Here is a 71399-nt window from a genome sequence, read left to right as displayed (position 1 = left end):
GTTTTACCTTCATGCTGAAAGTCCTGCTCCTTTCAAATCTGGAACCTCTTCTTGGCCGCTCAGGCCAATGCTCTGCCTTCAGCTAGAGCCCCGGGAAGGAGTTGGGGGTTGGATGTCACAAAGGCTGGGGCATGAGCCCCAGGTGCTTCCAGTCTAGCCTTTGCTATTCCTGAATTCCCAAAGGAAATGGACGGCTGCCCGGGCTAGCGTGTGGAGCAGTTTCCTCTGTCCCTGTGCTTGAGGGGGGTTGCTACATAGCGCCTTGGGAGCCTGGATGTTTCTCTGCTTCTCACCAGCTGGAGAAAAGCCTCTTGGGATAACATCTCCTGCCCCACTGCAAAAGTGAGCATGGAGTATGGGAACGGTAAGAGGCCCCACCAGGGGGGCTGGCCCTGCTTTCCTACCGTCTACTGATGTTGGACACAGAGCATCAGCAGCCGCCCCGCATGGTGGTCTGCGGGTGGCCTTCAGTGGGGGTTTGGCATGGCAGGGAGCAGGCTGGCCGGGAGTCTTGTTGCCTGTCTGCTGGCCACACATAGGCATGGTCCTGCCCTCGTCTAGCCCCGCCCTCAGTCACTCTGTGGCTTATAAGCCTTCCCTCGGAGCTGTCAGCACCAGCCGCCTCTGCTCCAGGTGCCCAGAGGAGGAGAGGTGTGCTGGGCTCCAGCCTGGGACTCTGCCTCCCTCCTGCCTATCAAGCCTGGCCCTGGCACTGCTTTCTTCAAGTGCCATGTGAGCAAGAGGAAAAGTGTGGCTACAAGCACCAGACTTGTGGGCATCAGGTGAAGCAGTGAGAATCCCAACCACTAGAGCCACTTCTAAACCCCCACCAAAGACCTGGCTCTGGTGGGGAAAAGGAGTTAACCAGCAGGAGGGAAATGACCCACTTTTGTATAGCTGGAGACAGGAAAGCACTTTGAGCACCAGATCTTTACCACCAGCTAACACAAGGTCCCACTGAGATTTGAACTCAGATTGCAGGATTCAGAGTCCTGAGTGCTGCCCTTTACACCATGGGACCAGCTTGTATTGGTCTCTTGGGACATTGGAGACTCTCACAGGGCTGGCTTGTGTAAGGGACTGTTGGCCCTTTACTAAAACTTAGTGGGGTTTGGTTGGCTAGTTCCCAGTCCCAATAGAAGGGGGAAGGGCCAATGGGAAATCAGGACCCTGAGACTGACAGGCCCCTGGGGCAATGGTCACCAACGGGTAGGGAACAAGTGAGAATTTGTTAATGGAGAAAAATTCCTGGTGAAAATTGGCAAAGCTGTGCAGATTTTGAAAAGTTCCAGTGAATTTACACATGAAGATACAAACAGAGAGACAAACACGCACACAGAGAATGAGAAAATCACACACTGCACAGGCCCACACAGACATAACAAAAACCAAACCCACACAGCACACAGAGCCATATACACAAAAAGGAAAACCTCACAAAATATAGAAAGAACAAATCCACACCAAAAATACAGCAAAAGCCCACAACAGGAAACACAAAACCCACATATCAAAAGAATACAAAGCAAAAAACAATATTAATGCAAAAATCATACACACATCCATGCACACAGAACTATGCAAGACATCCACCAAAATCACACAGGACCCACATGCACATCAACGTGACAGATGAAAACCACACCAGCATACAGCAAGCCAGGCAGGGTTTGAGTCTCACAGTGAAGTGGGTGAGCACACAGGTGGTTTGGGGAGCAAAGACTGAGAGGGAGTCAGGGGCAGTGCTCTGGGCTCTGCCTGACCCCTCCTGACACAGGCAGCTGGTGGAGGGCAGAGCCTGGTAGATCTGTGGAATCTGCCCTGCTCTCTGTAAAGCAAGGGGACCTCAGTGTCTTCTGAGCAGGAATTGTATTTTCTGCAGGGCAAACTGATTGGCAGAAGCCATTTGCTTAAAGGAAACTAGGGCTGCAGGTGAGGTTTGAACTCACAACCTCAGCATCACTCCACTCAGCACTGCTCTGTAAGTCCTGGGCACTAACCCATTGCACCACTGGGCCCTGCTTTCAGGAGCGTGTCTCATGTTTCATGGCTGGATTAGAGGAGTGGGGGGGTTGCATTAGCTAATACAAATCCATATGAAAGGCTGCAGAATGGCAGCAGCAGAGGTGGGGAGCCTCCTTCCATGTGAAAGAGCTGGTTCCCCCTTCCGTTGCTCAGGGGAAGGTTGGTGCTTTGAGCCCACCTGGTGCTGGAGCATCTGATGGGTGAGATTAACGGGACTCAGGGAGGGGAAGGAAAGGGACGGGAAGTCTTTCCTATCCCTGCCTAGCTCCACTGGTCTCCTGTGGCCCTTTCGGCTCCCTGCTCCCCTGTTGGGGAGATGCAGAGACAAGCCCCCATCGGGGTGAGTCACCGAGAGGCTGTGTCCCGTGGCGTGTGTGGGGGAGGGTTGGATGGGGCTCAAGGGGAGAAGGTTGTGTGTGACAGTGCGTGGGGGAGGGGGAGGGTGTGTTCCTTAGGATAGAAACAGAGGTGAAAGTAAGCTGGTACAAGCTGGTACGGCATAGCGGCAAGAGCCAATACGCTGTGCCGGACTGCACCGGCTTTTGCTGTGGGGATTGAAAGGGCTCTAGGTTCCCCCCACAGCTGGCAGCCCAGAGCCCTTTAAACCCCCCACCCGCGGCTCCGGCGGCCAGGCTGGGGCCGGATTTAAAGGGCTCTGGGCTGCTGCGGCTGCGGTCAGCCCAGAGCCCTTTGAATCCCGGCCGCGGCTCTGGTGGCTGGGCTGGGGCCAGAATTTAAAGGGCTACCTCTGCAGCTGGGAGGCCCTGGTTCATTTAAAGGCCCTTGGTCTCCCAGCCACAGCTGGTACTCCAGGGCCTTTAAATCTTGAGAGGCCACGCCCCCCCGATGAGGCCACGCCCCTTCTGGATGAGGCCACGCCCCCTCGGGACTCCGGCAGTACCGGTAAGTCCTGTAAGTTACTTTCACCCCTGGATATAAATGATGGAAAACACAGGGGTAGTGACAGTGAAGCCCCGTGTCTGAGTGTTATGACTATGTGTGGTGTTGCCATTCACCTTCTCCTCCTATGGTCTCAGCTTTCATTGAATCCAGCATTTTTTCTCCTGTCATCATCCCAGAGGTGTCCCACATGCCTCAGCTACCGAGTGTCCCTCTTAGAGACGCTGAGGACTGGAACTGAATTCAGCTGCTGGGCAGCTCTGCTAGGTCTTTATTCATTTGCATAGGAAAATAGTGTTTAAATTCATTTCAAGCCCCCCTCAACTTCAGCGAACTCCTGAACATACTGGAGATGGGTGTGGAAATCGATTTTCATTTGAAAAAGTTTCTTTAAGGGACTCATTTGGAGTGGAACTAGGAACCCATTACCCTACAGGAAACATTCACCCACTGAGCTATACTCTCAACAGAGAACATCCTGTATAGCCCAGAGCAGGAACAGTTTTTAACCTGGGGGTTAGTAAACTTTATCTCTATACAAACACCACAGCTTACAAACTCCCCACCCCCGCTCTGTGTCACCAGAGCACAACAACTCTCCTTGGAGCACACACAGCTCCCCAGCTCCCTGCCCGTCAGTCTCTCCAGCATTGCTCCAATCCCTTAAAGCAGGGTCTCAACCTCAATTTACCTTAGGGCCAGGGCCAGTCCTCCAATCCTCCCAGTGGGCCAATAATGTCACTCATACCGCCCAGAACCAGCCCCCCAAAACTCCACCCCCCACTTGCCTAAGGCTCTGGGAGGGAGTTTGGGTGAGGGGAGGAGGTCTAGGGTGCAGGCCCTGGGCTGGGGCTGGGGATTGGGGTGCAGGAGGGTGCAGCCTCTGGGGGAGTTTGGGTGCAGAAGGGTGAGAGGCTGGTCTCTGGAAGGGAGTTTGGGTGGGGTGGGGTTCTGGGGTGCAGGCTCTGGGATGGAGTTTGCAGCACCGTAACATGGGCGAGGCGAGTGAGGCACTTGCCTCGGATGCAGAAAGTGGAGGCGCAGCTCTACCACGATCAGAGGCGCTTCGCTGCCACTTCTTCGGCGGCAGTTCGTCAGTGGGTCCTTCTCTCCGAGAGGACTCAGGGACCCACTGCTGAATTGCCACCGAAGGATGAATGAAGCGGCGGTGGCAATTCAGTGGCAGGTCCTTCCCTCCGACAGGGATCAAGGACCCGCAGCCAAAGAGCCTGGAGCTGGCCCTTGCCTCGGGCACAAAAATTCCTTGTACGGCTCTGGGAGTTTGGGTGTTGGGTGCAGGCTCTGGGCTGGGGCAGGGAGTAGGGGGAACAGGAGGAGGGGTGGGGTGCAGGCTCTGGGAGGGAGATTAGGGTGGGCAGGAGGGTGTGTGTGGAGGGAGAGGGTGCAGGCTGTGGGAGGGAGTTGGGGGCAGGTGTGTGTGGACCGGGCTGCAGGCTCTGGGAGGGAGTTTGCAGGGAGGAGGGGGTATGTGGGGAGGGGGTGGCGGTGCAGGCTCTGGGAGGGAGTCAGGCGCTTACCTGGGTCTCCAAGGTGGGGTGGGCTGGGGGGCCTCAACGTTCTGCTGCCCCCGGGCATCACCCCCGCAGTGTCCCATTGGCTGCAGGGGCTCGGGGTGGGGGCAGCGCATGGAGGCCCAGCCCCACCCTGCCCTGCCATGGGGAGGGGCCGACAGCCACTGGAGCGAGCAGGCAGATGCTGCTCAGCTCCGCTGCACTGCTGGGGCCCCTGGGGAGGAGCGCCTGGAGGCAGCAGGTGGGGCCAAGGGAGATCCGGTCCCCAAACTGCTGGAGCCCCACGGGCGAGATCTGGGGATCAGGACTGCCAGCCAGCCAAACACCTTGAAGAGGAGGCGTCCCTCTCCCTGTCAAAAACTGATCTTCCTCCTTCAGTTCAGTGACAGCCTGAATTGTTCCTTATCCCGGCAGAGCCAGAGGATTGAAAGCAGCAACATCAAACCCCGGTGTAGCTCGCAGGAATGGACATAAACACTCCCTGGTGTCTGAGGAGATGTTCAGCTTTGCCCTTGGTCAACTACAAGGCCAAAGGGAAAGGAGGTGGCACCAAACACAGGTACAAGTACTAACAACAGTGGCTGCCTTTTAGCCATAGATTTTAATCGGGGCAATAAGTTGAAACAAACCCCTGTTAAATCGAGGGCCGCCCAGAGGATTCCGGGGGTCCAGGGTCTTCGGTGGCGGGGGGCCCCCGCTTTGGCAGTAAGTTAGCGGCGGAGAGTCCTTCCGTTCCGGGACCCGCTGCCAAAGTGCCCCAAAGACCCACAGCGGGGGCCCCCCACCGCCGAATTAGCGCCGAAGCGGGACCCGCCCCCGAAGTGCAGCCCCCACCACGGGCCTTTGGGGCACTTCAGTGGCGGGTCCCGGAACGGAAGGACCCCCCCCGCCGAAGACCCGGCTGCACTCCGGCGGCAGGTTCCGCTTCGGCGGTAATTCGGTGGCGGGGGGGGGGTGTCCTTCTGTCCCAGAGAGGAAGGACCCCTGGCAGGCAAAGACCGGGAGCGAAGAAGCTCTGGGGGCCCGGGTCCCATGAGAGTTTTCCAGGGCCCCCGGAGCGAGTGAAGGACCCTGCTCCAGGGGCCCCGAAAAACTCTCGTGGGGGCCCCTGCTGGGCCTGGGGCAAATTGCCCCATTTGCCCCCCCCTCTGGGCGGGCCTGCATACAGGAGGCCTGTGATATGCAGGGGGTCAGATTAGATGCTCTAATGGTCTCTTCTGGCCATAAAGTCGACTAATTTCTGAAAAACTGAGTGTAGCATTGGGAGCAGCAGCGTCTGATGTTTTCCTGTCTAGCCGGCTTGCTTCCTAGAACGAACGCTCCTTGAGTGGGGTGATCCACAGGGAGTAGCTCAAACCTCCAAAGTGCCTGGCCAGGGGCAGGACATTAGCCCAGCAAGGGAGGGGTGTGGCAGTGGGGCCAGGATTTCATCCCATGATATCAAAATTCATCTTAGTAAAAGTATCAATGAATCAGTTTGCAGGATTTATATCAAGCATCCTAAAGTAGTTTACATATTGCTCTAATTATGAGATCATCTCTCTGCTGGAGAATGTTATCTTAGGATAATGGTCTCCGCTGCCGAAGCATTTATGGAAAAAATGTTGACGTGTGATATTTATTTTCAAAACCTAAGGCTTTGATCCTCTCTCAATGTTCTGTTACGATGACTTTGTTTCTGTTCAAATTATCAGAATATATATCTAATAATTTTCTCAGCTGAATGTTGAAGCAGTAACGTAACAGATGTTTCCCAAACAGTTATTGACCTGAAGCATCGTGATTCGTTTAGAACAACTTATTGTTTGATTCAGCCAGTCAGATCAGTTCAGTTTATCCATAAAAACACATCCAGAGAAAGTTGACAATGGTGATGGAGAGAGGGTGGGTGAGAGGGGCTGAGCTGTTGTCTTAAATACTCTTTATGCATCTGATTAATTAGCACAGATTTAATTTAATATACATCTAGTTTAAAATTGGAAGAACTTTACTACTTACTCTCTACTTTCTCTTCATGTAAATTCAAGCATTGCACTATGCAAACTTGGGACAGCTATAATGTTAAAGAACCTGAATCTCTAAACAGGACTCAGGGAGGGCATTTGGATAAAAATCCCAGCACCTTCCCTCTTCTGACAATTGGGGAAGAGGAGTTCTCTGGAGCTTCTCCCCAGGGCATCGCCCTGATCCCACCCCCCTATATTTCATATTTACTGCTGATTGATAGATTTAACCCTCCAGTTGGTTTGGTGGCTTTAGCTGGTTTTGTCAAGCTCTGTTATTGTCTCTAATTCCTTCATCAGCACAGGAAAATACAATGAATCAGCCTGGCTGATTCTCCTCTGTGTGTCTTTAAAAATACAGTGAATTTAAAAGACACTATTATTGTTTATTTTTTGTTTGCACAGGTTCCATTCTGGGAGCTATGTATACAAGTCATTGTTAAACCTCAGGAACATCTGAGTTCAACTCCTTTAAAATAATGTTTGAACTATAAAGAAAATTAAACAGTGATTTCTTTTGAAATGTCAAGCTATTTTGCCCTTTTTCTAAAAAAATTCTCCGTGTCAACTAAGTCCTTGGATTGTTTGAAAACAAAATGTATTTTTGCATGGGGAAAATTTTATGTTCAATACCCACATGAGTAACACGTGGGTGCTGGGAATCCTGCAAGGGGGGACACAAGGAAGCACTGTCCCTCCTCAGTATGCAAAATGGGAAAAGATCAATGGCTGGAGTAGCTTCCACTGCTCTAATACCCTATTAAAGTCAATGATTTAGGTACATAACTATAGGCACTCAAGTATGGAAATTTTGGCCTATGTGATTTGACCAGGGCCACAGTGGGAGCCAGTGTCAACGCTAGGATTAGTCCTTTGTTCTCATCCCTGAGCCCACTACATACTATATTGCCTCTTCTATTTGTCTGCCCCTTTTTGTGGTCAAACGTCATGCTGGATGCTCAGCAGAAGAACTTGTGATAGTCCTAGTGTATCAACGGTAGCCTGAGTGGTGCTGCCCACTCCAGCTGCAAAATGATCTGGGGCCTTCCCAAAAATCAAAGAGCTTCTGGCTGTGATTTGTCAGTCCTCAAAGGCCAGCCAGGTGACTGTAAATAACTTACAATCACTAGGAAAAATTAGTATCAAGATTCCAACTCTAGCAGTCAGACAACATTGGTTCAATTTACAAGAGATTACTTTTTATATTCCTTGGTTCCCCAAATCAGGAAGGGCCTGTGACCACAGGTCCTGCAGGGTACAAAGGGCAGGTCTACATCCCTTTCTCTTTGTGCATAGTCCTGCCTGCTACCTTTTCAGTTTCAGTTCTGCTACCACAGCACTGATCAGCACATAAGAATAGGAAAGGGCACACACACACTCCCTCCTGGTGTTGGGAGGGGAACACAGGAATGTTATGTGCTCTTATTCAGCACATAAGAATGTTATGGCACATAGGAATGTTATGGAATAACATAGGAATGACTTAGGGCACATAGGAAAGGGCACGCTGGTAGCACACGGCCAGGCGGGCCAGTGTGCCTCTGCCTCCCAACGGGCTGCGCACCTGTGTCTGTCTGTCTCCCCACCTCCACCAACGTGGCCTGATAGTTCACGCGATGATCTCGTCACCCTCCCTCCGTCCATCCTTTCACTCCCTTCCTGCGTCTCTCCATCCTTGTCCTCTGTCCCGTCCCCTGTCTCCATCCGTCCCTGCCCCTTCGTCCCCTCGGTCCCGTCCCTGCATCCCCCCAGCCCTGTCCTCTGTCCCGTCTCCATCCGTCCCTGCCCCCTTCGTCCCCTCCGTCCCGTCCCTGCATCCCCCCAGCCCTGTCCTCCGTCCCGTCCTGTCTCCATCCGTCCCTGCCCCCTTCGTCCCCTCCGTCCCGTCCCTGCATCCCCCCAGCCCTGTCCTCCGTCCCGTCCTGTCTCCATCCGTCCCTGCCCCCTCCGTCCCGTCCCCCCAGCCCTGTCCTCCGTCCCGTCCTGTCTCCATCCGTCCCTGCCCCCTTCGTCCCCTCCGTCCTGTCTCTGCATCCCCCCAGCCCTGTCCTCTGTCCCGTCCCGTCTCCATCCGTCCCTGCCCCCGTCGTCCCCTCCGTCCCGTCCCTGCACCCCCCAGCCCTGTCCTCTGTCCCGTCCCGTCTCCATCCGTCCCTGCCCCCTTCGTCCCCTCCGTCCCGTCCCTGCATCCGCCGCCGCCTCCCCTCCAGCACAGGTGCGCGAGGCGCTGGGTCGCTGCCCGCGAGCGGGGGGAGGAGCCGCCCCTGCGTCGCGGACTCCTCCTCGGTGACGTCATTGCCGCGCGCTGCCAGCCAGCTGCTTTGTTTGCGTCACGGCCCAGCCTTACCCCCCTCCCTGCCCCACGTGTTCCGAGAACGTTTGTTTTGGTGGTTGCCGCGGCGACAGAGGGCGGTGACGTCACAAGTGGGGCGGCCCGGTCGCGCGGCGTGACAGTTCCCAACGGACAGTGTCAGCGCTCTGGGCGCGAGCCCCGCCCGCGAGGACACCCCCCCCTCCACCCCCCGCGCACCAGCTCGCAGCAGCAGCGGCTCCCCCCGGCAGCGGCGCGAGCAGGGAATCCCCGGGAGCCGTCTCGCGCCGCCCCCTCCTGCTGCTGCTGCTGCTGCCCGGCGGCGGGACCGCGGCTGGCCCCGCCCCCCTGCTCCGGAGGGGCCCGTCCGAGCTGTAATTAAAGGGTTTTTGTCTGGCAACTTTTTCATATTTTTGGTGCAACGTTTTTACCCCCCCCCCCCGTTGAGCCTCTCCCCAGCTGGACTCTCCGCCGGGCTCCCAGCCCGAGCAGCCCCAGACACATCCATGGGGTGGGGGGGGTGTCCCCCGCTCCCGTGGCACTTGATGGGTCTCGGTGGCACAGCAGCGTGGATCCGGGTCCCGAGCAGCGGCGGCGTTACAGGGCTGTCTGGTTCTCTCCCCCGTGCTGTCTGCAGGCAGCCACCCGGCCAATTGGACACGGCTCTCAGCGGCACGCTGCTGCCCTCCCTCGCGATCCTCGCGGCGGGCAGGGAGAAAGCCCTGAGGCAGGCAGGTGTCAGCAATGCGAGTATCCCTCCCCACCCTGCACAGCCTGCCCGGTGCTCCGCGGTGCCCGGTGCTGGATCGCAGCGCAGGGGAGCTGCCTGGCGAGAGTGACCGGGGCTGAGCTGGGCTGCAAATGAACGGGAGGGGACGGATGGAGACAGGGGACGGGACGGAGGACAGGGCTGGGGGGATGCAGGGACGGGACGGAGGGGGCAGGGACGGATGCAGACGGGACAGAGGACAGGGCTGGGGGGATGCAGGGACGGAGGGGACGGAGGGGGAAGGGACGGACGGAGAAAGGGGACGGGACAGAGGACAGGGCTGGGGGGTGCAGGGAGGGGACGGAGGGGACGGAGGGGGCAGGGACGGATGCAGACAGGGGACGGGACAGAGGACAGGGCTGGGGGGATGCAGGGACGGGACGGAGGGGACGAAGGGGGCAGGGACGGATGCAGACAGGGGACGGGACAGAGGACAGGGCTGGGGGGATGCAGGGATGGGACAGAGGGGACGAAGGGGGCAGGGACGGATGGAGACAGGGGACGGGACAGAGGACAGGGCTGGGGGGACGCAGGGAAGGGAGTGAAGGATGGAGGGAGCAGGAGGGTGACCAGATCGCAAGCGTGAACTATCAGGCCACGTTGGTGGAGCTGGGGGGGAGACAGACAGACACAGGTGCGCAGCCCCGTTGGGAGCCAGAGGCACACTGGTCCGCCTGGCCGTGTGCTACCAGCGAGCCCTTTCCTATTGGGGTGCGCCCATGCTGTGCCACAGAGCTCCCCTGCCCAGCACCCCCCTACAACTCTTCCACCACAAATGCACAGTGCTGTGCACACACACCTCGCCCAGCACACCCCTGCCCACAGCCCCACCACAGCTGCCCAGCACCCCACACAGAAACCCCCACTCTCTAGTTTCCCAATACACACAGATTTCCCCTCCCTTCCTTCCTCCCTCCCAGTGCCCTTCCCCACAGCCCCACACCATAACTGCACAATGCCCCACACAGACCCGCAGTGCCCTGACACACACAGATCTCCCCATAGCCCAGCACCCTGTTTTTCACTCTTGTTTTTCAAGACCCAAAGGGAGAAATCCTCCTCCTCCTACTCCATGGGAGGAGGGAAGCGGGGATTGAGCTTCTCTATGAATAGCTCCAGTGCCTGATTCTGCTTGAACTTACTTTTCCTGAAAGAGGCACCATTTTTCTCAGTTTTACCGTCACCCCTGGGGTTCTGAATAACAGCAGTGAAACTGACCAAAGCTGCTAGTGCTTGGCAGCATTGTGAGGCGGAATAGAAGCTCTGGAACTGCCAGTTTGCAGACTCAGGAAGACAGGTCTGCACTGGTTTACATTTGGAAGGTTATCTTCAGATAATGAAAGCTGGGCATGTGCTTTCTTCAGTCCCTGACAATGCATGGCAGAGAATACAATTATTAAAGAAAATCAGTTTTAGCCCCTTTTGCACAGTTACCTGCACTTATACAGGTTGCAACCTGATATTCCTTGCACAATCTACAAGTTTGGGTGCATCGGTAATGCCCTAATTGTATTACCGTTGCACCTTGATTTTGCTTGGTTCTTTTTAACCAAGGTGAAGTATTCCTAGAAAATAGGTGAAACATTTGGATTTGTAACAGTAATGTAAATACTGTGATAAATTCAGTGCCCCTGGCTTCCCATGGTTCCACAATCATAGAAATGGCACTGGAATTGACTTTTATCTTCAGAATTCTTCCCCCCTCCCTCCGCAGATCACCATAAGAACTTCAGGAAGGGCATTTGAAATAACACATAAAAGTGATTCCATGCACAAGTCTAGAGTGTTTTCTGTTTCTCTGGAATTTGGCAGTCTATGGTGCTTAATATGGGCATATATGTTTGATTACTATAGAAATTTTTCAGATCCTGTAAAAAAAAGTCTGTCTTCGCAGAATCCTCTCATCATTGGTACAGAAAGTGAAACAGAAGTGCTGCAGTATTTTAGGGTTTCTGGATTTGTTTTTCTCCAGGAAACAATTTTGGTGCTTTTATTATGCCAGATAATTACAAAAAATGTACTATCTTAAAAATACTGGTGATTGGCAGCAGTAGCCCTGGAAACGGAAATGGGTGAGATTTTCAAAAGAGAGTAAGTGATTTAGGAACATAAGTCTCATTAACTTTTAATGGGACTGGCATTTCTAAGTCATGCAGTTTTCAATGTCTCACCCATCATGTAAAATAGGGCTTGAATTTTCTATGATTTAGTTGACCACTGGCATGTACTTTCAGTATTTTCAAAAGCATATAACAAATGGTAAATTAGAACATGCTGTAGCATGGCTAGTGCTGAATTATCAGATAAGTAGTTTCAAAAATTCCAATTTTTTATGCAGTATGTAGCTATTTATTTGTTCTAAAATCCATACTCTTACTGGCAGACTATTCTCAGACCTTGTAACCTTGTATGGCTCTTACATAAACAAAGTTGTAGCTTCTAGTAGAGACTTAACTGATTTGCTCCGCTCTTTGTGTTATAGAGGAAAATCTTGTTCTCAGATGCCGATTCTTGAAATGATGAGGGTTTGTCGATCCCATAAATCACCTTCTTTCAAGGCCGGATCAGATATTCAAACAAGGTTATGAACCTCCTTACTTGTACAGTCATAATTCCAAAACAGGTCGATCAAGAGGAGTTAAGTCCCTGCCCTGTATAATTTATAAACATGAAGCTGAGTAACCTTGGATGACTAAATTAAACTCTAAAATAATAATGAAAAGCTTAGCTTTATTTTAGCAAACTGGTATTACAAGTTTCATGACATAAATGTTAATTATCAATATCTTTGGCACTAGAAAATGGATTTTTCTCTGCACAAAGTCCATTTCTTGGCAGAGGATACATTGGGAACTATCAATATAAAAAGGATTAATGTGGAGACATGAAGAATAATAAAACATTAAGGATGTTATCTAACTATTTCAAATAGAGAGAAAGAGGTACATGTCTACCTATAATATGAGTTTTAGGATCAGCGGGCTCAGTTGTTTACAGATTCTGAATGATGCTTTGTTTTGATTCTTGTGAAAGCTTCCTTATTTATTTTCGTGGCCCAGGTTGTCTCCTGGTTTCCCTGTTTATATATTATATAATAAGCATGTTAATCAAGGGTGATCATGTTAGGTTCTTTTCATCCGTGGTTTAAAACAATTAGAGAAACTCTTTCTTTTCCCCCCCTTAGCTTAGTCTGCAGAAAAATTCACAAGATGAAATAAGCTCTGTGTGGGTTTTTCCCATGTAGAGCAGTGAAATTGTCCTATTTGTTTTTCTATTTCATATTTCTGTACATGTTAATTTATTTTTATTCCTAAACCATTCCATAAGTTCCTATGTTTAAATATAATTTGAAAGTCAGAGTCACTCTAGGCAAAAAATAGAATTAAATTCTTTATTAGAAGTACATCATTAAGCATAAAGAATGAGGAGTACTTGTGGCACCTTAGAGACTAACAAATTTAATAGCTCTGTAAAGGCAAAAAGGGAAAGGGCATGGGTGGAAATGAAAAGTGCAGGCATTTGAAGAGGGATTTCACTGGAGAGAGGATGAGGCTTGGAGATGGTAGCACACATTTAAAAAAAATTTCATATTGCTTGTGTTTCAGGCAAAGATTAGGCATTTATTTACCTTTAAAATACATTTTAACTGGATTTTCAAAACAGTTGCTCTCAGAAACCACTGTGTAACTTAACCCCCTTAATTTAATTGTCTAGTAATTGATAGAATTAGAAACCACAGATATTAAGAAAGATTACACCAGAGGTTATCAAGGTAATTCACTGGACTGCATTTCTGGCATCTTTTGCATGATGCTGCAGAATATTTGGGGCACGGGACCATTGTTTTGTTAGACAGTGCCTAGAACAATGAGGCCCCGAACCCTGAATGGTACAAATCATAATAGAAAGAACTGGGTGGAAATTGCTGAAGGGCCCGATCTTGCTCTAATTGAAGTCAATGGAAAAAATTCCATTGATTTCAATGGTGTAGAACTGAACCACAAAGGAGGCAGTTGGGGGAGGGATACCGCTGGGATAGGTTTACAGAAGGACAAGTGGCATTTGGGACTTCAGACACCTTTCAGAGCCACAATGAAGTGACATACACAGAAGCAAAGACAGAGGGGTGGTTGGTGAAGCTGTTAACAGCTGGGAGGTCCAGATATGTGAGCCACACTCAACAAAGTGAACATGTACAAGCACCGGGGCCAGAGTTTATTGTTTCCTGGATACTTTAAACAGGATCATTACATGCTGAAATAGATGAGTATTGCTAGAGTTATGAAGGCAAAATTGTCCTGTTACATTGCACCTGGGGAAATCTGGGTTTTGTTTTATCTGTTGGTTTTATGGTTACTGTATATTTTGTTCCTGTCCTCTTTATAAAGGGCTGCTGATTTTTTTATATTGTTCCTTATTCATTTGATGCCAGGGCCTTATTATATCCCGCTGTTGTTTTTAGGCTACTCTTGTGGAGTATGAAATATAATTAAAAGGCCACATTTTCAAAGGATCCTCCTCTATTCAGGCGTGTAGAAGTTTTCATGCAAATAGCAGCATGTGCATGTTTCAGGTAACAGCAGATGCATGCACAGGTGATAGATTCAGACTTGCAGTGCTCAGAAAGTGTGCATACAGATATTTGCATGGATTTAAATAGAGGCCACTTTTTGAAAACGTGTCAAAAATATCAGTAAGTTAGGCCACCTTATAACTAGGTTACATTTAAATAGCTACATAAGTGGGATCAGGGAGATCTACTTTGTCCTGAGCTGTTACAATTGAAAAGTGCTGGGTCACTTTAATAATTTCAAACCCCTATAAAGAACCCCTTGTTATGGCAGGAGTCTTGTAGGTGATGTATGTGATGATGAATATGCCAGAAAAATTCCAAGATATCGTGTGTAATTGAGCAAAACCCCAGGTTTAATGGAATTGAAAAGTACTTGTGTCACAGATGTAGGCAATTACTGTTCATAAAGGGGCACCCACAACTTGAAAATCATTTCAATCAGAAAATGCTGCATCTACTATTGTTACAATTAGCCACGGAGGTTGCTGTCACTGAAAGGGATTAATGAAAAAATAACATTTTCATCTCTTGTTTTCATTTGTTTGCTGTGTTCATTTGGCAGGTCTCTGTGTAATAGTCCTTGTGTGATGGTGCCTGCCCTTCCCTATGCTACTGAAGAATGTGCTGATCAGTACTGTGGTAGCAGAACTGAAACTGAAAAGGGAGCAGGCAGGACTATGCACAAAGAGAAAAGGGATGTAGACCTGCCCTTTGTACCTGCAGGACCTGTGGTCACAGGCCCTTCCTAATTTGGGGGGAACCAAGGAATATAAAAAGTAATCTCTTGTAAATTGAACCAATGTTGTCTGACTGCTAGAGTTGGAATCTTGATACTAATTTTTCCTAATGATTGTAAGTTATTTACAGTCACCTGGCTGGCCTTTGAGGACTGACAAATCACAGCCAGAAGCCCCCTCGAGGTTTGAAACCTGTTCAGTCTCAGTCATCTGGTGAGAGTTGAATTCTAGGCATGGAAAAAAACGAGCTTAAGGAGGCAGAATTTTATTGTGTACCTGGGATTTTGTCCATTAGATTCACTGGGGACATTGGGGTTTGTCCTTTGTTTCACCTTTTCATCCATCCCTCCCTCCCTCCTTTCTCTTCGTCTCTTGCTTCTTTTATCCTTTCTTCTGTTCCCTCCCAAAACCAGGAGAGGGTTGTGTGTGTGTGTGTGTGTTGCGGGGCAGTGATCCCCACCAGTGACCTGGGCCATCCTTTGGGCTCTCTGGTGAGAACTCTCAGCCTCCCATCCTCAGTTTCTACCCTGATTGGCAGAGCAGGGGGTTATTGCCAGAGAGGAGACTCAGGTCTTGTTGTTCTTTTTTAAGACCAAGTAAATAAGTCATAAGCAGTTGTATGTTTGATGAATTTTGCTGCTTCTCTGCACTAATTGTCTCTGAGCAGTTCATGATTCTCTCTAACATTGCAGTTCTCCTAAAATACCAGCTGAATACTTACTGTGCACTGTTGCTGGTCTGGAGCTCACCTGAGAGCACTTTACTCAGATCATTCAATGTAGGAAATTTAAGATCCGATGCTTAGTTTGAAAATCAGAGCTCTTGGGTCTTATTCCCAACTCTGCCACTGATTATGCGACCTAAGACAAGTTAATTATCCTTTCTCAGCCTTATCTTCTCCCTATTTCAAGTAGGGATAATAATGATCCGCTCCTACCTATCTCACGGTGGGTGGAGATAGGGCCAACTCTAGGTTTTTTGCTGTCCCAAGCAAAAAAAAAATTGACTGCCCCCACCCCAGCCCTGGGCTCCTCCCTGAATCTCCCTGCTGCCCCAGTCCTGGGCTCTGCCCCCTCCACCCACACCCCCTGCTGCCCCAGTTCTGGGCCTCCCCCCCCCCAACCTGTACCCCCCTGCTGCCAGCCCTGGACTCTCCCCCACACACCCGCACCCCACGCCATCCCAGCCCTGGGCTCTCCCCCACACACACCAGCACCCTCTGCCACCCCAGCCTTGGGATCTTCCCCACACATGCACCCCGTGCTGCCCCAGCTCTGGGCTCCCCCCGCCCACTTGCACCCTCCTTCCACCCCAGCCCTGGGTCACTGGTAACTTGCTCCCAGAGTGGGTCATTCAGCAGGAATTTTGGATGTGCACAGAACACAGACAGGATTGGTTCCCATATGCTTACAGAACTGCAGTAACATGGAACAATTTCCAGCTTGTGTGATTAAAGGATATCTGGATGCATATTATAAGACTGTCCTACAGAAATGAGGAAACGTTGAGGTGCCTTTATTATTCTTATGTTCCATTCTTTGTTTCTTTGGGCAATTTGCCAATGCAATATCACTGTCTTCCTTTTAAACAAATAAAACTATAAAACAAACAAACAAAGGCAATGTCTGTTGAAAATAGCAATTCCAGTCCTAAAAACCACTGGGAAGCATTTCTTGCTCAAGTTTATCCAACTTTTTCTACAGCAAATTACAGTGAATCAGTATATTTGATTTGGGAGAAATGAAGTAACAGCTGCCCAAATTGAGCTTCAGCACTCCTGAATTTTGAGGGTGTTCAAATCTGGAAGGCAGGTGCTAGATTCCCTTTCTGAATATTAGCTAAATCTGGAAAGGAAAAGTCAATTTCTGCTTCGATGGCTCAGAAGTGGAAATCCTCTACGTGCCTGGTACTGTATCTAAAGCTGCCCAGGTCCAGTAGAGCCTCTCCTCCCTTACTCTTAAATTCTAGTGGGATCCACGTACCTCCCTTGCTAGGATTCAGATAAAGAGGGGAACTGTCCATTTAGTCCACCCAATTCCTTCCTTGGGGGCTGCAAGGTGAGGTCACACCACTATCTCTAATCCAGTCTGGGGATGTCTTCTGAAGGGGATATCTAGGCAAAGCCTTCTACAACTTGGGCACACTCGTTCCCCATTCACAGTGCCACCCCGCTCTAGCAGTGAGCTCTCCATTGACAGCAAGCTGCAGCTTGAGGTTTCAGCTACCGTACTCCCTCCCCCTCCCTTTCCTGTTGATAGCGGCCAAGGGAATGCTGAGAAATGTAGTTTTTTTCCTGCTCCAGAGCTGGCTCTATAGGCAGGGAGCTAACCAAGGAACTACAGCTCCCAGGGCCCCCTGTTGGTTCTCAGCTCCCAGGCTGGATCCCTGCTGGCTGCCACCCCTGCAAATGGGCTGCTCCAAGCACCTGCTTGCTTTGCTGGTGCCTAGAGTCGCCCCTGCCTCCACCCATCCTGCACCCCCACCCTGTGCCCCAGCCTGGAGCCTGCACCCAGCACCCAAACTCCATTCCAGAGCCCAACCTCTCAACCATCCCACACCCCAAACCCCTGCCCCAACCCAGGGCCTGCACCCCAGACCTCCTCGCCCGACCCAAACTCCCTTGCAGAGCCTGAGGCAGGTGAGGGGCAGAGTTCGTCGGGGGGGGAGGGCTCTGTGCAGTAATATAGTGACTCCTTGGGTCTTTGAATGAGGCTTTATACTTGGGGTGGGGGGGTGAGGAGGCAAGCAGCGAGTCGGTGGATGGAGAGGGGCAAATCTCCCAGATTCAAAATCTGTGACTGTGTCTGTTGGTCCTTCTAGCTGCTTTTCTCTGGGCTGGGGGTTGTTCCCACAGGAAGGTGTTTGCTTCTTATCCCCGAGGCCATCAGTATGTCTGCTCTGTCTTGGCCCACTTGCCAAGCTTGATTGTCCTTGGTTGGGCTGCCAGCCCTCTCCAAGGATTGCAGCTGTCGGGAGGTCCTGCCCCCCACGCCGTCCTCCGTCACACCCCTTTCTTGCAATAGGGCCGTTGATTACCAAGTGGGGAGATCTTATTCTACTTCGAGCAAAACGACACTTTTCTTTTACCTTAATTACACTACCTTAGGGGCCCGCTATAACATATTACCAAGGTTCAATACAAAGTCATATACAAGTTATACAAAAATGCATAATACAGAGATTTATCTACAACTGCATTGATTGACTGCATTGATTGACTGTGCAGTAATATAGTGACCCCTGGTCTTTGAATGAGGCTTCATACTTGCCTCATTACTGCAGAGAAGCAGCAAAATCCAAACATATAAGTGGTTATGACTTATTTACTTGGTCTTAAAAGAGAACAAAAAGGCCTTGAGTCTCCTCCCTGTCATTAACCCCCTGCACTGTACAAAGACTGAATGGCCCATCCCAGTTGTGGATGTACTGCAGAGACTTGATTTGAACCTGCAGTTTATTCCATCACTGCTACAAGCCTGAACCAAGAACTTTGCCAAAGTACAAGTTTTGCCCAGGCACCATTTACCCTAACACTGATTTTCATATTAACCATCAGATCTTGCATCTGAAGAAGTGGGTATTCACCCACGAAAGCTCATGCTGCAAAACGTCTGTTAGTCTATAAGGTGCCACAGGATTCTTTGTTGCTTTTACAGATCCAGACTAACACGGCTACCCCTCTGATACTTGACATCAGATCTTGAATTTCATACATTGAATGACCTCAATAAAGTGCTCTCAGATGAGCTCCAGACCAACAAGTATGCACAGTAATTATTCAGCCAGTGTTTTAGGAGAACTGCAATGTTAGAGAGAATCATGAACTGCTCAGAGACAATTAATGCAGAGAAGCAGCAAAATCCATCAAACATATAAGTGGTTATGACTTATTTACTTGGACTTAAAAGAGAACAAAAAGGCCTTGAGTCTCCTCCCTGTCATTAACCCCCTGCTCAGACAATCAGGATATAGACTGAGGATGGGAGGCTGAGGGGTCTCACCAGAGAGCTCAAAGGATGGCCCAGGTCACTGGCGAGGATCACTGCCCCAGCACTACTGCAGCTCCACAGTTTGGGGTGGACCTCCCACAGTGAGAGCTGCCGAGCACTCCCCCGCAACACACACAAACACACACACACACACACACACACACCCTCTCCTGGTGTTAGGAGGGGAACAGGAGAAAGGACAAAAGAAGCAAGAGAGGAAGAGAAAGGAGGAATGGATGGAGGAAAAGGTGAAACAAAAAGGACAAACCCTAATGTCCTCAGTGATTCTAAGGGACAAGATCCCAGGTTTGGAATAAAATTCTGCCTCCTTAAGATCATGTTTTCCATGAATTCAACTGTCACCAGATGGATCAGACTGAACAGTTTCAAACCTCGAGGAGGCTGTTACCTTCTAAACAGGGTCGGCTGTTTTCAAGTAAAATCACTAAAAGGGAAGGAGAAAACTCGAAAGAGGTTCCTCCTGGCGCTCAGGTACGGGAACCCCAATACTCCCCCAGTCCTCAAAGAGAGACCTGGAGAAGGAGACTTGCTGAAGCAAAGCCACAGGGTCTCTGAGGTTTCCCTGGCCCCTCGCCCCTGTCCTGCCTGGCTGATGTCAGCATCTCTCTGTGAGGTCACCACCTCCTCATCCCCTTTGGCCAATAGCCTGAGCCCCTGCAAAAGGCCTTTGTGATGTCACTGCCACACCCCTCCCTTGCTGGGCTAATGTCCTGCCCCTGGCCAGGCACTTTGGAGGTTTGAGCTACTCCCTGTGGATCACCCCACTAAGGAGCATTCGTTCTAGGAAGCAAGCCAGCTAGACAGTAAAACATCAGACGCTGCTCCCAAGGTAAACTCCCAATGCAGTTTTAAAGAAATTAGTCGACTTTATTGCCAGAAGAGACCATTAGAGCATCTAATCTGACCCCTGCATATCACAGGCCTCCTGTATGACACACTAGCTACTTTTGGGGTAAACACATTCCAGAAAGGCATCCAGTCATCATGAAATGACGTCACGAGACGGAGAATCCACCACTTTCCTTGGTAGCTTGTTCCTGTGGTGAATCAACCTCGCTGTTGAGTATTTGTGCCTTAATTGTAATATGAATTTGTCTCTTTTCACCTTAGGACCCGGCGAGGTGGGAGTGTGCCAGACCTTGGGCTGCAGCCCAAGCCGGAACTTCTACATGACAATTAAACAGCCCCACAACCTGAGCCGTGTGGGCCCAAGTCAGTGGTACGGGCCAGCCACCGGTGTCTAACAAGTTTGCGTGGAGAATTTGCGGCAAAACTGGGAACTGAACCCAGATTGTTTCAATTCTTGCCTCCCCCCTTAACCGCAAGCCCAGCGTGTGTGTGTACAGCATTGTTTTGGTCTGTGTTTGCCTTGCATTGGCTTCCAAGGGAGGCTGTGGAATTTCCTTCATTGGAGGTTTTTAATACCAGGTTAGAGATACGCCAGTCTGCGAATGTCTAGGGATACTTGGTCCTGCCTCAGCACAGCGGGCTGGAGTAGATGACTTCTCAAGATCCCTTCCAGGCCTACATTGAAATAATTCTCTTTTGTGCTGCGTCATGTTCTACGCTGAGCTGTTTTGCATGGTGCCCTTTGGAACTGTGATCGCACCATGTTGTGTAGCAGTTTTATGGTGAATTGTTTTGCCTCAGCTTGTTTTCCATTGTGTACTTTTGTCCTAGGATGTCATAGTTCGCATCGTGTTGCTTTCTTTTCCTTTGTATTGTCATTTTATGCTGTGGAGTGTAGGTTGTGTTTTTTTTCCCCCTGAATTTGCCTGACATTATGTTGTGGTGAGTTTTATTCTGTATGTTGTGTTTTTATATGTATATATTGCATCGCATCCTAGAAATGTAGGGCTAGAGAGGACCTCAAGATGTCATCAAGTCCAGCTTTCTCTGCTGAGGCAGGACCAAGTATATGTAGATTATCTCTGACAGAGCTTTGTCCTATTTGTTCTTAAAAACTTCCAGGGAAGAGACTCCCAGCCCCTTGTAAGACTGTTCCAGAGCTGAACTGCCTTAGCTCTGGGGACACCCACACAGATTTTAGTGGTGAGCAGCTCTGGAGAGAGAGGAGACCCCAGTGAGTGGGCAGTTGGATAAAGAGACTAAAGTTGGGAGGAGAAACATTGACGTGTCCAAGGTCACCCAGGCTGTCTGTGACCGAGCTAGAAATAGGTTCTAGTGCCACCGTACTGCTGTTTCTGAAGGTCTCTGCCACACTGCTGTTTTAGGCACTGGTGCAAACCCTTAGTGTAGACAGAATTTACACTAGTGCACTCTGGCACTGCTGCACCATGTCCCAGTTTGAAGGTTTGGGGTGGGGAGAGGGGCTGTGACCTCCCTGAGGCCTGAGGCTGACTGAACGGTGCAGCTGGTAACGGAGGGGCAGCACTGAGTGCTGGAGGTATGAGCCAGGAGCACAGCCCCACAGGACTGGACACTGACTTCTCCTGACCCAGGGGACACACCCCCAGCGAGGTGGTTTGTCCATGGATGTGCAGGCTGTATTGGCAGAGCAGCTCATTTGCAATCTCTGCACAGCTCTTCCTACAGTGTGCACTGGGGACCTTTCCAAGCTGCGAGTGACGGGGCTCGGGAGTTAACAGGATCTGTTCCTGGCTCTGTCATGGACCTGTTTAGTGACCTTGGGGAAGTCACAGCTCCTCTCTCTGTAACACTGTCTTCAGTGACTCGAGAGCACTAGCACCAGCCTCAGGCAGACTGGTGAGAAGTAGGGCACAAACCCCAAATTGGGTGTGAGGTCTGTATGGAGATTTCACCAACCAAGTATCCAGTGTAAACGCTTCAGGCATTGTAACAGCATTAACATGGAATCACAGACAGTCCTCTTGGGTGATCCCATATATCTCACCACGCAGGTGAGCTCCCCTTTGTGACAGGTGGTCCCTTACTCCAGGGGTTCCCAACCTTTTTCTTTCTGAGCCTGCCCACCATGCTGTAATTTGTTCTTGGTTCAGGCTTGTAGCAGTGATGGAATAAACTGCAGGTTCAAATCAAGTCTCTGGAGTACATCCACAACTGGGATGGGCCATTCAGTCCTTTGTACAGAGCTTCAGTATGTAGCCAAGTCCCTCCAGAGGTATGAAGCAGGACTGAAGACCAGATGGAGATGAGGCATCAGTCTTTTATAGTCTCTTGCCATGTGGTCTTTGCTTTCTTTGTCCCAAGGACACTCTATCCAGCACGCGACATAGAAAAACCTTAGAGTTCTGTCCATAGGCAGGTCCCTGCACACCTTGCTGAGCCACAAGGCATATCTGCCTTCTCTCAATGGGTCAATTGTACAGCTGATGGTCCTTAATGGGCCATCAAGCAGGCTAGGCAGAGCTGACACCAATTTGTCTGGCTGGGGTGTTCCCCAGAAGCATAGCACAAGTTTGAAATACAGGCAGCATAGAGCCAATATTCATAATGTCAACTACAAAAATGATACTAATCTAGAGATAGCATAATTATAATCAGCCAATCATAACCTCTCCATAGACCCTTTATGTGACCACCTTTATACAATATTGGCTGCAAATATAGAACAATGGTGGCAACGGTGATCTATACAGTTACAGATTATGTCAATAACGTCACAGGAGGTGACATGGTATCAGTGAGACAGATACTGGAATACTGCCTCCAGTTTTGGTGTCCTCATTTGAAAAAGATGGTGTGAAATTGGAGTTGAGGCAGCAAAGAGCCACCAAATGTTCTGAGGGCTGGAGAAAAATGCCTTCTAGTGAGCTATTGAAAGAGCTCAACCTGTTTAGCTTCTCAAAAGAAGATTGAAAGGTGACTTCATTGAAACGTTGAAGTAACTTAATGGAGAGAAAAGATTGGCTATTAAAGGGCTCTTTAATGTAGCAGAGAAAGGCATTAAAAAACCCAATGGCTGGAAGGTGAAAAGAGACAAATTCATATTACAATTAAGGCACAAATATTCAACAGTGAGGATCATTCACCACAGGAACAAGCTACCAAGGAAATTGGTGCATTCTCCATCTCGTGACGTCATTTCATGAAGACTAGATGCCTTTCTGGAATGTGTTTACCCCCAAAGTAGCTCTTGTGTCATACAGGAGGCCTGTGATATGCAGGGGTCAGATTAGATGCTCTAATGGTCTCTTCTGGCCATAAAGTCAACTAATTTCTGAAAAACTAAGTGTAGCATTGGGAGCAGCGTCTGATGTTTTACTGTATAGCTGGCTTGCTTCCTAGAACGAACGCTCCTTGAGTGGGGTGATCCACAGGGAGTAGCTCAAACCTCCAAAGTGCCTGGCCAGGGGCAGGACATTAGCCCAGCAAGGGAGGGGTGTGGCAGTGACATCACAAAGGCCTTTTGCAGGGGCTCAGACTATTGGCCAAAGGTGGTGGGGAGGTGGTGACCTCACAGAGAGATGCTGACATCAGCCAGGCTGGACAGGGGCGAGGGGCCAGGGAAAGCTCAGAGACCCTGTGGCTTTGCTTCAGCAAGTCTCCCTCTCCAGGTCTCTCTTTGAGGACTGAGAGTATTCGGGTTCACGGACGTGAGCGCCAGGGGGAACCTCTTTTGAGTTTTCTCCTTCCTTTTAGTGATTTTACTAGAAAACAGATGTCCCTGTTTAGAGGGTTAGAGCCTCCTCGAGGTTTGAAACTGTTCGGTCTGATCATTCTGGTGACAGTTGAATTCATGGAAAGCATGATCTAAAGGAGGCAGAATTTTATTCCACACCTGGGATTTTGTCCCTTAGAATCACTGGGGACATTAGGGTTTGTCCTTTTAGTTTCAACTTTTCCTCCATCCATCCCTTCCTCCTTTCTCTTCCTCTCTTGCTTCTTTTGTCCTTTCTCCTGTTCCCCTCCCAACACCAGGAGGTGTGTGTGTGTGTGTGTGTGTGTGTGTGTGTGTGTGTGTGTTGCGGGGGAGTGCTCGGCAGCTCTCACTGTGGGAGGTCCACCCAAAACTGTGGAGCTGCAGTAGTGCTGGGGCAGTGATCCCCGCCAGTGACCTGGGCCATCCTTTTAGCTCTCTGGTGAGACCCCTCAGCCTCCCATCCTCAGTCTCTATCCTGATTGTCTGAGCAGGGGGTTATTGACAGGGAGGAGACTCAGGTTATATGTTTGACAAATTTTGCTGATTCTCTGCATTAGTGGTCTCTGAGCAGTTCATGATTCTCTCTAACATTGCAGTTCTCCTCAAATACTGGCTGAATAATTACTGTGCACACTTGTTGGACTGGAGCTCATCTAAGAGCACTTTATTGAGGTCATTCAATGTATGAAATTCAAGATCTGATGGTTAATATGAAAATCAGGGCTCTGGGGTCCTATTCCCAATTCAGCCATTGACTGGCTTTGTGACCTAAGACAAGTCTGTGGAAGCAAGGAAAGAATTAATAAGGATTTGAAGGGGATTTTAATGCATGTTAGTCAGTTAGCAAGAGTCAGGCCATACTGTGACCCTTATGACGTGAGATTTGTAGAAGCAAGATAATGTAAGACAGAGTGAACTGTGTGAAAGTATTACGACCTTGCAATGTGCAGTCTTGCTTTTTCTAGTAAGATAGCAGAAAAGCTTATGTATAAACAAAATGTATTTGTTGCTTTTTACTGTCTCCATGATTGTCTAAGCTTGTTTGTAACAAAGGTATAAAGGCTTGATGTAATTGTTTACCAGTTGAGAGACCTGTCCAGGACCCTGTGTCCTATGGCACTCTCTCCTCCATTGTAATTACTGGAGAAATAATATAGTATTTGATTTTGCTGCATCCAAACAAAAAGCGAGAACTGAGTTTTTCTTCGACAATTCAATTCTCCTTTCTCAGCCTGAGCGTCTCCCTCTTTCAAGTAGGGATAATAATGATCCGCTCCTACCTACCTCAACACACTCACTCTTCCCCAACACACACACACACACTGTCTCTCCACACACACAAACAGTCTCCACACTGCAGCTGAAAAGCAGCTGGCAATCTAGTAGGATGACCCTGGAACAACGGGATAGAGAAACCTGCATCACTGAAAGTGCAGCCACAAAGACACCACACACCAGCTTCCCCTAGCTGGCAAGAATCAAACCTCCACAGAAAGATCCCTATGGTATCGTAGGCCAGCTTCCTAAGGCCTCAGCCTCAACCACTTAACACAGGGGCCTTTCTACACTCTGGTTCTGTTCTAACGGAAGGATCATTTCCAATTGTTCGCTCAGACCAGCTTGCCCAGCACCCTCACTGCTGTGCATCTCTGTATGTGTGGCCATGGCTGAACAGCAAGAATTCCTGCCCATTTCCCTTCTGGCTGGAGCATGCTCAGAGTGAGTTTGTGGTTAATGATGTTGCTGTAGATTGTTGGCTTCCTGCCTTGGCAATTCAGACAGTTCCTTTTCCCAACATATCTCCAGCACATCAGTCCCTGGCTGGGTCTCCTGGGCAGTGGAAAACATAAGAACATAAGAAAGGCCGTACCGGGTCAGACCAAAGGTCCATCTAGCCCAGTATCTGTCTACCGATAGTGGCCAATGCCACGTGCCCCAGAGGGAGTGAACCTAACAGGCAATGATCAAGTGATCTTCCTCTTGCCATCCATCTCCATCCTCTGACAAACAGAAGCTAGGGACACCATTCTTACCCATCCTGGCTAATAGCCATTTTTGGACTTAGCCACCATGAATTTATCCAGTTCCCTTTTAAACATTGTTATAGTCCTCGCCTTCACAACCTCCTCAGGCAAGGAGTTCCACAAGTTGACTGTGCGCTGCATGAAGAAGAACTTCCTTTTATTTGTTTTAAACCTACTAATTTCATTTGGTGAACCCTAGTTCTTGTATTATGGGAACAAGTAAATAACTTTTCCTTATCCACTTTCTCAACATCACTCATGATTTTATAGACCTCTATCATATCCCCCCTTAGTCTCCTCTTTTCCACCTAGAGGAGAAGGTGCCATTGTTAGAGGGCTTTCCCTTCCCCTGCCCACTTCCCTAGTTCTTGTCACGCAGGCAGCAAAAGACCAGAAGTCGGAAGCACAGACAAAGTGAAGTTTACTGGGGTTAATTTCCAAGCAAGCAGATTCCGAAGCCCTTCACACCAGTCAGGCTTATCTCTATACACTGATAGAGTCTGTTCCACATTGTTCCCTTCCCAGCTCTGACACTACAGAGCGTTTACCCCACATCCCTACAGACAATTCTTCCCTGGGTGCTGGCTGGTGAGTCTTGCCCACATGCTCAGGGTTTAGCTGATCACCACATTTGGGGTCAGGAAGGAATTTTCCTCCAGGGCAGATTGGCAGAGACCCTGGGGGGTTTTCGCCTTCCTCTGCAGCGTGGGGCACGGGTCACTTGATCGAGGATTTTCTGCACCCTGAAGTCTTTAAACGTCGAGTTGAGGACTTCAGTAGCTCAGACATAGGTCAGGGGTTTGTTACAGGAGTGGGTGGGTGACAGTCTGTGGCCTGCGTTGTATAGGAGGTCAGACTAGACGATTATAATGGTCCCTTCTGACCTTAAAGTCTATGAGTCTATGAACTCTGACACTGCAGAGTGTTCACCCCACGTCCCACTTCCCAGCTCTGACACCACAGAGCCTTGCCTGTGTCCCTGTTCCCCGTTCCCTAGTCCCATCCCCCCCGTGAGCACCCCCGTCCCCCAGCCCGAGCTGACAGAGTGGAGCAGGCTGGGGCCAGGTCACTCCACTTCCCGCCGCCCGGGAATTGCAGGGCAGACCCGACCCCACACTCACAGGGCGGCGGAAAGTGGAGTGATCCGGCCCCAGCCCGCTGCACTCTGCTCCCAGCCTTGGAACTTGGGGGGTGGGGTGGGGAAACACCCCCCAACAATCACCAGCGGTGCAGCTGGGAGCTGGTGGAGCAGAGCGGGCTGGGGCCAGGTCGTTCCACTTCCCACCGCCCGGTGAGTGCAGGGTGCACCTGATCCCTCCTGCAGTCCACCGGGATGTAGCTCAGGGGAAGGGGCGGAGTGGGGGGGGGAGATGGGACGGAGCAGGGGTGGGAAGAGGCAGGGTAGGGGCTTTGGGGAAGAGGCAGAGCAGGGGCAGCTTTCCTGGCCGGCTCAGCCAGTTGGGGGATCGGGCTGGCCGCTGGAGCAGTACGGAGCTGCATAGGGCACCAGGAAAAATGGGGCAATTTGGTGCCTCCACATCCCTTCACCAGGCAGTGTCCCTGTTGTGTGGGCTGTCTTCATAGGTCCTTTCTCGATCTTTCTCACCCTCTTGTCTTGAGTCTCCTGTGTCTCTCTTTTCAAGCACAGACTAACTCTTGTTGTTCAGAGGAGGGGAGGACCATGCCTATGCATGGCCAGCAGACAGCGACAAAGACCCCTGGCCAGCCTGCTCCCTGCCATGCCAAACACCCACTGAAGGCCACCCACAGATCAGCATGCGCAGCGGCTGCTGATGGTCTGTGGCCAACATCAGAAGACGGTAGGAAAGCAGGGCCAGCCCCCCCCGGTGGGGCCTCTAACCGTTCCCACTCTCCGTGCTCACTTTTGCAGTGGGGCAGGAGATTTTATCCGAAGAGGCTTTTCCCCAGCTGGCGAGAAGCAGAGAAACACCCAAGCTCCCACGGTGCTATTTAGCAAACCCTCAAGCACAGGGACAGATGCACATTTGGAAGAGGGAAACTGCTCTACATGCTAGCCTGGGCAGATGCCCATTTTCTTTGGCAAGTCAGGAATGGCAAAGGCGAGACTGGAAGCACCTGGGGCTCATGCCCCAGCCTTTGTGACGCCCACCCCCCAACTCCTTCCCGGGCTCTTGCTTGCCAGAGCATTGGCCTGAGTGGCCAAGAAGAGGTTCCAGCCCTGAAGGGAGCAGGACTTTCAGCATGAAGGTAAAACTGCACAAGCACAACGGGACTTGACCCCTCAATCACCTGATCCAAAGTCAGCTACTTTATCCATTAGGCCACATGGTCACATAAGAAAACTCTCTCCAAGTACTTCTTTGGAGAAGACAGACACTATGTTTCTCAGACTAAGATCATCTACTGAGGGGGCTGAGACTCTCTGGGCACAAGAAGTTGAGATCCCAAAGACATATGAGACTTAATTCTATGGGGTCAGGTGCAGGACTTTGGCAGGGAGGCTTAGGTAAGGGGGACTGGGGTGCAGCGGATGGACCGGCTGTCTAGGTGCGGAGATTTAGTCGCACTGAAGCACAGGAGGGAGGAGGAGGAGGAGGAATCCTGCTGATGGTCAGTGGCTGTGCAGAAAAAAGGGTGTTGATTTCCCCCATCCTAAATGGGCTGGTTGGCTTAACCCTTCTCCCCTCTGAGGAATGTGGTGGGGACTGTAGCTCGCCCATCGTGGGGCAGGAGGGCACAGGTGCAGGGCACTGGGCTCCGATGCCCCTGGACGGCAGCTCCGGTGGGGTCGGGCAGGGCAGCGTCTGTGGTTTACATTCTGCATTGCCTGGTGCTGAGCCATTGCACAATCCCCAGTCACGCCGCACAGCACACCTCAAGAGGCGGTGGGGGGCCAAGCAGATGATCCAGCACGAGGGGGGAGAGGAAATGTGGCTGGGGGGAGGAAAGGTCTTGGGCTGCACTGGGGGAGTGCAGAGCAGGGGTGACCCCAGAAACCTGCAGCAAAGGGATGGACAGGTGGGCTGGGTGGATAGACGAGGCAGTGAGCCTAAAAGGGGATTGGGGTCTAATGGTCAGAGCAGGTGGGGGTTGTGTTCTATCCCTAGCTCTGGGAGCTGAGTGGGGTCTAGAGGTGAGAGCGGGGGACTGGGAGCCAGGACTCCTGGGTTCCATAGTGGCAACTGTTTTTTCCTGTGTCTCCCTCCCTAGAGATCCCTGCCCAGCCCCCTAGCAGAATCTGACTGGGGGAGGGGGTTGCCCTGCCACTCCAGACTCGTGATTAGAACCCCTCCTCCCACGGGCTCTGACATCACGGAATCTCCCTCCCACGTCAGAAAGTAGGAGCCCTTCCCCACATGAGGAGGAAGCTAGTGAGTTTCTTGGGGGTCTCTGGCAGAGGTGACAGCACCCACCAGACACCCACTGAGGGCTGCAAGGAGACCCCCCTACACAGCCCCCTGCTACGAGGGGCTGCGGGGTGCCCAGCCAGGGTCAGGAGGTGAGATGGGGTCGCAGTGGCAGGAAGGGGGCAGAGCTGGGGGTGGTGCCAGGTCGTTGCTGGCTACACAAGGAAAAACCACACTGCTCCATTACGTATTTCCCAAGGTTATGGCTGAATACAGGATTTGGAATGACTTCAGGGAAATATTTTGTTTCCAAACAGACTCCATATACCAAATGATGGTGCTAATATGCTCCCCCTGAACCCTCCCCCATGACTCCAGGATCCCAGCATCTTCCTAATTTGTAGGGTAGTTCTCCTCCCAGGCTCGTGCGAAGGCGGGAAGCACCACATAGCCCCATTTCCCGCACGGGAGAACTGAGGCCCAGAGAGGCTGAGTGATGTGCCCAAGGACACTCGGAAGTCTGTGGCAGAGCAAAGCATGTTTATGCCTCCCCCGTCCCGGGTCTGGCCTGCTCCTGGGTCACTGGGTGGTGCAGGGGCGGGAGCTTGGGGGAAGGGGCAATGTGAGGGCAGAGGAGGGGTGTATTGGGGAGGGGCAGTGCGGGAGTGGGGATTCGGGGGAAGGGGCAGAGTGAGGGTGGGGCATTGGAGGAAGGGACAGGTGATGTGAGGCAGGGACCTCGGGGGCAGGGGCAGCGTGAGGGCAGGACCTCAGGGGCAGGGGCAGGGCTTTGGGGGAACGGGCGGAGCGAGGGGGGCTGGGGTATGAGGAGGGTTAATTCAGTTCAGTGGCAGCTTTGTCTGTGGGTGACACTGTTACTGCAGGGGGTGTTCAAAGCCGGGCTCGCCCGAGGGAGGAGGAAGGGGGGGTGGCTGGGGAGGGACAGCGGGAGTGAGGGGCGCTGACCAGTAGCCGGGTACAAGGCTCCTCAGACACGCACAGAAACCAGCTCACCCCGGGGGCGGGGTTAGAGCCCCAGCAAACAAGGGGCGCTGGGACCATCCCCGCGGTGCAGACACAGGTGTAAAGTCACCGGACGGAGACAGACCCGGCACTCACCTGCCCCGCACAGACCTGCCCCCCCCCCCGCCAGGTTTGGGGGCGGAGCTTCCGCCCCGGTCCTCGCCCCTCCCCGCCCCGCTCAGCTGCTCTGTGCAGGGGCGAAGCAGCGGCACGTTCCTACGCGGGCAGGTCAATACACTGCACGGGGTGGGGAGAGGTGTCAGGTTGACCCAGGGACCCGCCCTTCCCTGGGCTCGAGGACGGGGCGCCCGGGGCAGGCTGGGAGTTGGAGTTCCTGGCTCTTCTCCGAGCGGCAGGGACGGCCTGGTTGCTCAGACAACGCTCCCCTCCCAGTGCACACTGGGTAGTGTAGTTCTCCCTCTGGCAGGCGGCCTCTAGTGGAGGAGGGGCCCTATCCCGTCACTTCGCCGCACCCCTCCCGGCTCCCTGATTGGTGGAGAGAGCGCGGGACAGAGACTCGGCGCGAGGGGTCATGCCCCGCCTCGCCCCGAGGCCGCCGCCCCGCCCGCCCCGCCCCGGCGCGCTGCGGCCGCTGGGATTCGACCCGCTCGCGCCAGGGGCGGCCCCAGCCCCGGGAGCCGCGGGGGTTGCGCGGCTCAGTCTCGCGGGCGGCACCAGTGGGACTCCGCCCGGCGCTGCTGGGGGCTCAGCCGGGGGCGCGGGCAGCCGGCGGCCGGGCGGGCAGGTCCGAGGAGCGCTGAGGCGGGACGGTGAGTGGCGGCTCCGCACGGGCTGGGGCTCAGACCCCAGTGCCAGGCGCCAGGCCCAGCCTGCCGCGCCCCTGCCCCGGGAGCCGGGCTGGGGCGGGGGGGCATAGGGCAGAGGCAGCGCGGAGTGAAAGGGCTTCACCCTCCCCCAGCGGGGCCTGGGGGGCAGCAGCAGGTGGGGCAGGGGCTGAGCTGCCGGGGAGCAGCCCCACGAGCGGCGGCCTGGGGCCGCGGGGCCGGGCGAGGTCCCGTCCCATGTGCGCAGGGACCGAGGGGCAGAGTCAAGCTGTGCGTTGTCCGGCAGTTCCGGGGCTGCAGCCTCTTCGCGCCCACGGGCCCTTTGTGACCCTCAGAGCAGCCCCGGATCTGCCGTGGCCCCTCCCCGAGGCCCTGCCCTGCTCACGCCGGCCCCCTCCCTCCCCCGCCCTCACTCACTGTCACCAGGCCGGGCGGGGGGGCAGGCTCTGGGCTGGATTAACATGGGGGCAAATAAAATCAGGACATGCCTCTGTGGGGAGGGGGTTTCAGTTGTTGCTAAAGGTGGGGGAAGCCCTAAGTCTCTGTCTGATTGTGTGTGTCTCTCTCTCTCCTCAGGATATTGGCGTTGAGTTTCCTGGGTGAGACGCTGCTGATTCAGAAAAGGATTAGACATTTATATGGACCATATCATCCAAACTTCGCTGGTATACAAAATGTAGAAGGGATATAAATCCTTATGCTTCAGGATATAAGCCTACCACCAACTGATAGGGGTCAGGAAGAAACTTCTCCTATGGGCAGGTTAATCCATAATTGTTTGATATTGTGTTTCTCAGACTTTCCTCTGAGGCAGCTGGGCCTGTGACTTGCCCTGAAAAATAGATCATTGGTGGGCCTTTATATTATGGGGCTGATCATTTTTTGTTTTATGGTAGTGTTTAGATGTCCCAACCAAAATTCAGGGTCCCATTACAAAAACATAGTAAGAGATTGTCCTGTGCCTCAAATACAATCTAAACAAATAGACAAGATAGGCAAACAGTAGGATAAAGTATTATTAACCTCCATTTATAGATGGGGAACTGAGGCAGAGATGAAGGACCAGTGTTTCAAAGATATTTAGGTGCTTAAGATGCAAACAGATGCTTAAAGGTGCTTTTGAAAATTGCACCAGCAGATTAGGTGCATAACACCCACTGATTTCAATAGGAGTTAGGCGCCAAACCTAACTTAAGCATGACTGGTCTATTTCCCATTCCAATTTTCACCAAAACCAATACGGTTCTGCTCACTGATGCCTAGAATATTCCTGGAATTTTGGAATTGCTTGGATGTGGTGTTCACAAGTTCATGTTACAAGCAGAGAAATGCTATCAAGTAGAGTGAAGAACTCACATTACTCAGTAAACAAGTTTTCAAATGTTTTCCTCATACAGATCACTTCTTCAGATAAAGAATATTTCTTCTCCCAACCCGCCCTGCCTCACACCTACAGTACCCCACAGCAACAAGAGAGCTTAGTGACATGAAAAGGTAATTTTAGGACAGGATTAAGGGCATGGGTGCAAACCAAGTGGTTTAAAAGTGGTGGGTGCAGTCAGTCATTACATGATGATGTACACAGTCTGTGACATCACACTCCATTGCCAATGAAACAATAGTGACATCTCGTGCAGAGAAGTGTAAACAAGAAGCAGGCAGCATTATCTTCTGCAGATATAAACAACTTCTTTGTCTGAGTGATTGGCTGAATAAGATATTATATTACGCCCATAACATCACAGGCCATAGGTGGTCAAAACACCTGACTTTATGGTCACCGCTGTGGTGATGGCACTTCCATATCACTGCTACCTGATGGCCATAGATGGTCAGACCTGTTGGGATTTTTCCTTATATGCATATTCAGAGCCACAAGTAACAGGTGACCCATCTCAGGCGAGTAATAAAGAGATTGTGTGACACACCAGCCAGCCTCTGCCTATAAAAGGCTGGAGCTGCCAGCAGGGCCAGCTTTAGGCCAATTCAACCACCCCTGAATCGGGCCCTGCCCCTAGAGGGCCCTGTGCCCAAGCCCCAGTACAGTGTACTGGCAAGAGCCGGTGCGCTGTACCGGGGTGGCCCGGCTGTAGGGATATTAAAGAAGGTTTATATTAAACATGGTTTATAAAAGAAATGATTTATTAATTTATTGTTAATTAATACTTTATAACTTAAGGTTTATGTTAGAAGTAAATTTGTGATTCCCAACATTTAGCCTCTAACCTGCAAGCCACCAGCTGTATCTGTGTGAAGCCTGCTCAAAGAGATACTTGGTATAAAACTTGTTAAGCTCAAAGAAATACTTTGTATAAAACTTGTTAAACATTAATTATCTCTAAGTAAGCCAAAACAGTAGCTGTTATAGTGTATAAATAGAGATCCCCACCCTCTGTAAGTTTTCATCTCACTTTATCTTTGCTTGTTAAAAGACAGGAGGGTCACATAAATTGGTAACACCCTAAAGGTAAAAAGACAGTGAACTAGATGTAATTAAGATAGAGAATGTATGTGAATGCATGCCTAGTTTAAACAATGAATGAATGGTTAGGAAGTTACCAGCCTGAAGAATTCAGTGTCGGCTGAAGAAGGTGTCAAGTGGGATCAACCAGATGACCCCCAGTACCTCAAAGGAAGGAAAAACAAGCATCTGACAGAATGGAGCCAGCCACCTGCTGATTGATTTAGCAACAGCAAAATGAAGCAACTCTCATGGACTGACATAGGAATAAATTCCTATCAAACTGGACTCTAAAGACTGAGGACTTTGAGGGCTTGGCTACACTTACAAATTTGCAGCGCTGCAGCAGGGTGGGAAAACACACCCTCCAGCGCTGCAAATTGCGGCGCTGCAAAGCGCCAGTGTGGTCAAAGCCCCAGCGCTTGGAGCGCGGCTCCCAGCGCTGTCCGTTATTCCCACAGGGAGGTGGAGATGGACAGCGCAGGAGAGCTTTCTCCCAGCGCTGGTGCTTTGACTACACTTAGCGCTCAAAGCGCTGCCGCGCAGCACTACCACAGCAGCGCTTTGAAGTGCTAAGTGTAGCCACAGCCTGAGTCTATGGTTCTGCTGCCAGCCTCCAGGAGCATCAAATGCATCTGACACAGACTTGGCTCCATCCTCATGACCAAGATACCTGGCCAGTAACTTGGCATGAGCAATGTCTAGGCTGGTAACTATAACATCTGTACAGAACCTGAATGAATGATTGTGTGAATGAATATATGTGTGTGTGTGTGTGTGTGTGTGTGTATAAGGAATAAGTAGTGATAGTAATAAGTAGTAAAACAACGTTGTTTACTGTTGTCTTTTGTTTTGTTATGGTATTTACAATAAATGTGGCATCTTTGCCTTATCCCTCTTAATTAGATCCTGTTGGTTTTTATTATATTAGTATAACACGGCTTCCCCCGGGCGGGGGGTATTTAAAGGGCCTGGGGAGCTCTGGGGAAGTGGTGCAGCTTTGGCGGCTATTTAAAGGGCTGGGGCGGTAGAAGCAGGGGAGCCCTGGGCCCTTTAAATAGCCCCTGAGCCCGGGCTGCTGCTGCTACCCTGGTGGGGGAGGGAGGAAGAGGGGGCAACCACCGTACAGGGTGGGCTGCACCCCCTGTCCGCAGCCAGCCCCTGTCCGCAGCCAGCCCCTGCCTGCACCAGCCCTGCCTGACCGGCCCGTCTCCAGCCAGCCCCGCATTCCCTGCCCTGCCTCCAGCCCCGGTCTCCAGCCAGCCCCGCACTCCCTGCCCTCAGCCAGCCTGTCTCCTGCCCGCCCCTGCCGCACACTCTGTCCTGCCCGCACCAGCCCTGCACCCGTTGCCCTGCCTGCAGCCAGACCCTACCTCCAGTCAGCCCCTGCCCTGCCTCCAGCCAGCCCCATGTCCACTGATGCCCTGCAGTTCCCAGGGCAGTAACCCTGCACACCTGCTTCAGTGAGGGGAGCAGGGAGCAGCTGGGACCCACACATGTGGGTGACCAGACGGCAAGTGTGAAAAATCAGGACAGGGCGTGGGGCGTAATAGGAGCCTATATAAGAAAAAGCCCCAAATATTGGGACTGTCCCTATAAAATGGGGACATCTGGTCACCTTAGCTGGAACATTTTTACAGTTCTTGGTAGTAGCAACACATTAGTTACAAAAATTACCATTAGCGATAACAACAAATTCATTGCAAGGGTCCACCTACAATCATTTTTGTCATCATGCCACACCTTTGGCTCAATACCATTGGGGTTTGCGCCTTTTAGGGTTAACCCGTGCATAGGCGGCAGGTTATATACACCTGCGGTGCCCGGGCTCCAGGAATATTCAGGGGCCGGGTGCCCTGCTCCAGCAATATTTGGAGCTGGGTCTCTCCCCCGGCCCTGCCTGGATAGGGCCCCGGCCCTTACCCTGAGCCTCTCCAAAGCCCCAAACCCTCCGCCCCAGCCAGAGCCCTCATCCCCCTGCACCCTAATCCTCAGCCCGAGCCGGAGCCCTCATCCCCCCGCACCCTAATCCTCAACCCCAGCCGGAGCCCTCATCCCCCCACACCCTAATCCTGAGCCCCAACCCTCATCCCCCTGCACCCTAATCCTCAGCCCCATCCCTGAGCGCCCCTGCAGCATGAACTCCTCAACCTCAGCCCCAAACCTCATCCCCCTGCACCCTAATCCTCTGACCCAGTCCTGAGCCCCCCCACATCATGAATCCCTCATCCTCAGCTCCACAGCCCTCACCCCTGTACTCCCTCCTATCCCCAAACTCCCTTCCCAGAAGGTGCACCCCCCGTTCCCACACACCCTTCCCAACCCCAAACTCAGTCCCAAAGCCTGCACCCTTCACCCTCCTGCACACCCACCCCCTGCCCCAGCCCAGAGCCTGCACCCAGCACCCAAACTCCATCCCAAAGCCTGCACCCTGGACCCTAATCCCCAGCCCAGGATCTGCACCCCAGACCTCCCCCGCCGAGACCCCTCTCAGAGCCTTAGGCAGGTGGGGGCAGAGTTGGGGGGCGGGTTCTGAGCACCACCAAAATTTCTACAGACTTGCCACCCATGAAACTGTGTCTTCCCTTTGCATACTTCCTCCTTGTTCTGAAGGTTCTAACCCTGATTTTTCTTGCTTAACAGAATTTACTGGCTGATGGGGTGGGCTCTCTTTGCTAACAGCCATTAGCAAGTCTTCTCCTGCCAGCCAAGTAATTTGCATCAACACAGAAGCACAGACTGCTCACTTAAAGAATCAGAATGGAGACATTCCTGTTCCAACACCATTGTCTTCCCAACCAGCTGGCCAAACACAGCCACTTGCTTATAGAGCTGCTCAACTTTCTTAACAGCCCTTACTCCATCTGAGACCTTTTCAAAGCTATCCACACGGGCTCTTTCAAAAGGAAAGTGGGTGGATTTTTACATATCTTCCTAACCAGTCTTTAAAGGGTTAAGTCAGTCTGTGAGTTAATTAACTCTTTCTGGCCCTGTCGCCTTCCAATGAGAGATTATATTACACCCATAACGTCACAGGCCATATATGGTCAAAACAGCCGTGGCCAGGCTGGGACCGGGCTGGGCCTGGGGTACTCAGCTGGGGCCAGGCAGGGGCGGACGAAGCCAGGCCGAAGGGAGCCGCTCAGTCGGGAACGGACTGGAGGGAGCCACTCGGCTGGGCTGGGCTGGGCCTTGCCATGCCTCCCTGGAGCCCTCCTCACACTCCTTTCCCCTGGTCCAGCCTTTGTTCCAGCTCAGGTGGTAGCTAGTGGATTTCTCACGATGGCTGCCCCATTTGTTCCCTTCCACTCAGATACAGATACAAAAGTGATACATTTATACAAATAGGATGACCACACTCAGTAGATTATAAGCCTTGTAATGATACCTTACAAGAGACCTTTTGCATGAAGCATGCTGCAGTTACATTATATTCACACTCATTAGCATATTTTTATAAACTCCTATAGAATGGAACATGACAACAGCAAAGACGACGACAGTGGAGACACCTCTGAAGAAATGCCCTAGAGCCCTTGGGCCGTCACGCTTCAGGAATGTGCGTGAGGTGCTAGGAGACCTGGAGATGGGGGGTGTCCTGCTGGCCGTAGGTGAGTGTTGTGAACCCCTAGTTGCTAGGCTGAATTTATCCATTCCTGGCAATAAAACATTGTCTTGTTTTCACAGCCACTTTCGGTCTCCTGGCTTCTACCCTCTACCCTACTGGCAGGGCATTGTGCAGCACCTTTCCAGCCCACCTGGGTGGAGGAGATTGAGGAAGAGAGCATCTGCCATCCAGCTCCATCTCATCTAGAGCAAGTGAGTGGAGGTCTCCAGAGCCATCGCCAGTGGGGTGGGAATGGCCCAGCAATAGGGCTCCCAGCCTTTCCCTTGCAGGAGATTGTTCCCAACGTCGAGAGTCTTTCGGGAGGGCAGAACCTGCCAGGTGCTGAACACCCACAATGGCAAGCAGTGAAATCAGTGGGAACTGAGGGCGCCTCCTCCCTCCTGGGATTGGCACCGTGTGAACGAACTTTCATTTAGGACTATCCGGGTTCCGCTCTTTCTCTGGCCTGGGAGGGAGCGGGGTCTACTGGGGTGGAGGGAGCGGTTTGTCCAAACTAACGGAGAGCCCCATTGCTCTGAAAGAATGAGACTCTCCCAGTTTCACAGGGCCCTATTGGGTGAGGGGGAACATTGGGAGCAGCCTGTGCTGTGAGCTGCTGCCAGTGCGTGTGGACGGCAGCCCCCCCTGCCCTGGGGTGGGGTGTGTGGGGAGGAGGAATTGCCTCAGCAGAGGGGACGTAGGCAGGGGAGCAGGCAGGCCCATTAATGAGAGCTGCCTTGAGCCCAGACTCATGGCTGCTCCCCACTCAGTTCCAGGATGGAGCGGTGGAAGCGGATGCTGAGGAGGAAGGCTGGGCAGGTGGCTCTGGAGCCAGTAGGGAGCAGTGTCCGTCTTGCCCAGGAGGAGAGTGGCCCCTCTGTCCCCGCGGGCGGGGAAGAGGCCAGTGGGCAGGCAAAGCGGAGAAGCTCCCTGACCTTCTGGAGGAAGAGGAAAAGACCAGCTCCCTTAGCAGGCCCTGAGGCACCTTCTGGTCCCAAATGGAGGTGGCCCCGGGTGATGCTATGTAGGAGGGACCCAGGCGAGGGCAGGAGCCGGGCAAGGTGGCTCTGCGGCTTCCTTTCCAGGAAGCAGAGGAGCCAGGAGCCCAGCCCCAGGGCCCAGCAGGAGCTATCCACCAGCCTGGCCACCGAGGAGCCCCCAGCCAACCGAGCAGGAGCTGGGCGGCTCCGGCATGGGGACCGGCAGCTCTGCCTACTCCTGAGGGGCCAGCACCTCCTCTGTGGGGTCTGACAGCCCTGAGGCTGAAGGCTCCCTCTGTGCAGGTGAGGGGAGACCCAGGGGACAGGGGGAAGGATGGGGGCAGTAGGGGACTAATAACACCCTGTACCCATTGGGTCACCAAGACGCCAGGACTGAGACATGGGAGCCCCACTAACACCAGTGGGGGTGGCACAGCTGCACCCTGTAGCAGGGGATGCTGGGCAGAGTCCGGGGAGCTCCAGCCTCCCCTGATGAGGTTGGGGGGGGGGCTGATGGCCACGGGGCCCTGAGGCTGATGGGCCTGAGGGTGTCTCTGGGAGGGGCAGGGTGCAGCCCTCTGTGCCATGGGGCTCCTTGTTGAGGATGGGGGACATTGAGCCATTTCTCTACACTGCATCCCCCCAGTGGCAGCAGGGATTGTCCTTTCTCCTGCTCTCCCTGGTGCAGAGACCCCAGTGCCCAGCAGCAGTGGGCTGAGGAGGAGGAAGAAGAGAAGGAGGAGGAGGAGGTGTCCCCTGAACAAGACACCATCAGGGTCATCCAGGAGCACCTCCAGGGCAGAGCTGAGGTACAAAAATCTTACAGCTGCGCTGCCCCTGAGTCTGCCCTGCCCCTTCTTCCATCCCCACCCACACAGGGGGGTCTTGTCCCAGAGAATCCATCACCCCCAATGGGGGGAACTGCTCCCTTGTTACCTGGCACCCCAAAGTGGGGGCATTTGTCTCACGCAGGCCAAGGTGTCCGCTCCCCACAGACACTGTCCCAGTTACAACCCCAGTCTGTGCAGGGCGACACTGGTTTCGGGAAGCGGGGCGGCTTTCCCTGTCCAACTCCATGGGGTTCCTGAGCCATGGAGCTGGTGTAGGTGGGTTGGGGAGGTCCCTACCTAACTGTCTCTCTCTCTCCCCCCACCCCACTCCTAGTTGATGGCCAAACAGCTCCGCTTCCTCCGTAGTGTCCCACGTCTGTGCTTCTTGGCACAGCAGCAGGGGCTGAACACTCTGGAGCCCCACATCTCCAAAGCGGCCCTCGTGGAGAGCATTGCGGTGAGTGGGACCCCGTGTCTGGCCCCTGGGGCGAGGGACCCAGAAACGAGAGAAAGAGTTGGTGGGGCCAGAGGGGGAAGCAGAGGACAGTGGTTCCTGTGGCTGAGGGCTGGGGAGCAGGGAAGGGAGAGCTTCTGACACCAATCGGGAGCTGGCAGTGGGGGAATTGTAAGGCCGGAGGGGCGGGGGAAGGAAGTTTGATGGATGGGAGGAATGGGGGGCCCAGCTGGTTGGGGTTGGGAGTGACACTGGCTGTTTCTGCAGAGCACTTTGGCCTCCTCCCTGGAAAGTGCCTGTGGGTCTGCGGGGCCTGAGTCTCACATGCAAATTTATCTTCTTGGGGTCTCTCAGGAGCTGATTGAAAATCTGCCCATGGTGCCAGAGCCAACCTCCATCATCTCCAGCTCCATGGCTGCAGTTTGCAGCCTCAGGTACCAGGACCGTCCCATCCAGCTGCCTTAACCCTGGTGCTGATCGGGTCTGGAGCCGGGAGTCCCAGATCTTCTCCGGCCTAGATTACCCCCAGCTGTGGCTGTTCCCATCCCCCAGCAGAGGAGGTGGGAACGTCTCCACTTTCCTGGCTGGGGGGTGATTTCACTCCAGGAACGTTACAGCGGCCGTAGGGAGGGGATCACTGCGGGGGAGGGGGTCATGGCCATGGCAGTGCCAGCGCCACTCCGGTGCCGCCAAGGATAACACGGGCTCTTCTCTCCCCGCAGCAAACTGAAGCCGCTGCTTGCCCTGGAGCTGGAATCACGCCTCCTGTGGGCTCTTCTTTGCACCATCTTCACGATGGGCACTGGGCAGGATACCACCCACTTCCAGGTAGGTCACGATCCTACTTCCCTGTCCCAGGAGCAGGAGCCGCCTCTGGTCCCTGCTCCCTTGGTTTGATGGAGCTGCTGAGAATAGGGGAGGAGTGAGCAGACCTGGGAACAGGCCCGAGACAAACTGGCAGGGAGGGCCCCTTCCCTCCAGGGGGGATTGTATTACCCCTCTGTGGCTGATCCCAGCCTTCCCTCTCCTCATTCTGTGTTCTGCTGCCTGGACTCTCCCGGGGATCCTTCTTCCCACCCATTGCAGTTTGGCTGGTCCCTAGTCTGCTGGGTACCAGCCCCTGCACAGAGAACTGCTAAGGCCAAGGATTGAGGAGCCAGCAGGCATCCGACTAGGAACTCTTGCCAAGTGTCCTTGGAATGATGTGAATGGGAGAGGCCAGGATGTGCCTTTGGGTCTGGCCAGGGCTCTCAGAGAACCCCCCTGGTCCCGTGACTGGTGTAGCCCCATGTCCCATGACTGACGGGTGTTCCCGCTTCTTGCAGGCTCTGCACAACACCTATTTACAGAGGCTGGACGCCATGGTCGGGTGCCTGCTCACTGAGACCCCCACCCCAGCTAAGCTGCAGCACCTCTTGGAGGTGAGTAGAATGGGCCGGTCTGGGGCGGAATTTCCCTTAACCCCGTCAGGGGCTGCAAAGGAGAGACTAGAAGAGTCCTGTTCCGTTGTGTCCTCCCAGCTTGGACCCAAGCCGCCCCACGTTCCCAGAGCTGTCAGTGCAGTGCAATGTTGGGACCCTTACGCCTCCTGGGGCGGGGGCGCAGGGGAGCAGAGGGAAGGAGCTGGGACTCTCAGCCAGAGCTCTGCACGGTTGCATTAAGCACTAACAGTGAAAACCAGGCCTGGCTGGGGCCTGAGAGACTGAAACCAACACCTGTGAGATGCAGGACATGGGACCCTGAGAAAAGTCACTGGCTCCTTTCTAGGAGACCCTGAGATACAGGAGGAGCCTCAGGAATCAGCTCTTCTGTCCTAGGGACACTGCAGTTCCTGTCCTCACGGCCACTCCATCCATCCTACCAAGGCTTCTGCAGCTGGGGTCTGGGGTCCAGGACATGTGCCTTGATCCTGACGTGCTGTTCATGGATCAGAGCACATGATCTGAGGGTTCAGAGCAAATAGACCAGCCCCAAGACCGACCATTGTCCCAGCCTGGCGAGACAATGACAGCTTGTGCCCAGTGGAGGACAGGACCAAACAGCTCAGCTTCCGCCATGCTGTCCCACGTCTGTGCTTCTTGGCACAGCAGCAGGGGCTGGACACTCTGGAGCCCCACTTCTCCAAAGTGGCCACGCCATCAGGGGCTCATTCACCTGCACATCTACCAAAGTGATCTATGCCATCATGTGCCAGCAATGCCTCTCTGCCATAGGTACATTGGCCAAACTGGACAGTCTCTATGCAAAAGAATAAATGGACACAAATCTGACATCAGGAATCATAACATTCAAAACCCAGTAGGAGAACACTTCAGCCTCTCTAACCACTCAGTGACAGACTTGAAGGTGGCAATTTTGCAACAAAAAAACTTCAAAAACAGACTCCAAAGAGAGACTGCTGAACTTGAATTAATATGCAAATTAGATAAAATTAACTTAGTTTTAAACAGAGACTGGGAATGGTTGGGTCATTGCACTAATTGAATCTATTTCTCCACGTTAAGTGTCCTCACACCTTCTGTGGGTCATCTTGATTATCACTTCAAAGGTTTTTTTCTCCTGCTGATGATTGCTCATCTCAGTTGATTGGCCTCTTAGAGTTGGTATGGCTACTTCCACCTTTTCATGGTCTCTGTATGTATAAATATCTTCTTTCTGTGTTCCATTCTATGCATCCGCTGAAGTGAGCTGTTAGCAGTGAGTGGCCCATCGAACGGACACTTAATTCACAATGGACCATGGGAGGCTCCCATCTACACTGAACGGACTTTTCTGTGAATGTTCTATCTGACGTATCCTGCAAAGTATCCATCCTGCAATGACTGAGCAAAATGGGGCATGGACAGGGACTTGCCCATGTGACTCCAAGCTCCCATCTTTCACCTGTGATTTTCCACTAGCTGTGCTGAGGACTTTGAAACAATGGGTTTCCCTTCATATGGCAGAAGTTAAAAGAGGCCCTGGAAACATCTCCACTGTGCCTCTAGCCTGCTCCAGCCTCTTTCCTGCTCAAACATCTGGACTATGGACTTATACTAATGGGAGCATCTAACCAAGGGAGAGGCACTTCCAGTGACTTGGAAGCACCCAAAGACTTATCAAGCCAGCAGTTTATTCTATCACTGCTATAAGCCTGAACCAAGAACTTTGCAATTATTGTATTTGATTCCTTTAACCAATTTTAATTCTCACCTTTCTTTCTTTCTTTCTTTCTTTCTTTCTTTCTTTCTTTCTTTCTTTCTTTCTTTCTATAAATAAACCTTTAGCATTTAGATACTGAAGGATTGGCATCAATGTGATTTTGGGGAAATATCTAAGTTATATATTGACCTGGGTGGGCGGCTGGTCCTGTGAGATCAGATATAGCCTCTTAGGGTATGTCTTCACTCCCGCCAGATCGGCGGGTAGCAATCGATTTCTCGGAGTTCGATATATCGCGTCTCATCTAGATGCGATATCGAACCCCGAACACGCTCCCGTCGACTCCGGAACTCCACCAGAGTGAGTGGCGGTAGCGGAGTCGACGGGGGAGCCGTGGACGTCGATCCCGCGCCGTGAGGACGGGTAAGTAATTCTAGCTAAGGTACTTCGACTTCAGCTACGCTATTCACGTAGCTGAAGTTGCGTACCTTAGATCGACCCCCCCCACCTAGTGTAGACCAGGCCTTAGTTGAAGACATTGATTTTAAAGAACCACTCATTTCTCAGTCTAGTGTTTTTGGTGGTAATACAAGGACTGGAATTCCCAAGGAAACTGCTTTCATGACTTCTTGTTAGCTGGTGTGGTGAAGCAGAAGTTTCCTTTGCAGGTTGAAGGGAAAGGACGGACATTACTCATCTAATCGTAATCACACTGAGACGCTGAAGGAAGCAGAGCGAGGATGTGCTACTAGCAGTAATCCAGCCCAATGGGGAGGAGTTAAATATAAAGAAGAGGGTCATGTGGAGAACAGGGTTTGCTCTCAGAGCTTTGGAGAGAAAAGAAATCTGCCACTTTTTCTCTGTGAACTCCGTTTGCTTTTCTTGTTCCTTTCCGTTACAGTAAAGATACAGAGAATGGAAGTGGTTAAACTTCTCCCGAGGCAATGAATCACTTGGCTTGGTTTCCTCTCATCATTGCCAGTGCAGACAGGAGGGACAGGATTTGTTTTAAACGAGTCATGGACAGTTGATATTTTCATTGTTTTCTTTCTAAGCATTTAGCTTTGGGGTCAGCCTCAGAGCCCAGTTAGTACTGAGGAGAATTAATCATTAAATGGCAAAACCCTTCCTTAATGCAGAGTTAAGATTGGCTGGAGCAATATCAGCCCCTTGCAGAACCTCTGCAGCCGCAAAACTCAAACTTCTGAAAAGCAGGAGACGCAGTTACAGTTGCCTGCACCACCTTCATCCTGTCCTCTGTCAGCAGCGTCCCTTTAACACACACACATTTACTCTACCAACACCCTGCTGGCTGAAATTTACAAACTGTTCACTACCTTTTACAGCCCTTCCAACCAGAGCTCCAACCCCATCTTGGCCTGACAAGGCCCAACCCCTGGGCAAATCAGACTGGGGTAAGGATTGGGCAGGGCCATGAGAGTGGCTGCAGAGCAAGACCCCTGACCCCTACTCAGATCAGCCCCACCTCACTGATCTCTCCTCACTCAGACACACTGCACCTCCCCAAATTCCTGAAAGCCTGGGTAGGGGAGCTTATTTTCCCTTGTGATGGTCTGAGCTCTCCCTCCCCACCCGGCCGCAGCTGGAGCTAAGATAGATGCCCCCTCCATTGCTCCCCTTTGGGAAACACAGTGTTAATTTAACAAATCTGATAAGGCTCAGACGTCCAATGTCTGATCTCCGTTCACATTCTCCACAGTTCCAGCCCTTGTTGCTTATTGAAAGAAATGACTCAATATCCCAGTTTCATGTTTTATTAACATGAACAAATACAACCAAGAACATACATTGCTAAGGCTAAACGACTAGCTAATGAAAGGTTAAACAATACAGTGATAAAGTTCAGGTCAAATCAGTAAATCAACAAGTTAACTAGGATATTGCGTTGGAATCAAGTCATCAATTTAGTCAAACCATCAGAAGAATACAGCAGAAAATCAACCCTTATAAATCCTAGAACAGCAACCCAAGGAGGCAGGTGCATATTTAGTGGTACCAAAACCCCAATCAGAGGTTTTCACCCCGGCAGTGCATCCCAAATTTGGAGAGCTGAACATTTCAATACCGAAACCAAATTATTGCTTATATTTAGCCCACAGCCTCAAAGTGAATTAGTTTTCTCCTTAGATTTCACTATTGCATCACTAATAATAGAAAAAGGAAAATAAATGGCAAAGATTATGAGGTTGGATCTCTGCAGCTCTTTGGCTTTGGAGTCACATGGAGCAGGACCTGTAGCTGCAGTTGAGGAACCAGGTACTGGCATAGCTGGCCCAGCACTTCGGGCTAGCAGGCTTTTCAGGTACAGGAGACTAGTGCAGGCTGCACAGCCTGTCACTGTTGTGCTTCAGTCCCCAGAGGATCAGTCCTGGGATCCTGGAAGTCAGTCTCCCTTAGATGACTTACATAAGAACACAAGACAGGTCATACTAGGTCAAACCAATGGGCCATCTAGCCCAGTGTGCTGCCTGAGTGACCAGTGCCAGATGCTTCAGAGAGAATGAACAGAACACGCTTGTTGAGCTGAAAGCTGAAGGACTCCCACCCTTACCTTTTACTTTATCGTTGTAGATTCCAGCTTACCCCATCTTACCACACCTCCTGCGAGGTGTCTGGGCAAATCAGGTGTGAACCAATCCTTCGATACAGACATGTCCCACTCTAGATGAAGTGAGGCAGAGTTTGGGCCAACGTCAGTTTGGAACAGCCCGACTGAGCCCGGCAGTTTTCTCAAAGTATCTGCTGCCGTAAACCGCATGCAGAGTGGACGTGTGAACCCCAAAGGTATCAAACGTGAAAGAAACAAAGGCCAGTTACGGGAGTTTCCATGGCCAGGCCTGAGGGTAAGCAGCTGGGCTCTAACAGCTGCCTCCTCAAAAGGAAAAACGGTCTCAGCACCCATAAAAATAACTGGTTGCAAAAATCAATCATCCTGCATCCATCACCATTTTAAATTCTGACCTCTTCCGCCCGATGTCTCTTTGTTTAGCAAACAAGCAAATTGGGGACTCTGTGGCTGTTACCCTCTAACTCGGTAGAAGGTTACACATCTTGACTCAAGCAATTTTCCTCTTCACAGAATATTTATTTTAAAGTTTATCAAAATAAATTCCATTTGAAAGAGAAATAATTACAGTCTACACTGGGGCTCTATTTTCATACATGCTATTTCTCCCACATGTTCCCCCGCTCTAATTCCTTTGGAGTGAGGTTTTACTTTTCAGGATTAGCCACCATTTCCAATATAGTAGGAGGGGCGGGGAGAGAACTAGAAGAAAACCTGAATTATATAGTAACACTGAAAGTTATCACATAATCAGCCTCTTACTTTACACTAATTAACTTCATGTTTAATTTCATTGTCACTGGTAACAACTTATTCAAAGATTACAAAATATAAACCTATAGGGCAGTTTTCTCTTAATTCCCATTTCCACCATTGAGTTTTGTGTGAAGTCACATTCTACAATAACCTAGGAGCCTTCCATTTATGTGAGTTCATTTCGCCCTGGGTCTTCTTCCTTAAGTGTAGGTGGAAGGGCTCTCACGCTACGTGGGAAGGCTGCATCATGAGAAAAAACACCTGTGTTCTATTATCACATTTTCTAATCTTTCAGAGTAGCAACAGGTGGAGAAGTGATACAAATGCATAAGACTTAATAGCAAAACTAAGAGACCAAACCACAGAGTCAGGACTCAGCATTCATGTATCCTGCAGTCTGAACTTGGAATCTGATACATTCCCTCATTAACTACCATAATTTGCCCAGCATGGAACTGCTTCTTGTCCAAAAAGGCAGCCAGATTGGGACCCATAGGCATGGATTGGCTCTGAAGCAATCAGATGTTTCTCTCTGTGCTTCATGAAACTTTGGATCCAAATGGTAAAAGACAGTTGTTCCCAATTTAATAATGGCATCCTTTAGGAGTGAGACCAATGCCACTTAACTAGGGAGCAGCATTCTCAAAATAGTTTACCTGGGCCACAGGTCACCATAGCTTCCATCACTGGGGCAAAAATCAACCACTAGTACATGCGATTTCTACCTGAGTCCTTGTCAAATCTTTGACTTTTCTTGGAGTAATTTTATACTTCTCTGGTGTAGAATTCTTCACCAAGCACATAAAAGATCAGTAGCAATAGTGAAGTATAACTCCTCCCCTCCCCCAAATATGCCCTTTATTTCTTTAATCTGGTGGCACAGATTTAAATTAGGGACTAAATTCAGGTGTGGCTTAGAATCCTTGTAAAACACCAAATGTCAGGTATCTATGGAAAATAGGTCTCTTTCTGCAGCTATATCACATTCAACACGGATTTCATTTTCTACATATTTGCAGCATCCCCCAGGGGTGACTGAACAGAAACATCACTTCCATTTTCCTCTTCCCTACCTAGATGGGAATTGCATTTCCCAAATAACAGGCAACCCGCACCTGATTAGGAAGGAGATCTCTTCACGAGCAACCTCCTGCAGAGCCTGGGCCACAACTGCTTTGGGGCCAAATGCATGGGTATCTTATAGTCTCATAGAGTTTAAGGTCAGAAGGGACCATTATGATCATCTAGTCTGACCTCCTGCACAATGCAGGCCACAGAATCTCACCCACCCACTCCTGTAACAACCCCCTAACCTTAGTTCCAAGTCATTTACCAGGAATCTTCTTCACAGCCCTTTAGAAAATATATTGACCTTCCCAACTGAATGGTTTGGATGGTGATAGGAAGCCCTCTGACTTACCTAGCTTCTTCTGTTGTTAGAGAGGGTGAAGTGACATTTTCCCTATCCCTGCCCTGTTCATAGAATATCAGGGTTAGAAGGGACCTCAAGAGGTCATTGAATTCAACCCCCCTGCTCAAAGCAGGACCAATCCCCAGATTTTTGCCCCAAATCGTCCCTTCAAAGGCTGAACTCGCAACCCTAGGTTTAGCAGGCCAATGCTCAAACCACTGAGCTCTCTCTCCCAGTTCCATCTCTTTGTTATAGTTCAATATATTTTAAGTGAGAAAAGTGGTAGTAACAATTTGTTCTCCAGCACAACCTGAAGCAACATCAGAGCAACTGGGAACGAAACAATTTGTTGATGACTAACAATTGCTTTGAAATGGGGGAACAGTATAACCGTGATGCTCAGGGTTTGTTTAGACTAGGAAAAGTGATGGAGTTTAGGTCAGGTCAAAGGGAAAGCTAATGCCAACCACTGCACCTGGGCTGCAGCTGCACTACAACTATAACTGTCTTTTTACACCAAGGTCACTAACTTGAGCAGCCAATGCCATGTGCAGCCCTAGTGGATGGAAGGCCCAGGTAGTTTTTGCCTCAGTGTAGCTTGTTGGGATCAAACCTCTCTCTCCCCCCACCTGGAGCTGATGAACATTCCTAGCTGGAGGGACACACTCCTACGACTCAAAAGGAAAAAAGTTGATAGAAAAGAATGCAGGATTGACCCCAAAGAAGGGTCAGCTGCAAAAGGCAGAAGCAGGCAACCCATCTGCAGGAGCTGAGAGACCACGGTGAAGATGATGTGAAGATCACTTTGTGGGAATTAACAAATGTGATTTAAAAAAAAAATATTTGGCCAACCCTAGTCAAGGCATTTATTACAGTTCTCTCTCATGTGAATTTTCTGATGTCTAATAAGGCTTGAGCTCTGATTGAAGGTTTTCCTTCCTTCCTGGTCTACACTACGAGTTTATTTCGAATATAGCAGCGTTTTAAACCAAATTAACGCTGCACCCGTCCACACAATGAAATCCTTTATTTTGATATAAAGGGCTCTTAATATCGATAGCTGCACTCCTCCTGATGAGGAGTAGCGCTGAAATCGGTTTTGCCATTTCGAATTAGAGTTAGTGAGGCTGCAATCTAACGGTATTGGCCTCCGAGCTATCCCACAGTGCACCATTGTGACCGCTCTGGACAGCAATCTGAACTCGGATGCACTGGCCAAGTAGATAGGAAAAGCCCCAGGAACTTTTGAATTTAATTTCCTATTTGCCCAGCGTGGAGCACTGATCAGCACAGGTGACCATTCAGTCCCAGAATCAAAAAAGAGCTCCATCATGGACCGTACGGAGATACTGAATCTGATCTCTGTATGGGGAGATGAATCTATTCTACGAGAACTCCGTTCCAAAAGACAAAATGCCAAAACATTTGAAAAAATCTCCAAGGCCATGATGGACAGAGGCCACAACAGGAACTCGGCCCAGTGCTGCGTGAAACTTAAGGAGCTGAGACAAGCGTAACAGAAAGCCAAAGAATGAAATGGACGCTCACGGAGGGAGGAGCGACTGACGACTGTAGCTATCCCACAGTTCCCGCACTGTCCGAAAACCATTTGAATTCTTGGCTGAGCTTCCAAAGCCTGAAGGGTCAAAAACATTGTTGCAGGTGGTTCAGGGTATATGTCATCAGCCCCCCAACTCTCCTCTGTGAAACCAAGGGAAAAAATTATTTCCGCCTTTTTTCAATGTCACCGTATGTCTACTGGATGCTGCTGGCAGATGCGGTGCTGCAGCGCTACACAGCAGCATCCCCTTCCCTTCCCTTCCCTTCCCTTGCAGATGGTGCAGCATGACTGATCTCCGTCATCGTCGTCCCTGATTGCTCCTGGCCGGCCTCGGTGAGGTCGGCCGGGGGCGCCTGGGCGAAAATGAGAATGATTCCCCAGGTCATTCTCTTCTTTAAGTTTTGTCTCCTGGAGATTCACTCCTGCCTGGAATATCATAGCAGCTGGAGGCTGCCCTCCCCTCCCTCCTTTGATCTCTGCTTGCAGAGGCAATAAAGTCAGTGTTGTTTCAAATTCATGCATTCTTTATTACTTCATCACACAAATGGGGGATAACTACCACGGTAGCCCAGGAGGGGTGGGGGAGGAGGGAAGCAATGGGTGGCGTTGTTGCAGGGCACCCCCTAGAATGGCATGCAGCTCATCATTTCTGTGGGATATCTGGGGCTCTGATCTGGAGCGGCCATTTGCCTCTCTGGTTTTTTAGTAGGCTTGCCTGATATTCTAGGCAGGACTGACTCTCCCTTTAGACAAAACTTGAAGAAGAGAATGACCTCGGGAGTCATTCCCATTTTTGTCCATGCACCCCCGGCTGACCTCACCGAGGCCGGCCAGGAGCACCCATGACAGCAGCAGACGGTACAGTATGACTGGTAACAGTCATTGTCAACTTGCAATGCAGCAGACGGTACAGTAGAGCTGGTCACCCTCTTGGCTAATTTGCAAAAGGCAAGGGGATGATGCTGTGTAGCGCTGCAGTACCGCATCTGTTAGCAACATCCAGTAGACATACGGTGACAGTGAAAAAAGGCTGAATGGGCTCCATGGTTGCCGTGCTATGGCATCTGCCTGGGCAATCCAGGGAAAAGGGTGTGAAATAATTGTCTGCCATTGCTTTCACGGAGGGAGGATTGTCTGATGACATTTACCCAGAATCACCTGCGACACTGTTTTTGCCCCATCATTCATTGGTATCTCAACCCAGAATTCCAATGGGCAGAGGAGACTATGGGAACTATGGGATAGCTACGCACATTGCAACGCTCCAGAATTCGACGCTAGCTTCGGTACATGGATGCACACCGCTGAATTAATGTGCTTAGTGTGGCCACGTGCACTCGACTTTATACAATGTTTCCAAAAATCGGTCTCTGTAAAATCGGAATAATCCAGTAGTGTAGACATACCCCATGTGGATTTTCTGATGTTTAATAAGGTTTGAGCTCTGATTGAAACTTTTCCCACACTCAGAGCATGTGTAGGGTCTCTCTCCTGTGTGGATTTTCTGATGTGCAATCAGGGTAGAGTTCTGATTGAAGCTTTCCCGCACTCTGAGCATATGTGGGGCTTCTCTCCTGTGTGGATTCTCTTATGTGAGATGAGGGCTGAACGATGAATGAAGTGTTTCCCACACTCAGAGCATCCATGAGGTTTCTCACCTGTGTGGATTCTCCTATGTTTGATAAGGTTTGAGCTCTGATTGAAGCTTTTCCCGCAATCAGCGCAGGTGTAAGGCGTCTCTCCTGGGTGGATTCTATGATGTGAGATGAGGTTGAACTATCAATGAAGCGTTTCCCACACTCAGAGCATTCATAAGGTTTCTTGCCCGTGTGGATTGTCTGATGTGTGGTAAGGTGTGGCCTCTGACTGAAGTGTTTCCCACACTCAGAGCATCCATAAGGTTTCTCACCTGTGTGGATTCTCCGATGTGTGATCAGGGCAGAGCTCCGAATGAAGCTTTTCCCGCACTCAGAGCACATGTAGGGTTTCTCTCCAGTGTGGGTTCTCCAATGTGTGAGAAGAGTTGAGCTCCGATTGAAGCTTTTCCCACACTTATGGCATCTGTAGCGTGTCTCTTCCAGGTTGATTCTCTTGCATGTAATAAGGTCTGAGTGGCTACTGAAGTTTTCCTCTGGCCTGTGCTGAGTCTCACAGTCTTTTGCTTTTTCTGGGAGTGCACAACTCCGTAAACATTCCCTTTGGATCTTCCTGATAATGTTCCACGTGGTTCTACTTGTTCAGCATCTTCCTGCTGGGGTTTCTCCTCCTCATTCTCACTCACCATCCCATCACCTGATGGCAGATAGAGACAATCCAGACATAGGTCACTCCCTATGCTGGAGAGAAAGGAATCTCAGAGAGAGGAATGGAAAAGGGATGAACAAACCAAAATATGTGCAGGAGAGATCAAACCTATCAGGATCTGATTTTTCCCAAATCCTTCCCCAGAGGAGAGAGGAAGGGATCAGTTTTGGTCTGTATCTCATGAGATCATTCAGGAGAAAGTGAGATTGGGGAGGGACCTGTTTCCAGTTGTCAGTCAGAATAGATGGGAAGCCTTGAGTGACATCTGCCATAATGGTTCCACATCTGCAGAGAACAATCCTGAACTTGGAGAGCTCACAAGGTCTTTGTAGGGTATTTGTATTTGTCCAATCTTCCACTTCTTGTAAGCTGTTTTTGTGTTTTCACTGTTAAGCCAAGCTGGTCGCCTGCCATATTTACTTTTCTTCCTACACATCGGGATGGTTTGTTCCTGCAACCTCAATAAGGATTCTTTAAAATACTTTTTAAAGTATTTCCTCGACTCCTTTCCCCGTCATGTTATTCTCCCAGGATCCTGCCCATCAGCTTCCCGAGGAGTCAAAGTCTGCTTTTCTGAAGTCCAGGATCTCTGTTCTACTGCTCTCCTTTCTTCCTTGTGTCAGGATCCTGAACTCGACCATCTCATGGTCACTGCCTTCCAGGTTCCCATCCACTATTGCTTCCTCTACTATTTCTTCCTGAAGCGGTTGATTTGGGGTGCGGCGGGGCAGACCAGGGAAAAGGTGGGGTGGTGCTTTGGTGAAGAGGTGGAGTGGGGAGGGGCCTGAGGCAGAGCAGGAGTTTAGCACCCAATGGCCAGACAGGAAGATGGTGCCTACTGAGGGGATGGACAAAGGACTGATAGACTCATAGAAGATGAGGGTTGGAAGGGGCCTCAGGAGGTCATCCAGTCCAACCCCCTGCCCATGGCAGGACCAACACCAACTAAATCATCCCGGCCAGGGTTTTGTCAATCCGGGCCTTCAAAACCTCTAAGGAAGGAGATTCCACCACCTCCCTAGGGAACCCATCCCAGTGCTTCACCACCCTCCTAGTGAAATAGTGTTTCCTAATATCCAACCTAGACTTCCCACACTGCAACTTGATATCATTGCTCCTTGTTCTGTCATCTGCCGCCACTGAGAACAGCTGAGCTCCATCCTCTTCGGACCCCCGCCCCCCTTTCAGGTAGCTGAAGGCTAGGGTTACCAGATATCCCGATTTTATAGGGATAGTCCCGATTTTTGGGTCCTTTTCTTGTATAGGCTCCTATTACCCCCCACCCCGTCCCGATTTTTCACATTTGCTGTCTGGTCACCCTATTGAAGGCTGCTATTAAATCCCCCCTCGCTGTCCTCTTCTGCAGACTAAATAAGCTCCAGCCCCCTGGTCATTTTCCTTGTCGTCAGCTGGACCCTCTCCAATTTGTCCACACCCTTTCTGTAGTGGGTTGGCCCCAAACCGGACGCAATACTCCAGATGTCCAGATATGGCCTCACCAGTGCCCAATAGAGCGGAATAATCACCTCCCTCGATCTGCTGGCAATGCTCCTACTAACGCAGCCCAATATGCCGCTAGGCTTCTTGGCAAGAAGGGCACACTGCTGACTCATAGCCGGCTTCTCGCCCACTGTAATCCTCAGCTCTCGTTGACCAGCCCCAGGGCTGACCCATGAGTCCGTGGGGGAGGGGTGGAGGAGAGGAGGCCACGGTGAGTGGTGAGGACCCCAGAGAGGGGGGTGCAGTGGAGGAGAGGGGGGACTCAGCCAGGCAGCAGTGGGCGATGGGGGATGGGAGAAGGGGGGAAGCAGATACAGGAGGAGATGGAGCACAGGCTGGGCACCAGGGCCCAGGCATCCAGGGCCTGGTTGGCGGCAGCTGTGCCAGGGGCCCCACCTATTTACCAACCGCCTGTGCTTCCACTGAGGATCTCCAGAGTGTCAATGTTCCCGGAGCTCGCCTTCCTGACAGGCCTGAGCAACCAGAGCTTGTCCCTAGACCACTCCCAGCCTCCCGGGGAGCGTATGGACCCAAACAGGCTGGAGACAAGTTATCGCAGAAATCACTGGGGACTCGGGAGCATCTTCAGCTGTGGAGGGTGACACACCCCACAGGAGCTGAATTTCTGACTCAGGGCTGAGCAGTGCAGGGTGGATGCACAGCACAGCTGTGAGGCTGTTTGATGCGATCGATGCACCCAAGTCGGTTTAGTGGGGGTCTAGTGAAGACCCACTAAATTGACAGCAGAGTGCTCTCCGGGCGACTCTGGGACTACACCGGGAATGACAGGAGTAAGGTAAGTCTCCCGTCGGCCCAGCACAGTGTAGACACAGCAGTAAGTCGACCTAAGCTATGTCGAATCCAGCTGTGTTAGTCCCGTAGCTGGAGCAGCGTCACTTAGGACGACTTACTGCAGAAGGATGGACACAGCCTGAGGCCTGAGTTTCCACTGCAGTCTGGATGCTCAAACACCAGCTTGGCAACACAAGTCACCAAGCCCAGGCCATGCAAAGACAGGCTCAGTGTGCAGTGTGGACACTCCTTCAGATAAGCCCAGGAGTGTCACATGAGGAAATCAATCCTTTCGTTGGACTTTCTGGTAGAAGAGCCCAGTGATGTTGCAGCTCCCCGACCGTCAGTGACACAAACAGCGCTCCAGCAACTGAGCTCTAGGGCTCGCTGCTGAAAGAAAAGCTTCATGAGTGACAAAAGGCAAAGGGAGGTGCTGGTCTTTGGCCAAGGGCAGGGAGCCCACCCTCCAACACAGACCATTTCCTCGTTGTCTGTCTGTGCTGGGGCAGGAGCAATAACACGGCCTCCTGCTTTTGCTATTGCAGAGAGTCGGTTCTGACGGTCTCCTCAAACACAGGGTGCGGAACAGGCCTCAGACCTGACTGGGTGTAAAGAAGAACTACGCAGCTAGACTGAGCCAGCTGGGAATTCAGATGTGCCCCTTTCCTGGAGGGATGGACTGACCTGTGAGGGGCTGGAACCAGAGCTACCAATGTTTAACTTGCACTCGTTCGCATCTTTCCTGTGAGTGCCGTCACTGTAGGTTAAATACTCCAGCCCCAGGCTCCCCGCCAGCTCTCCTTGTGATTGGATTCTGTACAGCAGGGGTGCAGGGAACCAACAGGTGCATCTGACTCCTTGGTGAGGTTTTGCGTGCAAGGTGTGTGTGTGAGTCTTTGTGTGTCGGAAGCATGAGTGTGGCACTGTCACTGAACTGGGAGAGGGCGACGGTGGTGGGAGAGAGACAGTGGAAGAATAAAGGGGCAGCGATGGGCATAATGATGATGATTGTGTTGTGTTTCATTCCTTAGATCTGGTGCCACTGCCTGTCCCTTTAGCCTTGTAGTTTACCAAGAGTAAAACTAAATATCTGTTCAGATACAAGGAGTGTCTGTGTCCATTCCTGTTAGCTGCACAGGGGTTTGACGTTGCTGCTTTCAATCCTCCGGCTCTGCCAGGATAAGGAACAATTCAGGCCGTAATTGAACTGAAGGAGGAGATGATATTCTGACAGGAGGGACGGCGCCTCTCAAAGGTGTTTGGCAGGCAGCCTCCTTCCCAGGTCTGAACCGACAACACCCAGTTGAAAGGGACCCTCCCCAGCCCTCCTCAGCCCGGTGAAAACGAGCGAGTGAGTGAGCGTGGGGGAGAGCGAGCGACGGAGGGAGATGGATTGAGTGGGCCGGGACCTCGGTGAAGGGGCAGGATGAGGGTGTTCGGTTTTGTGGGGTCAGAAAGTTGGCAACCCCAGATCCAGGGGAAACAACTCAAACACCCAAGGAGTCTGGCCAGGGCAGGACATCAGCTTTGAGGGGACGGGTGGGTGTGGCAGTGAAATCACAAAGGCCTTTTGCAGGAACTCGGCCTATTGGGCAAAGGTGGTGGGGAGGGGGTGACCTCACAAAGAGATCCCGACATCAGCCGGGCAGGACAGAGGTGCAGGGCCAGGCCAGTCTCTGAGACCTACCGGCTTTGCTGCCGCAAGTCACCTTCGCGAGGTCTCTCCTCGAGGGCTGAGAGAGAATTAGGATTCAGAGTTGTGAGCATGTGAGCATGAGGAGGAACCTCTGTGGAGTTTTCTCCTTTCCTACCATGGATTGCGGGAGGTCCTCACCAAAAGGTGTGTCTGGGTTTGAGAGTGATCCCCTCTGATGGTGTCCTGGGCCATCCTTTGGGACATCTGGTGAGACCCCTCAGCCTCCTGCCCCTCAGAGTCTCAGTGCTGATTGGCTGAGCAGGGAGCTATCGACACCAAGGAGACTCAGGTCAGTTTGGTCTCTTTTCAAATCAGGCAAATAAGTCACAACCAATCCAATGTATGGAATTAATCTTGCTGCTTCTCTCCATTAATTGTCTCTTGGCAGGTCTTGATTTTCAATAATGTCCTAGGTCTTCTAAAATACTTGCTGAATAATTACTATGAACCACTGTTGGTCTCTAGCTCACTTGAGGGCACTTTATTCTGATCACTCAATGTGTGAAATTCAAGATGTGAGAGAGAGGCTGAAAGTCAGGAGCAGTGTTTCCTCTAATTTGTTATGTCCATGTGTGGAATGAATTTTGTTTTGGGCACAAATATGGAGGTGAGGTGTGACACAACACCTGCATATTGCTCTCCTTACAAAATTCATTCTGCACATGGATGGTGTGTGGCAGGGGTGAGGCTGAAAGGTTTGGAGTGTGGGAGGCTCGGGGGTTGGGGCGCAGTGATGTGAGGGCTCCGGCTGGGGGTGCAGGCTCTGGAGTGGGGCTAGCGATGAGGGTCTCAGCATTGGAGCAGAGGGTAGGGGCGCAGGGGTGAGGGCTCTGGGGTGGGGCTGGGAATGAGGAGATTGGGGAGCAGGTTGCCCCAGGGAGAAAGAACTGCCCCTCCAGCCCTCTCTCCCACAGCAGCTCAGGGCCAGCTGAGAGGGCACCTGTCTCCAAGCCGCAGCAGCGCCGGTGGTGCTGGCTTGGGACTGAGGGAGGCGACAGGATTTATTTTTCCGAAGTCAAAAGGAGGAAGGGATATAGTTATGCTTCAGTATTTACCTCATAAACTTATTCCTGTCTAACCTACAGGACACTATGGGAATAAGACACTATGTCATGTAGTGACATCACAAGAGCAGAGGATGTGAGAACTACAGCAACTGAGAGGGTGGGGGATTTAGAGTCGGATTGTTTCAAAAGTTGCATTTGTCGGCTGACATTTAACAGCAACGCTTAGCTAACACAATGGAGAAAGGAATTCTCTGCTAAAGATTCAACTTGCCCCTTTGGCCAACTCTGCCCCTTCCCTGACCGGAGTGTGCTCAGAACACCTCTCCCGCCAGCCTCCCCCCCCCCCCCCACAAGCCCACAGCTGGGCACCCAGCACAAAGCAAGGGAGGGGGTTGCTTGGCTTGTTTTACTTTTTACTTTTCAAAAGGCTTTTTAAAAAGCATTTTCTGCCCCTGTTCCCCATGGTGAGGAAGCAGATGGTTTGTTAAACAAAAGTTAAACAAAAGTTAAAAGGTAGAGTGACTAAAATGAAATCCCTGCAAGTTGTATGGGCCCTTTTTAAAGACACCATAATAGAGGCCCAACTTCAATGTATACCCCAAATGAAGAAACACAGTAAAAGAACTAAAAAAGAGCCATCGTGGCTTAACAACCATGTAAAAGAAGCAGTGAGAGATAAAAAGACTTCCTTTAAAAAGTGGACGTCAAATCCTAGTGAGGCAAATAGAAAGGAGCATAAACACTGCCAACTTAAGTGCAAGAGTGTAATAAGAAAAGCCAAAGAGGAGATTGAAGAACGGCTAGCCAAAAACTCCAAAGGTAATAACAAAATGTTTTTTAAGTACATCAGAAGCAGGAAGCCTGCTAAACAACCAGTGGGGCCCCTTGACGATCAAAATACAAAAGGAGCGCTTGCCCCATGCTTCGGAGGAAGGCGAAAAACCTCCAGGGCCACTGCCAATCTACCCTGGAGGAAAATTCCTTCCCAACCCCAAAATGGCGGTCAGCTCAACCCCGATCATGCGGGCAAGACTCTCCAGCCATACCCTCTGGAAAAAGGCTAACAATATCCTATCATTGACCCATTGTACTAATTACCAGTGTGTCACTTAATTGACCTATTGACTAAGCCCGTTATCCTATCATACCATCTCCTCCATAAACTTATCTAGCTTAATCTTAAAGTCATGGAGGTCCTTCGCCCCACTGTTTCCTTCGGCAGCCTGTTCCAGAATTGCACTCCTCTGATGGTTAGAAACCTTCATCTAATTTCAAGCCTAAATTTCCTGACTGACAATTTATATCCGTTTGTCCTCATGTCCACATTAGCACTGAGTTGAATTAATTCCTCTCCTTCCCTGGTATTTATCCCTCTGATATATTTAAAGAGTGCAATCATATCTCCTCTTATCCTTCTTTTGGTTAAGGAAAATCAACCGAGCTCCTCAAGTCTCCTTTTGTACGACAGGCTTTCCATTCCTCGGATCATTCTAGTGGCCCTTCTTTGTACCCGTTCCAGTTTGAATTCATCCTTCTTAAACATGGGAGACCAAAACTGCACACAATACTCCAAATGAGGTCTCACCAACGCCTTATATAATGGGACTAGCACCTCCTTATCTCTACTAGAAATACCTCGCCTAATGCATCCCAAGACCGCATTAGCTTTTTTAACGGCCACATCACATTGCCTACTCATAGTCATCCTACGATCAACCAGGACTCCTAGGTCCTTCTCCTCCTCCGTTACTTCCAACTGATGCGTCCCCAGCTTATAACTAAAGTTCTTGTTAGTCATCCCTAAATGCATAACCTTACACTTCTCACTATTGAATTTCATCCTGTTACTAATACTCCAGTTTACAAGGTCATCCAAATCTCCCTGGAGGATATCCCGATCCTTTCCGAATTGGCAATACCTCCCAACTTTGTGTCATCCGCAAACTTTATCAGCCCACTCCTACTTTTGGTTCCGAGGTCAGCGATAAATAGATTGAATAAAATCGGACCCAAAACCGAACCTTGAGGAACTCCACTGGTAACCCCCCTCCAACCCGACAGTTCACCCTTCAATACGACCCTCTGAAGTCTCCCCTTTAACCAGCTCCTTATCCACCTCTGGATTTTCATTTCGATACCCATCTTTTCCAATTTAACCAGTAATTCCCCATGCGGTACCGTATCAAACGCCTTACTGAAATCAAGATATATTAGATACAACCGCATTTTCCTTGTCTAAAAAATCTGTTACTTTCTCAAAGAAGGAGATCAGGTTGGTTTGGCACGATCTACCTTTCGTAAAACCATGCTGTAATTTGTTCTTGGTTCAGGCTTGTAGCAGTGATGGAATAAACTGCAGGTTCAAATCAAGTCTCTGGAGTACATCCACAACTGGGATGGGCCATTCAGTCCTTTGTACAGAGCTTCAGTTTGTAGCAAAGTCCCTCCAGAGGTAGGAAGCAGGACTGAAGACAAGATGGAGATGAGGCGTCAGTCTTTTATAGTCTCTTGCCATGTGGTCTTTGCTTTCTTTGTCCCAAGGACACTCTATCCAGCACGTGACATCGAAAAACCTTAGAGTTCTGTCCATAGGCAGGTCCCTGCACACCTTGCTGAGCCACAAGGCATATCTGCCTTCTCTCAATGGGTCAGTTGTATAGCTGATGGTCCTTAATGGGCCATCAAGCCGGCTAGGCAGAGCTGACACCAATTTGTCTGGCTGGGGTGTTCCCCAGAAGCATAGCACAAGTTGGAAATACAGGCAGCATAGAGCCAATATTCATAATGTCAACTACAAAAATGATACATATCTAGAGATAGCATAATTATAATCAGCCAATCATAACCTCTCCATAGACCCTTTATGTGACCACCTTTATACAATATTGGCTGCAAATATAGAACAGTGGTTGGAACGGTGATCTATACAGTTACAGATTATGTCAAGAACGTCACAGGAGGTGACATGGTATCAGTGAGACTGATACTGGAATACTGCCTCCAGTTTTGGTGTCCTCATTTGAAAACGATGGTGGGAAATTGGAGTTGAGGCAGCAAAGAGCCACCAAATGTTCTGAGGGCTGGAGAAAATGCCTTCTAGTGAGCTATTGAAAGAGCTCAACCTGTTTAGCTTCTCAAAAGAAGATTGAAAGGTGACTTCATTGAAATGTTGAAGTGCCTTACTGGAGAGAAAAGATTGGCTATTAAAGGGCTCTTTAATGTAGCAGAGAAAGACATAAAAAAACCAAATGGCTGGAAGGTGAAAAGAGACAAATTCATATTACAATTAATGCACAAATATTCAACAGCGAGGATGATTCTCCACAGGAACAAGCTACCAAGGAAAGTGGTGGATTCTCCGTCTCGTGACGTCATTTCATGAAGACTAGAGGCCTTTCTTGAATGTGTTTACCCCGAAAGTAGCTAGTGTGTCATACAGGAAGCCTGTGATATGCAGGTGTCAGATTAGATGCTCTAATGGTCTCTTCTGGCCATAAAGTCGACTTATTTCTTTAGAACTGAATGTAGCATTGGGAGCAGCAGCGTCTGATGTTTTCCTGTCTAGCCGTCTTGCTTCCTAGAACGAATGCTCCTTGAGTGGGGTGATCCACAGGGAGTAGCTCAAACCTCCAAAGTGCCTGGCCGGGGCAGGACATTAGCCCAGCAAGGGAGGGGTGTGGCAGTGACATCACAAAGGCCTTTTGCAGGACCTCAGACTATTGGCCAAAGGTGGTGGGAGGTGGTGACCTCACAGAGAGATGCTGACATCAGCCAGGCAGGACAGGGGCGAGGGGCCAGGGAAACCTCAGAGACCCTGTGGCTTTGCTTCAGCAAGTCTCCTTCTCCAGGTCTCTCTTTGAGGACTGGGGGAGTATTGGGGTTCACTTACCTGAGCGCCAGGAGGAACCTCTTTCGAGTTTTCTCCTTCCCTTTTAGTGATTTTACTTGAAAACAGCCGACCCTGTTTAGAAGGTAAGAGCCTCCTCGAGGTTTGAAACTGTTCAGTCTGATCCATCTGGTGACAGTTGAATTCATGGGAAACATGATCTTAAGGAGGCAGAATTTTATTCCAAACCTGGGATCTTGTCCCTTAGAATCACTGAGGACATTAGGGTTTGTCCTTTTTGTTTCACCTTTTCCTCCATCCATCCATCCCTCCTTTCTCTTCCTCTCTTGCTTCTTTTGTCCTTTCTCCTGTTCCCCTCCTAACACCAGGAGAGGGTGTGTGTGTGTGTGTGTGTGTGTGTGTGTGTGTGTGTTATGGGGAGTGATCGGCAGCTCTCACTGTGGGAGGTCCACCCCAAACTGTGGAGCTGCAGTAGTGCTGGGGCAGTGATCCCCGCCAGTGACCTGGGCCATCCTTTGAGCTCTCTGGTGAGACCCCTCAGCCTCCCATCCTCAGTCTCTACCCTGATTGGCTGAGCAGGGGGTTAATGACAGGGAGGAGACTCAAGGCCTTTTTGTTCTCTTTTAAGACCAAGTAAATAAGTCATAACCACTTATATGTTTGATGGATTTTGCTGCTTCTCTGCATTAATTTTCTCTGAGCAGTTCATGATTCTCTCTAACATTGCAGTTCTCCTAAAATACTGGCTGAATAATTACTGTGCATACTTGTTCCTCTGGAGCTCATCTGAGAGCACTTTATTGAGGTCATTCAATGTATGTAATTCAAAATCCGATGGTTAATTTGACAATCAGGGCTCTGGGTCCTATTCCCAATTCAGACATTGACTGGCTGTGTGACCTAAGACAAGTCAATTTTCCTTTCTCAGCCTGAGCGTCTCCCTCTTTCAAGTAGGGGTAATAATGATCCGCTCCTACCTACCTCAACACACTCACTCTTCCCCAGCACACACACACACTGTCTCTCCCCACACACAAACAGTCTCCACACTGCAGCTGAAAAGCAGCTGGCAATGTAGTAGGATGACCCTGGAACAATGGGATAGAGAAACCTGCATCACTGAAAGTGCAGCCACTATGGTATTATAGGCCAGCTTCCTAAAGCTTCAGCCTCAACCACTTAACACTGGGGCCTGTCTACACTCTGGTTCTGTTCTCACTGAAGGATCATTACCAATTATTCGCTCAGACCAGCTTACCCAGCACCCTCACTGCTGTGCAGCTCTGGATGTGTGGCCATGGCTGAACAGCAAGAATTCCTGCCCATTTCTCTTCTGGCTGGAGCATGGTTTGTGGTTAATGATGTTGCTGTAGATTGTTTGCTTCCTGCCTTGGCAATGCAGACAGTCCCTTTTCCCAACATATCTCCAGAACATCAGTCCCTGGCTGGGTCTCCTGGGCAGAGGAAAACATCCCTTGTTTGGTGTTGCAAAGGGGATCGTGCATAGCTGAGATGTCTCTCGGTTTGGATCAAAGGGGAATGTTGGATGGAATATATCACACAACCCTCCCTGCTCCCCAGAGCCCCATGGGGAGAATGTAGAGAAGGGGGAGTCATTCCTCCCTGCACTCCCAGAAGAGTTGCTAGGACTCCTTCCTGCCAGCTACTCATCCCTGGATTCATGCTTAGCTCCTAGGATCTTTCTGCTCCAAAGGCTCCATAGTCCTGGGGTGGGAGGGTGTCACTGCACAGTCTGAAAAACAAGGAGGTTTCTGGAATTGAAGGAAGGAGCAGAAAACGGAGAGGAAAGAAACAGAGAGAAAACGCCTCGTCTCTCGCCCCTCCCCCTGCCTCCCCCATCAAGAAATGTTACCAAGGACCAGCGTTAGGGGAAATAGTGTCCTGGGCAAAACTTGTACTTTGGCAAAGTTCTTGGTTCAGGCTTGTAGCAGTGATGGAATAAACTGCAGGTTCAAATCAAGTCTCTGGAGTACATCCACAACTGGGATGGGCCATTCAGTCCTTTGTACAGAGCTTCAGTTTGTAGCAAAGTCCTCCAGAGGTAGGAAGCAGGACTGAAGACAAGATGGAGATGAGGCATCAGTCTTTTATAGTCTCTTGCCATGTGGTCTTTACTTTCTTTGTCCCAAGGACACTCTATCCAGCACGTGACATCGAAAAACCTTAGAGTTCTGTCCATAGGCAGGTCCCTGCACACCTTGCTGAGCCACAAGGCATATCTGCCTTCTCTCAATGGGTCAGTTGTGTAGCTGATGGTCCTTAATGGGCCATCAAGCTGGCAAGGCAGAACTGACACCAATTTGTCTGGCTGGGGTGTTCCCCAGAAGCATAGCACAAGTTTGAAATACAGGCAGCATAGAGCCAATATTCATAATGTCAACTACAAAAATGATACATATCTAGAGATAGCATAATTATAATCAGCCAATCATAACCTCTCCATAGACCCTTTATGTGACCACCTTTATGCAATATTGGCTGCAAATATAGAACAGTGGTCGCAACGGTGATCTATACAGTTACAGATTATGTCAAGAAGGTCACAGGAGGTGACATGGTATCAGTGAGACTGATACTGGAATACTGCCTCCAGTTTTGGTGTCCTCATTTGGAAAAGCTGGTGTGAAACTGGAGTTGAGGCATAAAAGAGTCACCAAATATTCTGAGGGCTGGAGAAAAATGCCTTCTAGTGAGCTATTGAAAGAGCTCAATCTGTTTCGCTTATCCAAAGAAGATTGAAAGGTGACTTAACTGAAATGTTGAAGTGCCTTACTGGAGAGAAAAGATTGACTATTAAAGGGCTCTTTAATGTAGCAGAGAAAGACATAAAAAACCCCAATGGCTGGAAGGTGAAAAGAGACAAATTCATATTACAATTAAGGCACAAATATTCAACAGCGAGGATGATTCACCACAGGAACAAGCTACCAAGGAAAGTGGTGGATTCTCCGTCTCGTGACGTCATTTCATGAAGACTAGAGGCCTTTCTTGAATGTGTTTACCCGAAAGTAGCTAGTGTGTCATACAGGAGGCCTGTGATATGCAGGTGTCAGATTAGATGCTCTAATGGTCTCTTCTGGCAATAAAGTCGACTAATTTCTTTAGAACTGAATGTAGCATTGGGAGCAGCAGCGTCTGATGTTTTCCTGTCTAGCTGGCTTGCTTCCTAGAACGAATGCTCCTTGAGTGGGGTGATCCACAGGGAGTAGCTCAAACCTCCAAAGTGCCTGGCCAGGGGCAGGACATTAGCCCAGCAAGGGAGGGGTGTGGCAGTGACATCACAAAGGCCTTTTCAGGACCTCAGACTATTGGTCAAAGGTGGTGGGGAGGTGGTGACCTCACAGAGAGATGCTGACATCAGCCAGGCAGGACAGGGGCGAGGGGCCAGGGAAACCTCAGAGACCCTGTGGCTTTGCTTCAGCAAGTCTCCTTCTCCAGGTCTCTCTTTGAGGACTGGGGGAATATTGGGGTTCACGTACCTGAGCGCCAGGAGGAACCTCTTTCGAGTTTTCTCCTTCCCTTTTAGTGATTTTACTTGAAAACAGCCGACCCTGTTTAGAAGGTAAGAGCCTCCTCGAGGTTTGAAACTGTTCAGTCTGATCCATCTGGTGACAGTTGAATTCATGGAAAACATGATCTTAAGGAGGCAGAATTTTATTCCAAACCTGGGATCTTGTCCCTTAGAATCACTGAGGACATTAGGGTTTGTCCTTTTTGTTTCACCTTTTCCTCCATCCATCCATCCCTCCTTTCTCTTCCTCTCTTGCTTCTTTTGTCCTTTCTCCAGTTCCCCTCCTAACACCAGGAGAGGGTGTGTGTGTGTGTGTGTGTGTGTGTGTGTGTGTGTGTGTGTTGCGGGGGAGTGCTCGGCAGTTCTCACTGTGGGAGGTCCACCCCAAACTGTGGAGCTGCAGTAGTGCTGGGGCAGTGATCCCCGCCAGTGACCTGGGCCATCCTTTGAGCTCTCTGGTGAGACCCCTCAGCCTCCCATCCTCAGTTTATATCCTGATTGTCTGAGCAGGGGGTTAATGACAGGGAGGAGACTCAAGGCCTTTTTGTTCTCTTTTAAGTCCAAGTAAATAAGTCATAACCACTTATATGTTTGATGGATTTTGCTGCCTCTCTGCATTAATTGTCTCTGAGCAGTTCATGATTCTCTCTAACATTGCAGTTCTCCTAAAACACTGGCTGAATAATTACTGTGCATACTTGTTGGTCTGGAGCTCATCTGAGAGCACTTTATTGAGGTCATTCAATGTATGAAATTCAAGATCTGATGGTTAATATGAAAATCAGTGTTAGGGGAAATGGTGCCCTTGGCAAAACTTGTACTTTGGCAAAGTTCTTGGTTCAGGCTTGTAGCAGTGATGGAATAAACTGCAGGTTCAAATCAAGTCTCTGGAGTACATCCACAACTGGGATGGGCCATTCAGTCTTTGTACAGTGCAGGGGGTTAATGACAGGGAGGAGACTCAAGGCCATTTTGTTCTCTTTTAAGACCAAGTAAATAAGTCATAACCACTTATATGTTTGATGGATTTTGCTGCTTCTCTGCATTAATGAGGCAAGTATTAAGCCTCATTCAAAGACCAGGGGTCACTATATTACTCCACAGTCAATCAATGCAGTTGTAGATAAATCTCTGCATTATGCATTTTTGTATAACTTGTATATGACTTTGTATTGAACCTTGGTAATATGTTATAGCGGGCCCCTAAGGTAGTGTAATTAAGGTAAAAGAAAAGTGTCTTTTTGCTAGAAGTAGAATAAGATCTCCCCCCTACTCGGTAATCAACTGTCCTGTTGCATGAATGAGGTGTGACTGAGGAAGGCGTGGAGGGCAGTACCTCCAGACAGCTGCAATCCTTGGAGAGGGGCTGGCAGCCCAACCAAGGACAATCAAGCTTGGCAAGTGGGCTGACTAGAGAAGAGCAGACATACTGATGGCCTCGGGGATAAGAAGCAAACACCTTCCTGTGGGAACAACCCCCAGCCCAGAGAAAAGCAGCTAGAAGGACCAACAGACACAGTCACAGATTTTGAATCTGGGAAATTTGCCCCTCTCCATCCACCGACTCGCTGCTTGCCTCCTCACCCCCCCACCCCAAGTATAAAGCCTCATTCAAAGACCCAAGGAGTCACTATATTACTGCACAGAGCCCTCCCCCCCCGACGAACTCTGCCCCTCACCTGCCTCAGGCTCTGCAAGGGAGTTTGGGTTGGGCGAGGAGGTCTGGGGTGCAGGCCCTGGGTTGGGGCAGGGGTTTGGGGTGTGGGATGGTTGAGAGGTTGGGCTCTGGAATGGAGTTTGGGTGCTGGGTGCAGGCTCCAGGCTGGGGCACAGGGTGGGGGTGCAGGATGGGTGGAGGCAGGGGCGACTCTAGGCACCAGCAAAGCAAGCAGGTGCTTGGAGCAGCCCATTTGCAGGGGTGGCAGCCAGCAGGGATCCAGCCTGGGAGCTGAGAACCAACAGGGGGCCCTGGGAGCTGTAGTTCCTTGGTTAGCTCCCTGCCTATAGAGCCAGCTCTGGAGCAGGAAAAAAACTACATTTCTCAGCATTCCCTTGGCCGCTATCAACAGGAAAGGCAGGGGGAGGGAGTACGGTAGCTGAAACCTCAAGCCGCAGCTTGCTGTCAATGGAGAGCTCACTGCTAGAGCGGGGTGGCACTGTGAATGGGGAACGAGTGTGCCCAAGTTGTAGAAGGCTTTGCCCTAGATATCCCCTTCAGAAGACATCCCCAGACTGGATTAGAGATAGTGGTGTGACCTCACCTTGCAGCCCCCAAGGAAGGAATTGGGTGGACTAAATGGACAGTTCCCCTCTTTATCTGAATCCTAGCAAGGGAGGTACGTGGATCCCACTAGAATTTAAGAGTAAGGGAGGAGAGGCTCTACTGGACCTGGGCAGCTTTAGATACAGTACCAGGCACGTAGAGGATTTCCACTTCTGAGCCATCGAAGCAGAAATTGACTTTTCCTTTCCATATTTAGCTAATATTCACCCTCAAAATTCAGGAGTGCTGAAGCTCAATTTGGGCAGCTGTTACTTCATTTCTCCCAAATCAAATGTACTGATTCACTGTAATTTGCTGTAGAAAAAGTAGGATAAACTTGAGCAAGAAATGCTTCCCAGTGGTTTTTAGGACTGGAATTGCTATTTTCAACAGCCATTGCCTTTGTTTGTTTGTTTTATAGTTTTATTTGTTTAAAAGGAAGACAGTGATATTGCATTGGCAAATTGCCCATAGAAACAAAGAATGGAACATAAGAATAATAAAGGCACCTCAACGTTTCCTCATTTCTGTAGGACAGTCTTAAAATATGCATCCAGATATCCTTTAATCACACAAGCTGGAAATTGTTCCATGTTACTGCAGTTCTGTAAGCATATGGGAACCAATCCTGTCTGTGTTCTGTGCACATCCAAAATTCCTGCTGAATGACCCACTCTGGGAGCAAGTTACCAGTGACCCAGGGCTGGGGTGGAAGGAGGGTGCAAGTGGGTGGGGGGAGCCCAGAGCTGGGGCAGCACGGGGTGCATGTGTGGGGAAGATCCCAAGGCTGGGGTGGCAGAGGGTGCTGGTGTGTGTGGGGGAGAGCCCAGGGCTGGGATGGCATGGGGTGCGGGTGTGTGGGGGAGAGTCCAGGGCTGGCAGCAGGGGGGTACAGGTTGGGGGGGGGAGGCCCAGAACTGGGGCAGCAGGGGGTGTGGGTGGAGGGGGCAGAGCCCAGGACTGGGGCAGCAGGGAGATTCAGGGAGGAGCCCAGGGCTGGGGTGGGGGCAGTCAATTTTTTTTTTGCTTGGGACAGCAAAAAACCTAGAGTTGGCCCTATCTCCACCCACCGTGAGATAGGTAGGAGCGGATCATTACCGGTATTATCCCTACTTGAAATAGGGAGAAGATAAGGCTGAGAAAGGATAATTAACTTGTCTTAGGTCGCATAATCAGTGGCAGAGTTGGGAATAAGACCCAAGAGCCCTGATTTTCAAACTAAGCATCGGATCTTAAATTTCCTACATTGAATGATCTGAGTAAAGTGCTCTCAGATGAGCTCCAGACCAGCAACAGTGCACAGTAAGTATTCAGCTGGTATTTTAGGAGAACTGCAATGTTAGAGAGAATCATGAACTGCTCAGAGACAATTAGTGCAGAGAAGCAGCAAAATTCATCAAACATACAACTGCTTATGACTTATTTACTTGGTCTTAAAAAAGAACAACAAGACCTGAGTCTCCTCTCTGGCAATAACCCCCTGCTCAGCCAATCAGGGTAGAAACTGAGGATGGGAGGCTGAGAGTTCTCACCAGAGAGCCCAAAGGATGGCCCAGGTCACTGGTGGGGATCACTGCCCCGCAACACACACACACACACACACAACCCTCTCCTGGTTTTGGGAGGGGAACAGAAGAAAGGATAAAAGAAGCAAGAGACGAAGAGAAAGGAGGGAGGGAGGGATGGATGAAAAGGTGAAACAAAGGACAAACCCCAATGTCCCCAGTGAATCTAATGGACAAAATCCCAGGTACACAATAAAATTCTGCCTCCTTAAGCTCGTTTTTTTCCATGCCTAGAATTCAACTCTCACCAGATGACTGAGACTGAACAGGTTTCAAACCTCGAGGGGGCTTCTGGCTGTGATTTGTCAGTCCTCAAAGGCCAGCCAGGTGACTGTAAATAACTTACAATCATTAGGAAAAATTAGTATCAAGATTCCAACTCTAGCAGTCAGACAACATTGGTTCAATTTACAAGAGATTACTTTTTATATTCCTTGGTTCCAACCAAATAAGGAAGGGCCTGTGACCACAGGTCCTGCAGGGTACAAAGGGTAGGTCTACATCCCTTTTCTCTTTGTGCATAGTCCTGCCTGCTCCCTTTTCAGTTTCAGTTCTGCTACCAGAGTACTGATCAGCACATTCTTCAGTAGCATAGGGAAGGGCAGGCACCATCACACAAGGACTATTACACAGAGACCTGCCAAATGCACACAGCAAACAAATGAAAACAAGAGATGAAAATGTTATTTTTTCATTAATCCCTTTCAGTGACAGCAACCTCCGTGGCTAATTGTAACAATAGTAGATGCAGCATTTTCTGATTGAAATGATTTTCAAGTTGTGGGTGCCCCTTTATGAACAGTAATTGCCTACATCTGTGACACAAGTACTTTTCAATTCCATTAAACCTGGGGTTTTGCTCAATTACACACGATATCTTGGAATTTTTCTGGCATATTCATCATCACATACATCACCTACAAGACTCCTGCCAAAACAAGGGGTTCTTTATAGGGGTTTGAAATTATTAAAGTGACCCATCACTTTTCAATTGTAACAGCTCAGGACAAAGTAGATCTCCCTGATCCCACTTATGTAGCTATTTAAATGTAACCTAATTATAAGGTGGCCTAACTTACTGATATTTTTTGACACATTTTCAAAAAGTGGCCTCTATTTAAATCCATGCAAATATCTGTATGCACACTTTCTGAGCACTGCAAGTCTGAATCTATCACCTGTGCATGCATCTGCTGTTACCTGAAACATGCACATGCTGCTATTTGCATGAAAACTTCTACACGCCTGAATAGAGGAGGATCCTTTGAAAATGTGGCCTTTTAATTATATTTCATACTCCACAAGAGTAGCCTAAAAACAACAACGGGATATAATAAGGCCCTGGCATCAAATGAATAAGGAACAATATAAAAAAATCAGCAGCACTTTATAAAGAGGACAGGAACAAAATATACAGTAACCATAAAACCAACAGATAAAACAAAACCCAGATTTCCCCAGGTGCAATCTAACAGGACAATTTTGCCTTCATAACTCTAGCAATACTCATCTATTTCAGCATGTAATGATCCTGTTTAAAGTATCCAGGAAACAATAAACTCTGGCCCCAGTGCTTGCACATGTTCACTTTGTTGAGTGTGGCTCACATATCTGGACCTCCCAGCTGTTAATAGCTTCACCAACCACCCCTCTGTCTTTGCTTCTGTGTATGTCACTTCATTCTGGCTCTGCAAGGTGTCTGAAGTCCCAAATGCCACTTGTCCTTCTGTAAACCTATCCCAGCGGTATCCCTCCCCCAACTGCCTCCTTTGTGGTTCAATTCTACACCATTGAAATCAATGGAATTTTTTCCATTGACTTCAATTAGAGCAAGATCGGGCCCTTCAGCAATTTCCACCCAGTTCTTTCTATTATGATTTGTACCAATCAGGGTTCGGGGCCTCATTGTTCTAGGCACTGTCTAACAAAACAATGGTCCCGTGCCCCAAATATTCTGCAGCATCATGCAAAAGATGCCAGAAATGCAGTCCAGCGAATTTCCTTGATAACCTCTGGTGTAATCTTTCTTAATATCTGTGGTTTCTAATTCTATCAATTACTAGACAATTAAATTAAGGGGGTTAAGTTACACAGTGGTTTCTGAGAGCAACTGTTTTTAAAATCCAGTTAAAAATGTATTTTAAAGGTAAATAAATGCCTAATCTTTGCCTGAAACACAAGCAATATGAATTTTTTTTAAATGTGTGCTACCATCTCCAAGCCTCATCCTCCCTCCAGTGAAATCCCTCTTCAAATGCCTGCACTTTTCATTTCCACCCATGCCCTTTCCCTTTTGCCTTTACAGAGCTATTAAATTTGTTAGTCTCTAAGGTGCCACAAGTACTCCTCATTCTTTATGCTTAATGATGTACTTCTAATAAAGAATTTAATTCTATTTTTTGCCTAGAGTGACTCTGACTTTCAAATTATATTTAAACATAGGAACTTATGGAATGGTTTAGGAATAAAAATAAATTAACATGTACAGAAATATGAAATAGAAAAACAAATAGGACAATTTCACTGCTCTACATGGGAAAAACCCACACAGAGCTTATTTCATCTTGTGAATTTTTCTGCAGACTAAGCTAAGGGGGGGAAAAGAAAGAGTTTCTCTAATTGTTTTAAACCACGGATGAAAAGAACCTAACATGATCACCCTTGATTAACATGCTTATTATATAATATATAAACAGGGAAACCATGGAGACAACCCTGGGCCACGAAAATAAATAAGGAAGCTTTCACAAGAATCAAAACAAAGCATCATTCAGAATCTGTAAACAACTGAGCCCGCTGATCCTAAAACTCATAGTATAGGTAGACATGTACCTCTTTCTCTCTATTTGAAATATTTAGATAACATCCTTAATGTTTTATTATTCTTCATGTCTCCACATTAATCCTTTTATATTGATAGTTCCCAATGTATCCTCTGCCAAGAAATGGACTTTGTGCAGAGAAATCCATTTTCTAGTGCCAAAGATATTGATAATTAACATTTATGTCATGAAACTTGTAATACCAGTTTGCTAAAATAAAGCTAAGCTTTTCATTATTATTTTAGAGTTTAATTTAGTCATCCAAGGTTACTCAGCTTCATGTTTATAAATTATACAGGGCAGGGACTTAACTCCTCTTGATCGACCTGTTTTGGAATTATGACTGTACAAGTAAGGAGGTTCATAACCTTGTTTGAATATCTGATCCGGCCTTGAAAGAAGGTGATTTATGGGATCGACAAACCCTCATCATTTCAAGAATCGGCATCTGAGAACAAGATTTTCCTCTATAACACAAAGAGCGGAGCAAATCAGTTAAGTCTCTACTAGAAGCTACAACTTTGTTTATGTAAGAGTCATACAAGGTTACAAGGTCTGAGAATAGTCTGCCAGTAAGAGTATGGATTTTAGAACAAATAAATAGCTACATACTGCATAAAAAATTGGAAGTTTTGAAACTACTTCTCTGATAATTCAGCACTAGCCATGCTACAGCATGTTCTAATTTACCATTTGGTATATGCTTTTTGAAAATACTGAAAGTACATGCCAGTGGTCAACTAAATCATAGAAAATTCAAGCCCTATTTTACATGATGGGTGAGACATTGAAAACTGCATGACTTAGAAATGCCAGTCCCATTAAAAGTTAATGAGACTTATGTTCCTAAATCACTTACTCTCTTTTGAAAATCTCACCCATTTTCGTTTCCAGGGCTACTGCTGCCAATCACCAGTATTTTTAAGATAGTACATTTTTTGTAATTATCTGGCATAATAAAAGCACCAAAATTGTTTCCTGAGAAAACAAATCCAGAAACCCTAAAATACTGCAGCACTTCTGTTTCACTTTCTGTACCAATGATGAGAGGATTCTGCGAAGACAGACTTTTTTTTACAGGATCTGAAAAATTTCTATAGTAATCAAACATATATGCCCATATTAAGCACCATAGACTGCCAAATTCCAGAGAAACAGAAAACACTCTAGACTTGTGCATGGAATTGCTTTTATGTGTTATTTCAAATGCCCTTCCTGAAGTTCTTATGGTGATCTGCGGAGGGAGGGGGGAAGAATTCTGAAGATAAAAGTAAATTCCAGTGCCATTTCTATGATTGTGGAACCATGGGAAGCCAGGGGCACTGAATTTATCACAGTATTTACATTACTGTTACAAATCCAAATGTTTCAACTATTTTCTAGGAATACTTCACCTTGGTTAAAAAGAACCAAGCAAAATCACGGTGCAACGGTAATACAATTAGGGCATTACCGATGCACCCAAACTTGTAGATTGTGCAAGGAATATCAGGTTGCAACCTGTATAAGTGCAGGTAACTGTGCAAAAAGGGGCTAAAACTGTTTTTCTTTAATAATTGTATTCTCTGCCATGCATTGTCAGGGATTGAAGAAAGCACATGCCCAGCTTTCATTATCTGAAGATAACCTTCCAAATGTAAACCAGTGCAGACCTGTCTTCCTGCGTCTGCAAACTGG

The 71399-nt window shown here is 49.8% G+C and overlaps 2 long non-coding RNA genes and 1 other non-coding gene across 3 annotated transcripts; 2 read left to right on the top strand and 1 right to left on the bottom strand.

Annotated features, from left to right (window-relative positions):
* Positions 1 to 949: 949 nt before the first annotated feature.
* Positions 950 to 1021, bottom strand: TRNAQ-CUG. Its single transcript has one exon. It is a non-coding gene; the product is annotated as a tRNA-Gln (tRNA).
* A 31020-nt stretch (positions 1022 to 32041) lies between these two features.
* Positions 32042 to 36813, top strand: LOC120386977. Its single transcript, XR_005589990.1, has 3 exons — positions 32042 to 32100; positions 36538 to 36678; positions 36755 to 36813. It is a non-coding gene; the product is annotated as an uncharacterized LOC120386977 (long non-coding RNA).
* Positions 36814 to 39729: 2916 nt separating this feature from the next.
* On the top strand, positions 39730 to 41685 carry LOC120386979. Its single transcript, XR_005589992.1, has 3 exons — positions 39730 to 39766; positions 40264 to 40359; positions 41623 to 41685. It is a non-coding gene; the product is annotated as an uncharacterized LOC120386979 (long non-coding RNA).
* Positions 41686 to 71399: the final 29714 nt, after the last annotated feature.

This window comes from Mauremys reevesii, linkage group 19 (assembly GCF_016161935.1).
Source record: "Mauremys reevesii isolate NIE-2019 linkage group 19, ASM1616193v1, whole genome shotgun sequence".
NCBI classification, from domain to species: domain Eukaryota; kingdom Metazoa; phylum Chordata; order Testudines; family Geoemydidae; genus Mauremys; species Mauremys reevesii.
Note: the sequence above shows the minus strand (reverse complement) of the source record. Positions and strands in the feature narration are given on the sequence as shown.